General features: G+C 40.2%; 1 protein-coding gene and 1 long non-coding RNA gene across 2 annotated transcripts; both read right to left on the bottom strand.

Moving 5' to 3' along the window:
- Window positions 1-1,384: 1,384 nt before the first annotated feature.
- LOC145418616 (uncharacterized) lies at window positions 1,385-11,389 on the bottom strand. Its single transcript, XR_013900716.1, has 4 exons — window positions 11,292-11,389; window positions 9,813-9,865; window positions 8,017-8,119; window positions 1,385-1,583 (listed from the first exon to the last, which is right to left on the bottom strand). It is a non-coding gene; the product is annotated as an uncharacterized LOC145418616 (long non-coding RNA).
- A 27,664-nt stretch (window positions 11,390-39,053) lies between these two features.
- PAN3 (Poly(A) specific ribonuclease subunit PAN3) lies at window positions 39,054-52,093 on the bottom strand. The gene is made up of 12 exons (XM_080286906.1): window positions 51,961-52,093; window positions 51,147-51,265; window positions 49,088-49,664; window positions 48,138-48,241; window positions 46,716-46,881; window positions 46,248-46,433; window positions 44,881-45,101; window positions 44,123-44,325; window positions 42,654-42,782; window positions 42,025-42,103; window positions 41,193-41,276; window positions 39,054-39,182 (listed from the first exon to the last, which is right to left on the bottom strand). Exons 1-12 carry the CDS (start codon window positions 52,091-52,093, stop codon window positions 39,054-39,056), a joined length of 2,130 nt encoding a protein of 709 aa, XP_080143032.1.
- Between the last annotated feature and the right edge of the window lie 19,996 nt (window positions 52,094-72,089).

Below are 72,089 nucleotides of genomic sequence, written 5' to 3'. Positions count from 1 at the left end.
TTCATCCTCCCCATTTCTCTTCCTCCAAAACTCCTCATCCCCATTTTTCTTCCACCAAATATCTCTCTCCTCATTCTTCCATGCATCTTTCCTCTTCCAGTCACCCTTATCCTCATTCTTCTTCACCTTGTCCCTATCCTCACTCTCCCACGTATCCTTATCCCAGAGATCCCTATCCTCACTCTCCTCACTTTTCATCCTCCACATCCCCCTCTCATTCTTCCCCCACATGCCCCTATCCTCACTCTCCATCCACACTTTCCTCTCTCTATCCTCACTTTGACATGAATCCCTATCCTCACTTCGCCACGTACCCGCATCAGCGCTTTGCCACACCTCATCACTCTGCCATGGACCTCCCTGTCTCCCTTTCCAATCACCCCTATCCAAACTCTGCCACATTTCCCTATCCATACTCTGCCACAGCTCTTTATCCTCGCTCTGCCACAGCTCTCCCTCTCCGCTCTGCCACGCGTCGTTTTCCATGTTCTGCCACCTCTGTCCTTCGTGTGTCTGCACCGCGTTATTTTCCTCTCTCTGGTGTCCATGCTTCTCGTCTCTTTGCCACATATGCTTGTCCTGTGGAGTTGTTTACAGTTTACAGAAGTTGTTTACAGATCTGAATTTAACACACACACACACACACACACACACACATGGAAGATCTTTTGTGAACAATACACAAACTTCTCTCTCTCTCTCTCTCTCAGTGGAAGATATTTTTTCTGAACAATACACAGCCTACTCTCTCTCTCTCTCTCTCTCTCTCTCTCTCTCTCTCAGTGGAAGATATTTTTTTCTGAACAAAACATACCTCTCTCTCACTCTCTCTCTCTCTCTCTCTCTCTCAGTGGAAGATATTTTTTTCTGAACAATACACATACCTCTCTCTCTCTCTCTCTCTCTCTCTCTCTCTCTCTCCTATATTCAAATTATACCATAAGATTTCAACTCCTCACCCCTCCAATTTTCGGGAGATATTAATAAACAATATTTAAACCAAATTATATGCAATAAAAATCTTACATCCTTTTCTCGTGCCTTTATCATTTTTCCCCTGTGAGAAAATAAGTGAAAGGAAGATGAATTTAAGTATTTTGGCTTAAGTGCAATAAAGTTTTAAGTGTACTAGGAACAACCCTTCCCCCTCCATTTTTCAGGATGCTGGATCCGGCCTAGGTAATGTATTTTATTACGAAACTGATCAGTAAACTAGCTGCCTATCTATCTTTCTATATCTATCTGCCTGTGTACCTATTTATCTATCTGCCTATATATCCATGTGTATATGTTTCTATATCCATTTATCTGGTTATGTTTATCTTTCTATATTTATCCATTTATCTGGTGATGTTTATCTCTTTCTATATGTCTGTTTATCTGTCTATCCATCTATCTGTCTCACCTCCTCGGCGTGTCTCTTCATCCCCTTCACAGGGTGTATTGGCGCCCCCTTAGGCCGAATCCGAAATTGCTTTCTTGCGTTGTCCACATATAGGCTCAGCTCCTTCTTACTTACTCCGTCCTCCCCAAAGCTCTCCCTTGGAGGGGGGTCTCCTGTAGGTAGGGTCTTGCGGTATTTCCTGTGGGTGAAAGTAGTTGCTTAGTAGTTGTAGTAGCAATAGTGGTAGTGGTGGTGGTAGTAGTAGTAGTAGTAGTAGTAGCAGTAATAGTATAGTAGTGATCGTAATAGTAATAGGAATAGTAATAATAATAACTTTTATAGTAACAATAGTACTACTACTACTGTGTCTTCAAGGAAGGTACCGAATTACTTTTTTCCACTGTAAGCGTCCTCAGAAAAGTGTACTATATGAGGGACAGTCCGCCACTTTTGTCTGCCTCTCTTACTTAGATGTTCCGAAAATATCCCTATTTTAGTGTTCAAATCATGCTGGGTCCCGACTTAACAACTTGACAGCAAGATAATGAAAATAAAGGGAGTAAATAAAATTCTAAGTCCGTCGCCTGTCTGGCAACTTTCGAATTTATCTTCTAGACGAGAAACTACTGATTTTGCTATTCGTTTTTTTGCAGCTTATTTCACGTAGCTCATTGGTACCAAAAGATAATACTATTGCTCTACATTTTTTCTATAGCACTTCTTCGTGATTAACATGGTATTCTTGTATTAATCTATTGCTACAAGCTTTCATGCTGGAGAGATAGCAACTATAGGCCAAATGTTAGAGCAAAGATTACACTCATATCTATTTATCTATCCATCTGCTGTATGTACATAATAAGTATTTTGTATATATTGATATGATTTATAAATACGTATTAAGCACAGCACCCTAGAGCCCTTCTGTAACTGCTTGTGAAATTCTTTAAACTCCGGTCGGCGTTCAGTCGCTGTCATTCTGTCACTCATTCACTCAGTTGCTGTTTGACCCACGTGGGGGGTGTACCGCGTGCGACATTCCGCTACAAATATCTTCGTTTTATACCCATACTAGTGAAAATATGGTGGAAAGAAACTGTACATATAATCTCGTGTAAGTTGTGAAAAATGTAAAACCGATTTCAGTTTACGCACCGTGGTAGTAAAGACGTTAGTAAACATTGAAATTCAGAGGCCTAAGTCAGCCGATGTCAGTGCTTCAAGTAAAACAGCCATTATAGAAGTGATGATCTCGAAGTTTTCTGTTGCTTAGGGTCTTTGAGAGTATAATACAGATCAGAATCCAAGCTTAAAAAGTACTGAAAATTTGCTTTGAAAGTTTGCGTGTGCCAGAACAGTGTGAAGCAGTTGTAAATACTTTCGCACTGAACGTTTTTGACTGACGCAAACAACGATGGCAATATAAAACTTTTCTGTCCTAATTTAGCTTTGAAACATATGAGGGCATTAATGTAAAACTAATTGATCTGATACTCCTGTTGTAATTTACCTGACATATTGAAGAGTATGGCGTAAGTGGAAAATTAGTTGTCTTTCGTGATGATACTATTAACTGTAATTTTAAAAGTTGATAAAAACATGTATAGAAAGTAAGAGACCTGACTGAGATTGTAAGTTAGTGCAGTTATTCTGGAAGCAGAAGTGTTTGAGATAAACTCCAATATCTATATCTTCAGTTTAGGCTGGTTCAAACACTACCGGTATGAGTTTTGTGATTTTGTAGACGCAGAATACAAACAGTTACACAGCACTTTAAAACAGTACTTGAAAACAATACAGCAATATAAAACAACACAGCACTTAAAACACTTTAAAAACAGCACAACACTTTAATATTAACTTGGCCTAAAATAGCCATCTGTCCGTCTTGATTGCTCAGTCTAACAATAAATTTGCAGTAGGACATGATGCTAGTCATGGGGAAGTGCTGTGAAAGTGATGTAGAGCCGTATCATTGTCTCTGCCTCTGAGCTTTGGGAATATGATGCTAGTCACAAGGAAGTGCTGTGAAAATGATGTAGAGCCGTAGCACTGCCTCTGAGCTTCGGAGATATGATGCTAGTCACGAGGAAGTGCTGTGAAAATGAAGTGGAGCCGTAGCACTGTGCCGAATTACGGGAATATGATGCTAGTCACGAGGAAGTGCTGTGAAAATGATGTAGAGCCGTAGCATTGTCTCCGTCTCTGAGGTTTGGGGATATGATGCTAGTCACGAGGAAGTGCTGTGAAAGTAATGTAGAGCCGTGGCGTTATCTCTGCCTGAGCTTTGGGGATGATGCTAGTCACGAGGAAGTGCAGTGAGAAAGGACATGGAGCCATAACATTGTCTCTGCTGGTGAGCTACGGGAAATAAACTGCAAAAAGGACGAAAATCTGAGCCAACTTAAGGTGAAAAGAGTATAGATATCGCAACGCTGAAAGGTGTATTGACAACCAGGATAAAGCTATGTCAATCTTGCGTGAAATTCGACACTAAACTGAAGTCATCGCCCAAGCAACTAAAGAAGGAAGCGGAATGATAAGGTAATTACGGATAAATTTCCTGTAGTCTTTTTACCCTAACTTGGCCCAAAATTTTCTCCTTTTAAAGCTTATTTCACGTACTTCAATTTCAGAATAAGACGGTATATACAGTTGTTCTTTATTCTCTCCGTAACACACTTTTGTCACTAGTTTAATATTTTAGTGTAAGTTTCCTGTTACAACTCAACATTCACTATGAAGAGATTGCAATTTTAGGCCAAGTTAGAGTAAAAAGGGTATAATCTAAAGCAGTACTGTTTATTTTTTATCCGTGTCTATCAGTGAATCTTTTATCTATGTATGTTTATATATATGTTTATCAGCGTATCTCCATATGGCTAAATTGTGCTCACCTATCTCTAATCAGTCTGTCTTTTATCCATATATTTGTATGTTTATGTCTGCTTATTTATACTGTTATCACCCTATCTCTAACAGTGCTTATGAATATCCATCTTCAACCTCTAAAATATGGTCACCCGAACCGTATATGAAAAGAATATCTGTCTAACGTATTACGAGTGATATTACGCTTGTTTATTTGGCGTACTTAGTCTTTACGTCGGTTTTGTTTGAAATTGTTTGAAAATGAGTCCAGGAACAGATTTCAAACCACCTTTAGGGATTGTTCGGGGATGATATACTCACCTTAACTCACCTGGTTAGTTACGTACCCCGAAGCAGTAAGTTTTTTTTTTTTTTTTTTTTTTAATGCAAGGAAGAAGGAACCAAAGACCAGGAGCCCACAAAGATAGGTTATAAGAGGCAAATATCGGGAGTATATGGGGCAGCTCAGATATGCAGGTACGCCATTCATCATTAGTAAACATCTGCATGGGTATACGCTAACCTGGTGTGTGACTGAGTTGTGTACCGTAAGCAGAAACTGTTTTTTTGGGATATATTAATAGTTGTGATAAATGATATGATGTCGATCTTTTTACCATACTTGTTGATGCTATAACTTTTGCTTATTTGCACTTCCAAAAGACAACCTGGGACATCGTCAGCGTGTAGGGTACGAGGGAAAAATAGCTCCATGTATGACGAAGGGCAACCTCCAGCTTGGCCCCTTTGTGTTCGTTTTATAATTTCCCTTTGATGATGGTCCAGAGGTTATCAGTGGGAGAAATAGCAGGACTGTTCCCTGGGTAATCAGGAATCCACTCCACCTCACTTGTGCATAGCCAGGTTTTGATGACTTTCGCATTACCGGTACGACAGGGAGCCCCGTCCTGCTGCAACACTTCAGCGCCAGTCGCCACAAAGCAGTTAGCCAAGTGGTCGACTGAAAGGCAAAGATAAACGTCTTTGGTGACATTCTGGCCATTATGGAGAATAATAAGGTCGGTTAGTCCTAGATAAGAGAAAGCTCTCCATACCATAAAAGAGGCAGGGTGTTTGACAGTCTTTACCGATCTGTAAACTTTGGGTTCCATGGAGCTGACTCTGCCGCGCCACACCTGTTCCTTGGCGTCATTAACAAAAAACATTGATAGCCTATATCGGTCCACAGAATTCGTCTCCAGTTTGGTTATTTATAATGTACGAAGCATATTTCTCTGCAAAAGCACTCGCTTTCTATGCTGGACATCGGTTTAAGAGGCCTTTCCCTGCCGTCACCTTCCGATAGGTCAGTGTTTTTTGTACCGCTGTAAGGTAGTGATCTGAACAGTTGGTACACTCACGTCTTGGGTCAGAATGGGATTTTGTTGCTTCGTCTATGCGGCAGCAAAGGGAGGGTTTTCATCCCCCTAATGCCTGATAACTGCTACACTGCACTCGGAGATCTTAGTAGTCCACCGGCGTATTTGTGGGTGTACATCTGATCCCCCCCATCTTTGAACTTGGTTATAATTGGCGCACTGAACTTTTATTAACACCAGTTTGTTCACTTGTAAGACTTCTTAAACTTATTTTATGACACGGTAACTTGTACAACGTTATCATGACGTGGATAAGGCTTAGACGTTGGTAAAAAGTACCACTGTCAAACACTAAATGCACGAAGGAGGGGTGTGGGGGGTCAATCACGTGAGACACAACAGATTAGCCTGCGTAAACTTTTTAAACTTGCTGCCATTACGCAAGGGGATGGGTGGATAGTGAGTAAGCCTAATCATTTTTCTCCCGGCCGGTTTTCTTATTGTTATTTTTATTTCTTTACTATCTGTGAGAGCATAGATACGATGTAGGTAAATTGACGTGATCGCATTCCCTTCCGGACATGTCGAGCTGCGTCAACTGTAGCCACGTTGTTCTAAAGGAAAACGTGAACAGTTTGGTACTTAATGAAACTTTATGCATTTTTTCGTTCAGTATAAAATTTGTATCATCAGAATTCCATAATGTAAAAAAATAATAAATAAACCCAAACTAATAAACGGTATACACCAGCTGATATAAGACTTATTGATTGATTGATTGATTGATTGATTTTTGTGTGTGGCTTTGAGTGTACTGTTGGGTACGGTTGCTTCCCGTAGAACTCGTAGCACCTCTTCCTCAGCGATTTATCTTGCATATTGCACCCACATATCCTCCTATATTGTTGATGGAATCTAGTTACTTCGATATTGAACTACTACTACTACTACTACTACTACTACTAGTAATAATAATAATAATAATAATAATAATAATAATAACAAAACATACTGGTAAAGGTTATATATTCCATAGTGTCCTACGCCTAAGGAAAAAGCAAAGTTCCCCAACACCTCTTCCTAAGCGATTTATTTTGCCTGTTACACGAAGCCGTCCTCTTCTGTATTGCTTAAATTATTCTATCACCATACTTTACATAAATAACGTGCAAAAGGATATTAGCTGGCCATATCGAAAAAGAAATCGGTAATGAAGAGGTGTTAGGGAACCTGGATGTTTTCCTTGTCAGTCACCACTGTATATCAGTATTCTGTGTGAGGTACCGGTAGTATCTGTGTGTATGTATGTTTATGAATGCGTGTGTTACCGTACATAGGCAAAACATGTTACCGTACGTGTATTTGTTGGTTACTGGTATAGCCTGTGTGTGTGTGTGTATGTACAGTATGAGTACCTTGTATATGAATGCGTGTGTGTATGCATGTTATGTGTAAGTTTATGTAGGCCATATGTGTATGTATATGTACCGTATGTATTTATATGTGTTTTATGTATAGGCGTAGCTATACTGTATATGTAGGGTATGTCGCTATGTTTGTGTACCGTATACCGGTATATCCTATGTTATTTAGTATAGCTACAATATCTGTTTGGGTATGTGTGTATGAATTAGCTATGTGAGTGTGTACGGTATGTAAATGTATACGGTATATACTGGTATGTGTATGTGTATGTCTGTGTACTGTATGTGTATATATGCCTGTATGTGTATGTAGAAGCATGTGTGTATGTACGTATGTATATGCCTGTGTATATTATGCATGTATATGCTTGTATGTGTATGTATAACCATGTGTATATGTATGTGTATGTATATGCCTTTTATATTTGTATCTATATGCTTGTGTATGTGTGTATATGCCTGTATACTTATATATATCTATATCTATCTATCTCTATATCTATATCTGTATCTATCTATCTATCTCTATCTATCTATCTATCTATCTATCTATCTATATATATATATATAAACGTCTGTGTATGTGTATGGATATGCATGTGTATGTGTGTATGCCTGTATGTGTATGTACATTCATGTGTATATGTATGTTTATGCCAGTGTATGTGTATCAGTATGCATGTGTATGTGTATACTGTATGCCTGTATGTGTATGTATATGCCCGTGTATGTTTGTGTATATGCATGTGTATGTATATGGCTGTATGTGTATATATAACCATGTAAACGTATGTATCCTGTTGGAGCCTGGTGTCCCGAGTATTGGACAGAACTGGGATTTTTCAAGTCTTTGTAAAGTAGGGAACCCCCGGGTAGGGACCTATGAGCCGATAGGCGGAGGGCGTTACGCTTAGTACCCTCCCAGTGCAGTGTCTTGCCCAGCACCCCTGGGATCCAATGGGTTAAATGTGTGTATTATATATGTAACCCAAGTTAACATAAAGATATCCACACTTACCTGACTCCCCATAGAAAAATGTAGTAAACACAGCCAATAAACACAGCTAATATAAACAGCGCCATCACCAGTGCTATCAGTAACAGCTCCCAATTGGCCAGACCTAACACAGGGAGAGAGAGTCGTGTTAGTTTAGCACAGGAATTAACACTGTCAGGTATTTATATCATTGTCTTGGATGGATGTTATTGTTCGTGATTTGTGATTCTCGCTCTCTCTCTCTCTCTCTCTCTCTCTCACACACACACACACACACACACACACACACACACACACACACACACACACACACACACACACACACACACACACACACACACACACACACACACACACACACACACACACACACACACACACACACACACACACACACACACACACACACACACACACACACACACACACACACACACACACATCAATAGTTTCCCACCACCACTTATAAGCACACACGTTCAGAAATCAGACAGCTTTACCTCATTAGGCTAAGTGCTCTACAAATACACAGAGCTCTAAAGAGAACACAGAACTCCAATATTCGTCCAGATACCTACAAGACAATCACCTACAAAAACAACAACGGTACAAACACGAGTACAGGACATCAAGAAAACACCTAGCTACAGGCAAGTACAAGCCTGCAAGACAGCCACAGACACCTACAAAAATACAAACACGTAACACATACAAGCACAACTACGAACTTAGGTATAAACACCTACAAACACGAAAACACTACAAACCCAGGTACACACCTAGGCTACTCACCAACACACACACACACACACACACACACACACACACACACACACACACACACACACACACACACACACACACACACACACACACACACACACAGACCTACAAGGCACCTAATTACACACCTACAAACTTAACTACAAACAGCTACCAACATCTATAAACGCAACAAACAAACAAACAACAACAACAAGCACAACTACAAACTCCTAGAAACACAACAACAAACACAGCTACAAATACAACTAGAAACACAGGTACAAACAACGACAAACACAACTAGAAACAACAACAAACAACTACAAACACAACTGCAGACACCTATAAACATAACTACAGACATCAGTAAACACAACTACAGACATCTACAAACACAACTACTGTACAAACATCTAGAAACACAACTACAAACACAACTAGAAACACAACTACTGTACAAACATCTAGAAACACAACTACAAACATCTGTAAACACCTACAAACACAACAACAAACATACCTACAAAACAGCTACAAACACAAGCACAACATCTACAAACACAACTACAGTCGCCAACACACAACTGCAGACACACCTACACACAGCACACCTACAAACCCAACTTCACACACCTACCCACCTGCAAACACAACTACAGACACACCTACACCTACACATCTACACACAGCACACCTACAAACTCAACTTCACACACCTACCCACCTGCAAACACAACTACAGACACACCTACACCTACACACCCACACACAGCACACCTACAAACCCAACTTCACACACCTACCCACCTGCAAACACAACTACAGACACACCTACACCTACACACAACACACCTACAAACACAACTACAAACAAAGCAACTACACACCCCTACAAACACCTACAAAAGCATCTACAAACACTTACCAAAACACTACAAACCCAGCTACATCTAAGCCTACACGTGGAAGCACCTAAACCTACTGACGCCAACACCTACACAGACCTACACCTACACACACACACATCTACACCTACACCAACATACACACACCTAAATCCTCCCAGTAGTTGCGAGAACACTTCCTTTCAATGTAGTGAAATCCGCTGAGGAAAGGGAATAATAATAATAATAATAATAATAATAATAATGATAATAATAATAATAATAATAATAATAATGATAATGATAATAATAATAACTACAATGAAAAACGGATGTTAAGAAGCGAAATTGAAAAGAAAAAATTGATCACGAAGAAAAAATAAGTACAAAAGAAAAATATGTTAAGAAGAGAATTAAGAAGGAAAATAGATCAGTAAGAACAAAATAAGTAAACAAGAAAAATATGTTAAGAAGATAATTAAGAAGGAAACTAGATCAGGAAAAATTACGTTAAATAGCAGAATGCACAGAGTTACGTCGAATATAGTCAGTTAGTGAATAAATGAATCAGTCAGTCACCAGGAAGTACCGTATTTACCCGTTACATTAAAAGTAGAGATATGTAATTAAAATAATGTAGTCAGTCTTTTTCCCTATTTAGTCCCCTAACCCTGAGGTCACACGCTGACTTCGTCCCTGGTCTTTTATTTTTTTATTTTCTTATTTTTTTTGGTTGCAACCTTACCCCCGACTTTCATACTCGTCACCCTCCACACCCATCCTCTCCATGTGACCAAACCATGTCAATCTATTCCTCCTCATCACAACACCAATACATTCCAATCCCATTCTTCCTCTCTGCTCTTCAGTTGCAATCCTAGCCCCCCTTCCTCATCACAGCACCAATACATTCCAGTCCCATTCTTCCTCACTATCCTTGCCCCCCTCCCTCATCACAGCACCAATACATTCCAGTCCCATTCTTCCTCACTATCCTTGCCCCCCTCCCTCATCACAACACCAATACATTCCAGTCCCATTCTTCCTCTCTACTCTTAAGTCGCAATCCTAGCCCCCCTCCCTCATCACAACACCATTACACTCCAGTTCCATCCTTCCTCTCAGCTCATCAATCGCAATCCTAGACACCCCAGGCCTCGCATTCAACGCTAACACACACAACTACAGACTGCACTATATCTCCCTCCAATTCTTCTGTTATAACACATTCGTCTAATAATTCTCATTTCTGAACGTTTGAACAAAAAGTACTCCATCCATCCATCAGTCCTGCACTCACCATATCAGAAGTACATTTGCAGTGGACTGTGCAGTAATATGTAATCCATCCATCCATCCATCAGTCAGCCCATCAATCAAGCACTCATCTGTCACAAGTACAGTGTTGAGGTAAGAAGTGCAGCAGTATACAGTGTAATCCATCCATCAAGCAGTCCATTCATCCGTCCATCCATCACTCACCTATCACACGTGCATTTGAGGTGAAATGGGCTGTAATATGTAATCCATCCATCCATCCACCCATCTGTCTGCCTACCTACCTACCTACCAACCAACCAACCAACCTTCCTACCTACCTACCTACCTACCTACCTACCTACCTACCTACCTACCTACCTCACTCACCTATCACAAGTACATTTAAGGTGTGATGTGCAGTATGAGTTAGCCTGGCCGCGTCTGCACTGAGCGTGGGTCCAGCAGGCCTCTCCCACCTTCCTGGACCCCTCACCCAGGCGCATGGTGGAGCACACTGAAGGAGAGGAGGAGTAGTGGTGGTAGTAGTAGTAGTAAAAGGGGGAGGAGGAGGAGTAGGTTATAATAATAATAATAACAATAATAATAATAATAAATAATAATAATCAGGGTAAGAAAATTATTAGAAGAAAAAGAAGAAAATTATCAGAAAAAAATCATGATGAAAAGAAAATGGAAGGGGAGGAGGAGAAAAAGATGATGATGAAGAAGAAAAGGAAGAGGAGAAGAAGAAGAAGAAGACGAGGAAGAAGAAGAAGACGAGGAAGAAGAAAAGAGTAGGCTTAGATGACTGCACATATCAACTACACGTGTACCAAGTGTATAATTGTACAGCTCGATTTCTTCTAGAACGTCTTCACCTATTTTGATGACTCTCTTTAGTGTATATATTTTGATTAGAGAGAGAGAGAGAGAGAGAGAGAGAGAGAGAGAGAGCAACACAAAAAGAAACCTAATACATACCTTCCAGTTGAGGTTAAGGAGAGGCGAGGGGAGACGAAAAAAACAAAAAACAAAACAAAAAAAATACTTCTTTATATATTCTTCATGTAATTCCTACTGTTTGACTATCAACGACGACTACCACACCTCACCATCATCACCACTACCATCATCACTACCATTACTACCAGCACTTCATCAATTCATCCATCATCACTACTATTACTACCACCACCAGCACCACATTGTACCCTCGTCAGTACTTGACCTACCATGCATACCTGTCACCACCACCATTACTACCACCACTACCACCACCGCCACCACCACCACTACCGCACAATAGATCCCACTATTCCTACCATCATAACTTTCACCTCCAGCACTACCACCACACCCTCTGCCACCACCACCACCACTACCACCACACTACTGCACTGTATCCCCCTCCAATTCTTCTGTTATAACCCTCACTTTCACCACAACACCCTCTACCACCACCACCACAGCCACCGCCACAGCAACCTCACTGTTCACCACCACCACGACAATTTCCACACTCCATCTCCGTCACCACCATCACCACCACCACCAGGCTACACTGTATTCCGCCACAGCCGCCGCAACCGCACTATATTTTCACCACCACCACTACCACAGCTACCACACTCGCCACCACCACCCAGCACTTGTACGGTATCTCCAGCTGCCGACGTGACATTGCTCCATATTTTTCGTATTTCAAATTAGGAGATGCAAAATAACGGTATCATGTATTCGTTATCGTTACTATTTATTTTATTTATTGGATAGGAGATAAGGGATGGAAAATACGGAATCTGCCTATACACTTTACATGTGAAGTGAACACTCTGAGTTGTGGTATAAATACATCTGATGGTTGATAGACATTCATTGACAGGCCTACATCACAGTCTGTGGGAGTAGTGGACAGTAATTCATATGGAGCTCCCTGATTGTCAACAAAGAAACATCCTTAGAAAAAGCTATTGCACAACTAAGTCCCTCTTCTATCGAATATAGTTCTGCCCTTGGAGATGAAAAACAGTCAGGGAGCCTTTTTGAAGTAACAGTGTCCACGTACTGTATGGGAGATTCATACTGTAATCCCTAATGAATAGCCCACACCCACACTTGGTGTCACCAGCACACCCGTTACAGTGTAGGCTATGTGTACGCACTGGTGACCACTGATTGTCTCCAACTTTGTCATGAAGAGAGATTTAAGTTTACAAGGCAGTCAGTGGTTCCTGGGTTTGGGGAGTTTCTCAGTCCACGGTCACTCTACGAGAACTCCAGGTGGCCCAGCCTTGTATTTGTATTAAATTAATGCAAGGAGTAATTACGTTAAAGGTGCTCAAAAGTTGATACATACAACCGAGATACGTGTTTGGGAGTGAACGAATATTGTTAGGAAAGTGATCAGGGAGTGTCTTAGTTGTTCAGACCCGTATTTAATCATCCTGGCTGTTGTACGTGATGCAGTTTCTTATGTCCTAGTTACGATACTTGGTAGCAAGGCCAATGAGATTGGTCGTTCCAGTTCAGCCCGCAGTTTTTGTTATGGGACTATCAAAGACAATCCTCATGGCCTCATATTGTACAGTTTCCAGATTCTTTAAGTGCTTCCGACTACACTGTACCAATACAAGGGCTGCATAATCTATCAAGGATCAGACTGTAGTAATATACAGTCCATTCATGAGTCCCGATGCACATGTGGGCGTGTTGTCTGTTGTATTGATCACGGCTTTTGGAATGTGGAACTTTTGCGCTTACCACGTGATACACTGAAGATAATTTGACCAGGGAGGAAGTGAAATATCCTACCAGCGGTGGACACAACAGTAGACGACACGATATCAGGTGTATCGGGACTCACGAACGCGACTGTACATCCCCCTGAGAACTGGGATGCCAACTCCTCTTCTCCGGTTAACCAAGACTCGCAATGGTGCAAATCTAGGGAGATAGGCTATACACTAGATTACAAACATCATTGTTGCATTCTGGGTCTTTATCATGGTTAAGCTGGACCCCAGGGTACTGTATTGTATTTGCATGTACTGCGTCTTTCTGGTCATTGCTCTTCCACCTATACTATTTCCACTTTAATTTGTCCCAGATATTCGTTTTTTAAAGTTTATTAGTTCCGTACCGGTGAAATAGGTCGCGGACTCGGGTTTGCGCGGTTCCATCAGTCTGTCAATCCGTCCACAAATTCGGGTCCGCTCTGTAACTTCCACATGCATGGACAGATTTTGATATAACTTCACACAATTGTTTCCCATACCATAACGGTGTGTCGCGTGCAACAACCAGCCATCTACTCCCAAGGTCAAGGTCACACGTGGGGCTCAAACAAGGTCGGGTTCTGTCATACTCAACAGCCATGCCCTACATTCGTGTCCGCTCTGTAACTTCCACATGCATGGACAGCTTTTGGTACAACTTCAGACAGTTGTTCCCCATACCATGACGGTGTGTGGCGTGCAACAACCAGCCATTTACTCCCAAGGTCAATTCCACATGTATGATTATCATCTGGTAGGGCACTTTGTACTGCGTGGCAATACTGAATGCACCTGTTTCCTCTAGCTTGGGGGTAGAGAAAGACAGCTACGGCTCTGCATCTTCCCCATAGCACTTCTTCGTGACTATCACCATATTCTACTGTTAATGCATTGGTACAACTCTGCATTGAGGTTGGAGAGAAGGTAGTCCTACGCTAAGTTGAAGTGATCGGAGTGTATTTGTATAGAATTAATCGTGATGTTTCAGTCGTATTATCGTTGAAAAATTTCTGCCTTCGTTGCACCCTTTCCGTAGCAATTTATTTTGCGTATTGCACTTTAATATTCAGTCTGTAAGTCAGTCTATCCACCGGTCTATCTGTCTAGCCTATCTATCTGTCTATCTGTCTGTCTGTATGTCCGTTTATTAATCTGCTGTATAGCCTATGTATCAGGGTCCGTCTATCTGTCTCAGTCGATATATCTACATCTATCTCCATATGTCTATCTGTTCGTCTATTTGTCTGTCAGTCTGTCCATTTATCTATCTATCGCCAAACACCAAAATCACTTGGGGAGAAAATAAATGTAAAATTGTGAAGGATGAGAGATACAGAGGTGGTCGGTATTGTTGGGTAGGTTAAGGAGGCTCCCTAGCACCTCCTCCTTAGCGATTCATTTTCCAAAGTACCCATTAATCTTTTTTTTTTTTTTTATGTGGACATTGATTGCATGAATAACGCACAAGAATATAGTACCGGTAATGGAGCAGAATTGGAAGAGGTGTTAAAAAGCATTCTAAATATCCCTGTCTGTCTCTTAACTGTGGACATAGATGCATGAACAACACACAAGAATAAAGTAACACACAAGAATAAAGTAACACACAAGAATATAGTGCCGTAACACAGAAGAATATAATAACGGAACAGAATCAGAAATAAATCGGTAAGGAGAAGGTGTTAGTAAGCTTCCTAACCGTACGAGAATACCTCTTATGATATTATACGCCTTTTACTCAAACTTGGCCTAAAATTCCCGCCTCTTCCCCTTGAATGCTGAGTTGTAACGGTAGAATAAAAGTGGAGTATGATGCTAGTGACGAAGAAGTGCAGTGGATAGGATGTGGAGTCGTAGCACTTTTTGTTTATTTATTTATTTTTTGCCACTGAGCTACCCGGTTCGTGAAATGAACTGCAAGAGGACGAAAATTTGGGCCAAGTTAGAGATGGAACAGAAAAAAAGGAACATCTATCTTTGTCTACAGCCAGACGCCATAATCCCATAAGGGGTGGCCGTTTGTCTTTGAGTTAGTTGTTTTACGGGGAGGGGCACTAACCCTCCGCCAACCCATTTGTTGACACGTAGGGAACACGTATGGGTTGGTTATATGGTTACCACCCATCGTTGTAAATGGTTTCCTGGCTTACAGGAAACCATTAGGCTTGTCACTCAGTGTAAAGCCACCTGAAAAGGAAAGAAGGGTAATAAAATGTGACAGGAAAGATGGGAGAAATAGGAAGAGAGGAGGACAGACACAGAAAAAGAATGATAAAGGTGAAGGAAGAAGTAGGCAGCACCAAGAGAGGCGAAGTAAGGAACATATAGAAAAGATACCGCCCAATATAACACTCCCCCCCCCCCCACTTCACTGGGCAATTTCTTGTGTATTGCGACAACGGCTCCGTTAACTTTTCCGTTGTCTGTCATACATCATTTATTCATTTCCCACTCCCGCTGCCACACCCTCGCCCACACCAGAAGACTGAGCCATCCTCAACACAGATCATGCTTGGTGAGTTTCCTGTGGGCTCTATTTACGGTTCACCCAATACTATGAGTGAAATGAAAAAGAAGAGAGAGAGAGAGAGAGAGAGAGAGAGAGAGAGAGAGAGAGAGAGAGAGAGAGAGATTAAAGGGTCAAAGGGTAAATAAGAGGAGTGGAGTTAATGGCCTTCTCCTCAGTTGGAACCCTTACACTGAGTACCAGAAGTCTGCCTGTCTGAAATACCTGGACATCATGAAGTGTGTTGTGGGAGCTGCTGGGGTGTGAGTAGGGTGTTCCTTCGTCTTCTTCATGTGATATTTAACTTGGGCAAGCAGTTGTATGACCCTTTTCTTATATTGGTCAGTTGCCTGGACCTATCACCAGTATATTTACCAGAATGCATCCCACCACATCACACATGCTGCTCTCAGTTCCTTCCCAGTCATCTCCATCCATGCAGAATCTGAAGTGATGTCCCTCTCCACCTATCACGTGAAGCTCAATTTTGACTACTCCTTCACATCTCTGTCCTTCCCCCCAACCACCTTGTCCTCTCTCTTTACTTTTGGTAGTCCTCCATCAGTCCCCTGCCAGGTCTCGAGCGAGGGTGCCGTTTCTTATTCAGAGCGTTCAAGCCTGTCATTTCCTGTCTGTCGACCTCCCACGCCCTGTTCCTGTGGTCCCCCTCTTGCCTGTCCCCTCGGGTAGATTTGTCCTAGAAGTCTACATCTACCCCACCGTCCCAGTGCCATCCCAAAAATCATGTGATGGAGTCTAAACACAGCAGATCTTCCTGGACATGGATTCCTCTGTGCATTTTTTTTTTCCAGAATTTACAGATGGCTTCCACTCTCTTTACCCTGGCAGCCTACTTTAAGAGCCCCTGCCTCTGCCAGACCTGGACTTTCTTGGGGCAGCATTATGCACTGACCCTAGACTCTGTTGCCATCCTCCAGGTCAAGGTGGTCTTGTACAGTAGGCTATATGGGTCTCTAGGCATCCTTGACCCTGCCCCTCTCAGACCATCCTGTGTCCTATGCCCAGCTTGTTTATGCTGTCCTTCCCATCTCTGTACTCTTCCCCCTTGACTTCCATCTTCAGTAAATTCCCTCCAGTGTAGGCATATGCAATGATTAAATTGCTAATATGGCACCAGTAAGTGGGATGGTGGTTGCCACGGGCCCTGATCCATCAGCCGTCTGTGATATAACACATGCTACCTTCATCTCCTGTTGGAATACATACCCTGCATGACCTGTGTGTGTGTGTGTGTGTGTGTGTGTGTGTGTGTGTGTGTGTGTGTGTGTGTGTGTGTGTGTGTGCGTGTGTGTGCGCGCGCGCGCGCGCGCCTTGGGACCACCATCCTTACCAAGATGATGACACTAGGCAGCAGATAGCCTATGCCTTAGGAGACATGTAAGCCAGTTCTGTGTGGGTTGGGCTGAAAACCTGTCATGCCAGCGATGTCTTTAAGTGAAAGAGCGTATTGAACTCTTGGTCCTGCAGTGCCTAAGGTTCCAGTCCCACCACACACTCTTGCAAGAGTGCTGTGCATGTTTGGGTCTTTGCCCTGTTTGTTGCCACCCTCATTGACAGGGGTGTCAAGGATCCCTGATTGCAGCAACATACTGTAAGGTGCCTTCAAGAAGAAATTATTTGGTTCTCTTGTGGTATGATACTTTTTGTCCTATGGACCAAACATTGTGAATTACTGTACCTACACTGCCAAGTGAACGCGGTTTCAGTTCTGCAAATCATTTCATAGCCCACCACATTCAGCAGTGCCGATTAAATATGTAGTAGCTGTACCGGTACATGTTAGTCTTTGTCTGAAATTCTGGTGCAGGTCCCAAGTGCGCCTGGCTCGCACCAGGCCACTGTAATACTGTGTCAGGACACTACCCTACATAGGGTATGAAGTGATAACCCAGGCCATCTTTCTTTACTTTATTTACGAATAGTTACAATAATAATTATACAATGAAAAATATATCTGTATGTTACAAAACTTCCTCAAACTGTACATGTTTGTCAACCATCTGTGAGAACCATCATAACTCATCCTTTCACATCTTCAGGGGCTGTGTGGTGGTGGTGGTGGTGGTGGTGGTGGTGGTAATTGTGGTATAGTACATCCATTTTAACATGATGCAGATATGACTTATTTTCCAGCTTATTTCATGCACAGAAAGTCTTCATTTTAAGCTACCATTTGCAATGCTTTTTATGCTATCAAATTAACAGTAATTTACAGAAAAAATGCCCATTCAAAGCTCCACTGTTATATGTAAAGTTGATTTCCTATTTCCCCAATTTATAGAACTAATGGCACTATAGAGGGATGCCTTCATGTGGTGGCACTGGTATAACTGGGCAGCACAGTTCCCTGGCGATACATACGTTCCTCAGCCCCTTCCCTGTCCCTCGGACCTCAGCCCCTTCCCTGTCCCTCGGAAAAAAAAAGATGGTAGACTGCAGAAGGAGGGCAACTTCAGCCTGCAGTCCATCGGGTTCACATTTCAGATGAATTTGGGGCAACAGCTACTATTACTATTACTACTACTACTAACTACTACTGCCGAACCAAGTTGTGTAGAAAAAGCCACAAAATATTGGCACACATCCTCAACACATAACAAGGGCAGTTCTCGTTAAGTTAGGGACAAATTTCTAACATTCACAACATATTCCACATACTGTATTATAAACTAGGATAACTTTTTCCACATACTGTATTCTGAACTGTCACAGCTTTTTAAACTGTATCTACCGCTTTCATCTGAGAGAACTGGGCAAATCAGCTTTACAGGCAACACTAAAACTTCAAGTGGGGATTTCTGCACTGTACGAAGGAATTAACAGAAAATGAATGTAACAAGGCAGCATATAATAGGGATTTACGTTGCCCCTTTAACTTGGCAGAGAGTTCCTTCATTTTGCACTTTATTTCATTTATGGCAGGCCCTGATTATTCATTTATTTATTTTTGTATTCTAGATTTATTTTAAATTATTTTCTGCTATTAACCCAAAGCACTTGAACATCTTTTTTCATTTTTTATTGGCATCCTATGATTTCTTTCCACTGACGACAGACTTTTCAAACTGGAGGATTTAGGAGTGGCATTAATAAGTCCCTTCAGTAGAGGAGGCCTTTCCTGAACTGTATAAAACCATCTAGCAGCAAGCATTAGAGAGAGAGAGAGAGAGAGAGAGAGAGAGAGAGAGAGAGAGAGAGAGAGAGAGAGAGCTATATAAAACCATCTAGCAGCAAGCATTAGAGAGAGAGGGGGGAGGGAAGGGATTGGAGAGAGGATGCGAAAGGAAGGGTCAGGGTTTGGAGAATGTGAGAGAGAGAGAGAATGAGAGAGAGAGAGAAAGAGAGAGAGAGAGAGACACACACACACACACACACACAATCAAGGGGTTAACTCCAGAGTAATTTAACAGAAAAATTGTTTATCTTTTTTCTAAATTACTACTTATAACGCTGATTTCCCAGTTTCAAACAATTTGACAGTACCAGATGTGTGGAAAAGTTAGTGATATATTTAAAAGACATCGCAGACCAATATCCAACTACATTTCTGGCACTGGCACTTACTTATACATCAGGAGTGTGTTCCATAATATTAACTCTCTCTCTCTTTCTCTCTTTAACACAATTCGTACTGTGCTGAAATGCATATTGAAAGAAACTGAGGTTCATTTGCTTTAACCACACATTCCTAACCCTACTGGAGGATAAATTTTGACTACTAACCAAGGAGACTCATTGCTACCTCATAACTAATGCTTGTTGAATTTTACACAACCATGACTTGGCTAGTATTCAAGTTGAGAGAGTCGCCCAGTCCCTTCAGATGAAAACAAATCGACTACAGCAACCAGTATTACAGATAACAGTGAAGCTTTAGTGGGCAGTATTTCTCTATATACTGTGTCCTTAATAGCAAAAAAAAAAAAAAAAAAGACAATAAATAAATAAAAATAATAAATAAAAATAAAATAAATAAAAATAGTACAATAAATAAACAAGAAAAATAATGAATAAATAAATACCGTAGCATCTTAGCAATGAGGACAGAATAAAACAGTACTACAGTTCTTTATCCTTTCTGTACCATCTTTTCCTGTGTTGCATCGTCTATCTATCTATTTATTGCCATACGCCTTAATTCCGTAAGGGGTGGCCACAAACAAATCGCTTTCATGTCGCCCTGTCCCAGGCCATTTCACTGACCTGCTCCCAGCTCACACCTCTCTCATATACCAGTACCTCTCCACTCCATCCCTTCATCTCATCCTTGGCCTCCCCTTCCCCCCCTTCCATCTCATATACACTCTCCTTGTCAGTCTCTCGCTCCACGCAGTCTAGCATCGCAGTCTAGTATTAATCTCATGGTAAAACTCAGGATTCAAGATGGAGAGCAGTCAGTTTTAGGCCAAGTCAAAGTGGATAGAGTGTAGCCTACTCGTATTGTAATGTATAAGGTAATATTCAGCTTTACTATCAAAATGGCAGAATATTTGCACTCCTTCCATTCAGTGGCGTACTGGTATTGATTTCATTCTGTCTGCCACCATACCATTTTCTTCAACCTAGGACAGAGATCAAGCAGTGAAGGGGTTAATGAAGGCTGCATCCGAGCCCTCCAGTTAAATAAAGTTTCCCCAGAGCCAAATAAAAATCATTAGGGAGTAACAAATAAATATGAACTACAGGGGGTCCACGTAAAAATTCCACTCCATACTCGTATATATATCGCACTTCTGTTGATATTTTCTGTGTTGCGGAGACAGCTTAGTTAACATTGTCAGTGTATGTCCTGCACCATATAGTCCTTTCCTACTGCCACTGCCTTGCCCAAGCCCACACCAGCAGACTGAGCTGTCCCTAAAACACATAAGGTATCGCCGAGTTTCAACTGGAGAGCTGGTTATGGACCACTCTGTATAGTCAGCATCAATAGTCCTGTCCCCTATCCTGCTTTTCTCCCTATGCAGTTTGCAAATCTGTGTGGTGAATCCGCAGCAACTGACACTGACAAATTTATTGGGTCTTTGATCAGTGTCGTTTACTGCAGGTCCACCCACACTGATTTTCCGAGTCAATGGAGAGAGAGAGAGAGAGAGAGAGAGAGAGAGAGAGAGAGAGAGAGAGAGAGAGAGGGAGGGAGGGAGGTGACAGGACTTTTGAGGCCCACTTTACATCATCTGACTGCAATGGTTAAACCTTTCCCTAACTCGGACGCACATGGGTACTGTACTTTATGTGGGCTAAATCCAAACCATTCTATTTAGCGAGGGAATTTTATGAAGTCCAAAGAAAGATAATTTTTAAGGTTAGCTAATACTTTCGGGTTACGAGATATTCTTTCAGGTTACGATAATTCTTTGGGCTTCGATAAATTTTCAACCTTTTGTGTATCAGAATTTGGCAGTTGCACACTATCCCCTTGTGGCAGCCTGTGTAAAATAATTTGGCAGTTGCACACTATCCCCTTGTGGCAGTCTGTGTAAAATAAAGTAGTGCATTTATAGAAGGCAAAAGAGTCGGCTATATTACTAGAATTACAAACTTAACTCTAGTCACAGCAACGATAAATTTTGTGTACATGAATTTTATGAAGGTTAACTAGACCTACATCTTAAAAAATATACGGTACCAGTATAGCTAAAGAAAAAAGAATAAATAACTACAGTAATAATAATAATAATGATGATGATGATGATGATAATGATGCTCAGTCTTTTACAACACAACCAATCCTCTGCTCAGAATCTGCCTGCCTATGTAACAAAATTTAATGACCAAATAACCAGACATTATACTAAATACATTAATATGCTATACACAGGGTAATACAATGTCATTCTGAGTTACCAATAATGAACACTGAAAGTACATCAGACAGTGCAAAAAACATCTTCTGTATTGGATTAAAATTATGTACCAGGTGCTGGAGAGAGAGAGAGAGAGAGAGAGAGAGAGCGCCAGGTACACACAGTCCATCCATATTTTAGTCACCTCCCTTCCTTTTTACATTCAAGACTCAAACATAAGCATATTGTACTTTTGAGCTGAAAGTGAGTATGAGTTTCAAAAGCCAAAATGAAAATAAGAATGGATTTTTCAGGACATGAGCTTAACCCATTCAGTATGATGATGTAAAATTTATTCATGCTAGCCCTAGATAATTTTCATTGTTTTGGAAAGCGTCTTTGAATCAGAGGCGCTGTGCTGTAGGTGCAGGCTCATCTTAATGTGAAGCCAGTGGACTACAGGCTGAAGCAGGCTAAGTCTGCGGCCCATCCACCTTCCTTTCTGGGGGTGGGCAGGGAGTTAGGGGATAGAGTGGGGGTTGGGGATGTGAATGGGAAGGGAGTTGGGGGATGTGAATGGGAAGGGAGTTGGGGGATGTGAATGGGAAGGGAGTTGGGGGATGGGGAGGGAGTTAGGGTATGGGAAGGGAGTTTGGGATGGGGAAGGAGTTGGGGGATGGGGATGGAAAGGGAGTTGGGGGATGGGGAGGGAGTTAGGGTATGGGAAGGGAGTTTGGGATGGGGAAGGAGTTGGGGGATGGGGATGGGAAGGGAGTTGGGGGATGGGGATGGGAAGGGAGTTTGGGATGGGGAAGGAGTTGGGGGATGGGGAAGGAGTTGGGGATGGGGAGGGAATTGGGGGATGTACATATAACCAGGCAGCTCCACCACCCAGTTATATCAGTGCCACCACATGAAGGCATCCCTCTATAGGTGAAGGGATTAGCCTATGCAGGGAATTTGGATGAGATGATTCATTAACAATATTATACTCTCTGATTCTGTGAGGACTAATGATACATTTTTTATTAATTTTGGATTACTAAATTTTCCATGAATCTAATCAGACCTACTCCACTAAATTTACTAGCCTTATAACTAGCTAACTCATTTAATCCTTTGAATCTGAGTGACTTTCTTTTTATCCTTGGCACTACAAAATTATTTTACTGTATCCTGAATGGTGCTGGATGGTGCCTTCATGTGGTGGCACTGATGTAGTTGGGTGGCTTCATGACCCGGTTATATAAATTTCTCTCAGTTCCCTCCTTATCCCCCCAGAAGGGGATGGTGGACTGCAGGAGGACAGTTTCAGCCTGCATTCCACTGGGTTCAAATTTCAGGTGAACCTGTGGCTACAACTACAATTATGACTACTGTTACGGCTATTACTACTACTACTGTTACTACTATTCGACTACTGCTACATGCTACCACAAGACAACTGAATGTTTGCAGAAACCATTTGTAGTGACTACTGTAGGTTAAAAATGAGCTTCCAATAACCACTCCACAACCTAACATCTCTTCCCAAGCTGAGTAAAATTATCTAAAGGCTGCAAGAATGATATAAAAACATTGCCGGGCTCATTGGGTTAACTAATTATAACCTACAAGACTAAAAAAAAAGGTGAGAAATGCCCTCCCAAAAAATTATGTAGTACCGTAATTGATGTCAAGAAATTTTGTAGCATGACAAAAAAATAAATAATAAGTACGGTAAAAAAGAAATTAATAAGTAAATAAATAACAAATAAAATGAGATGGTATGATAAAAAAAAATATGCAGTAACTGTCAAGGTGAAGAAATTTTGCAGTAGCCTAATTAAAAAAAAAAAAAAAAAAAGTAAGACAGGTTGATAATAAAAAAATACATTGTCAATTGTCAAAGAATAGGCACCCAAGTGTTGTATTCCGATCAGTTAAGAAATCTTCCTGCCAACTCTTCCTTAACAGTTTATTTATGTATATGGCAAGGTATTATTCTTTCATTTGTTATTCAGGGAAGCTTTGTCCATATTACACAGACATACAAGAAAATATCAACCCCTCCACTCTCGTACTATGGTGGGTACTTTATTTTGTATGTTATTGCTACCTCCACTTAAGACAAAAGACATCTGGACATATCTAACCAATCTGTTTGAAAAATCTCCTATGCTGAACAACATTATTTGGTGGCAGCAAGAATTATACATAAGTGACTGCCAAATTGAAGGAGTTAAGGGGCAATATTCAGATTAAGGAAAAGTAGCTGGTTAAGTTTCCTTCACTGACCAGAACATGTTAACCCCTTAAACTGCACCACAAGTAACAACACTCACAGCAGTCCTATCACCCCAAAGTAGCTTTCTTTGGAAATACAGTAAACCATCTTTATAACGAACCTTGATTTAACGAATGCTGGCTATAATAAACTTGCCAATCTCCTCATACAGGTATACTAAAGAAAAGTTGACATATATGCCCATCCTCATAATGTACCTTGATTTAATGAATGCTGCATTTAACAGACTCTGAGCCAAGCCATATCTCTTTCTACAGGTATGCCAAAGATTCGATATACAAGGCTAATCAACCCACCAATCACATGACGGTTTGGCTTGAGTTGTAAGGAACCCACAGAAAATTAAGAGACAGTATGTGACCTCTTAGACTATCATAATGTATCAAACAAACCACAGTAGGGAACACAGGCTACCAGAGTTTGTAAATTTGGAATATATCAAGCATCGTATTTTATTAACGTGAAAAAATTAATGACCCACTGTTCCCCTACCTAGTTCGTTATACAAAAGGTTTACTATATATTTTACTTCATGAACTCAAAGGTGAACCAATAGTGAACATGACAGCTTATAATTATAATAAGAAAAAAATTTGCTCTATCCAATCCTCCTCACTGACAATTTCAGAAAAATATATTGGCTATATAGGTACTGTATTTACATCCTAAATTCTTAAGTTAATTATTATAAAAGCTCCACCATTTTTTTCTTTACCACACAGTTCCCATATTTCTGAGTTCTTGCATAAATTACAGTCTGTCCATTCCTCTCATGTCCAGTCTATAAACTCTTGGCTGTGTGGCAGTGCTGAGGAAATTAAATTATATTCAGTCATGTGGCCCTCGTTCAGTTCACATAACAACACTGTACTATCATGAACCAACATCCAGCTACGATTCGCTATCAGCATTGCAATCCCTCACTAGCGCTGCAGTTCCCTTTCAGCACTGCAATTCTCTACCAGTAATGCAGATCCCTATCAGCACTGCGGTCCTACCAACATTGCAGTCGCCTACCTTTGCATCCTGCCTACCATATTTCACAGTCCTTAAACATCAGAGAGTATACTTTCTTCTCATACTCTTTTGTGCTTCACACTGGAATCACAAAATTTTTTCACAGATCAGTACCTTCTTCCAATACAACATCCAGGTGGGACATATTAACAAACTTTTGCTTATGGCTGTACGTACTGAAGCATTTCTACCACACAGTACCATCAGTCCTACACATGACCTAAGACTGCCTTTTCACCCATTAAAGTGACTCCGTAACATCTCTTCCTAAGTGATTTTGCTTGCTACCCCTTACTATCCTCTTTTGTGTTATACAGTGCTAAAACAATGCCACACTGCAAAAATAACATACAAAAGGATATTAACCAGCCATGTCCCAAAATAAATTGCTATGGAAGTGGTGCTAGGGAGTCTTTTTAACTGAGGTGAATGTGGGGCCTATGATTGTATTTTCAGTGACATAAGCAGCTTCATAACAGCATTTCCTGAGTGATTTATTTTGCATATATCACCCTAAGTTTCTTGTATGTTACTTATCATTTACATATAGATACATTTTGTCAAGAACTTATAACACCATATCGAGGTGTTATGTGCAAAATAAATTACAAAGGAAATTCTGCTGTGACATCTCCAGAGCTACCGGTACAGTACCTATAATACAATGCATTCAGGTGGGGTGGAGAACAGTCACAATTCCAACTACTAACAACAGGCAAAGGAGCTCAAAGTGATACAAGGGGGGGTGGGTAACTGACTAATGCCGATGACAGTTAGGGGGAAAAAATATAATCAGGGAAAGCTGTCATTCTTAACCCTCTTAGTACGATGACATAGTTTAGCTCTTACCAAATTATTCACTTCAGCTTAGGAAGTCCCCTACTAATGAAAGGCTTAATGAAGGCTTTATTTAACTTCTCTAGTATGAAATGCCACCCAATGCTGCATAACATCAAGAGCTTGCAGCAGTAATATAAAAATTACATCTCAGGTTGAACAGGTTGCTCTCTTCACCATGAGAATGCCTTGATATTTTAATTATACCATCGCTAATTAATTCTGTTTTGTTCCAGGGAATATTTTTCAAACTCGAGGGGTTCAGTACAGCCGAACCCATTCACTGCTAGAGGCCATTCCTAAGTGACAGCCTGATAACTCCAATCTGATGACCTGCTTTAAAAATTTTGTTCGATGCCGTTTTTAAAAATCTGATGACAGCAGTTTAAAAAGTTCGTTTGAAGCCGTTTTAAAAATTTCATTCTTGCCGACTTCAGGTAATTTTAGTCACAACAGGAAGCCTCTAAATTACTGAAAGAGGTACCGTAATTAAGGCCCTGTCTAACTCTCCCAGTTCAATAAATCTCTCGTATCCTAAACAAAATTATCAGAAGATAGCAAGAAGGAACAGAAGAGACATCATGGTACTGAAGGGGTTAAAATGACAACTACATCGTTAGTGGTTAAAATAAAAGCAATATATATCACTTACTATACACCATCTCGGCCAACAGACCAGGTGTGATTGCAACAAGCAGTGAGAGATTATTTTTGAAAGACTGAATACCGGTACATATCTCAGGTGAAAATTGTACCACGGACCTCTCTCTCCCTCTCTCTCTCTCACACACACACACACACACACACACACACACACACACACACACACACACACACACACACACACACACACACACACACACACGCACGCACGCACGCACGCACACACACACACAAAGCAAAACATCTGACTGTCTAAAGTGAGTATCATCATCGTGCATTCTCCAAACGATTTTCTTCTTCTTGGGGCAGACTTTTCATACCAGGAGGCCTCAGATATGGTACAGCCTTCATTTACTCCTTCTCTGTGAGGGATCTTTCCTGAACTGAATATCATGTGCCAGTTAAAAGAATAAATTACAAAAACATCCTCATAGTGACTGAAAGGGGTTCGGTACATCATCTCTTCAACACTTTTTTTTCCGTTATGCATACTTTATCTCAACTCCATCCCTTCACCTCATCCTCGGTCTCCCCCTCCCTCTCCCTCCCTCCACTTCACCTACATACACCCTCTTAGTGAGTTGTGGGGAGGGCAGTCAAATGGTGGGTGGGTGACAGAGCAACTTGGAGGCGTTTTGTCTGCAGTCACCCTTTGCGGGACAAGAGCATCGGGCTATAGATAGATAGATAGCATAAACTATCTCTTTACTGTATCTATCTATCCACACCCAGAGATCTTAATCCCATAAGGGGTGGACAGAAACAAACTGCCTTCACGTTACACTGTCCTCTACCACTGGGCTGCCTTCTCTCCAGCCCTCCATCTCATCCTTGGTCTCCCCGTCCAGTTAACACCCCTCTCTGTAATACATTTCTCCCCACTCCACCTCTCCATCTAATCCTTGGCCTCCCCTTCCCTCTCGTTTAGTCAGTCTCTCATTCTCTGTCCTCACATAGCCAAACCATCTCAAACCTACTTTTCCTACTGCCAAATGATTCCAAACAACATAGGAGAGCCACATATAGATCAAAGAGATAATTAAGGCTGCATCTAACCCTCTTAAAATTCTATCCCATGAAGAAGAAAATCATGTAGAGCCCTCAGAATCAAAAGATGGCAATTCTAGGCCAAGTTAAAGTGAAGAGAGTATAGCATGTAACAGGGAGAAATGAACTGATGAGGAAGAGTTTTGGAAAGCCTATTAATACAACCAAAATACACTCCATACACCCACTATCTATCTCCTTCCAACCAAAATACACCCCCAACACTCACTATCTATCACCTTCAACCAAAATACACCCCTACACCCACTAACGTATATCTATCTCCTTCCAACCAAAATACACACCTAACCTACACCAACTATTTATCACCTTCCAAAATACACCCACCCCTACACCTATAGCTACCTCCATCCAACCAAAATACACTCCTACATCCACTCTCTCCCACCTTCCACCTTTACAACACTCGCAACACACCCACAAGAGCACATAGGCTATACTGAATCATTGTCACATAACATTACTGGCGTCTCAAGAACGTATCCAATTACCAATATGTATATATAGCCATCCTTCTTTATAAGTCAGAGTTGCAGTCCATACAACAGCCTTTTCCATTATAGCAATTTAGGAGAAACTAGCAAATCAATATTATGTGTGGCGATTGGAATTTAACAGGCAATTTTTAGCTATGTAATTTCTCGTGAACATAGGAACAAAAATAACATAAAATGATGGGAGACTTATAACAAGGGCTTTCTGTATTACTGAAATTTAATTCCGTTGGTATTAATCATGATGAATTTCAAAGGTACGAAAGGCTACCGTACAAGATGTGGAAGAATGAGTACTGCTTAACAATACCGGTATTTGCGTCTGCTTACAATATGATGTACTAGCATGTTATACACATATTAAACCAAAGAATGTTTTGTTTCAGTTTAGTGTAGCTCCACTCCACCACTGCCCTAATTTGCCTTATCTTACACTACCCCACATACCCACCCGTCCCTCCCTCCCTCCCTTGCCTGTCATATCACCCTCCCTTTACCCATGTTGCCCTTGCCCTACCCACTAAGTTCTGCTTCACAGTAATATCAGTAGTAATTAGGTACACTCAGTGATGCTGGCAGTCAAACTTTATATATATCCCATTCCTACCCAAAGGCAACTTAGATACTTTATTGTGGCTTCTGCCACATGGTATTATTCAGCTGTAAAACCTTACCCAAGCTGAATGGATTATAGTCTTTCTCGAATAACCCACTTGACCCAAAGTCAACAGAGGTATCAGTATATTCTGGCAAATGCCATATTATTACATTCAAATGTAGGTCAACCCTAAGGCCTAAATGGGATATATATACACATATTTATATATTCAAAGTAGCAATATATAAATTTGACAACTGAACACAGTGAATTTTTATTTTAAAATATACTGAAATGGTCCCATTTCTAAAAAATAAAATAATAATAATAATAATAAAAATAATAACAATACTGGTAATAATAAAAGTAGCTAATAATAAAAATGTCATTACATACTGTGCTGAGCAAGTTATTTACTGACAAAAACATGTGGAAGAGGACTTGAGATTAATAAGCAGCACCTGTGCTTAGATACAGTCTCAAACACTTTGCTTTAACAACAACTTGTACTGGATGCACGGCATGAAGCACAAGTATTGTTTTGTGTTTGCCTACAATCTCATGCCCAGATATATGTGTACTAGTATGTATGTATGTATATGTATGTGTGTGTCTGAGTGTGTAAGTGCTTCTACCTGAGCTGACAGCTGGCCCACCCACACAAACCTAGAGACCACAATGAATGGAGGCACAACTGGGCCACAACAAATTCTGGGACGCTACAATGGGACCAAGACTCACATGTGCACACACATCAACTCAGAACACCACTTAATACCTTGCATGCTGAATTTGGTGTGTTTATGATGTCATTATTGCTTTATCCTGAAACCTGTACCAGATGATCATTACAGAAACAAAAAAATTAATAAATGTCAAGGAAGTCTTAGCACAGGTGGCAGACTTTTATGATAGTCACTCTTGTTAACAATGATCAATAAATCACAAGTATTCAGACATTACCGTACTTTACAGATGTTTTTGTTTAACAGTGCTGCAGATATCTTTTTGCTAAGCAGTGTTCTAAATCCAGTGGTGTGCACATTCTATTGTCTTGAATGTGAAGTTTGTACTCTTTGTTTTGTGATCAATTCCAAATGAAACAATAAAAAAAGGATCCAACTGAAAGTACAATACAAGTACAGTACAGTACTGGTAATATGATGGAAAGACATTTAGACATGGTTGTGGGTTAAGGAGTTTCCTGAAACCAATGACACAATACTTGTAGCTTTGTCACAGGTGTATGTTCCTTCTAACCTAAAATAAGTATTTTGAACATTAGTTTTAATGTCAGTGGCAATATGGCAACTTCAGCTTACACTGTCATTGTCAATGGCATATTTTGATAAAAAAATAAATAAATAAAAATAACTGCTTTTTAAACATGAAGTGAAGACATTCACATACTCAGTGGTCAGGAGCTGATCACAGAAAATAAACTCTTTCCCCCACCTTGCTTCACTCTGCCTGCAACCATTTCAACATAAATGCACAAAACCTAGGGCAGCTACCCAGCACAGCAGTGGCTTCTTGTGTATTGGAGCATGTCTCTTGAAGCTAGAATGGGGGAACAGGGAACACACGCTTTTTTTTCCTATTTCTAGTATTAACAGACCATTTTATGGCTATACACTATCTCACCAAAACAGCTTATGTTCATTTTCAGACACTTAAGATGTTGACTTGCACATAAAACCACCATGTACACTTTCATTACCACTAGCTAAAACTTACAACATTAAATCTACTTCTGTGAACCTGCACTTTTTCTCTTTTCCATCTTTATATATACTTTTCCTCTGTCATAAACATCTACAAATTATCTCTTTTTATCCTTTGTCTTCATCTGCAAACCATCACTTTTTATTTTATCTTTTCTATCTTCATCTACGAACCATCACTTTTTATCCTTTCTGTCTTCATCTGCGAACCATCATTTTTATTTTACCCTTTCTGTCTTCATCTGCAAACCATCACTTTGTATCCTTTCTGTCTTCTTCTACAAATCATCACTTTCTATACTTTTCTGCCTTCATCAACAAACCATCACCTCTTCTTCTTTTCTTCAAGTGCGAATCATTACTTATTTTCCATTCCACCTTTGTCTGTAAACCATCACCTGTTCTACCCATCTTCATATACAGACCATCACTTTTCTTCTATCCATCCTCACCTGTGAACCATCACTCATTTTCCTTTGCCCATCACTGATCCAGCACATTCCTTAAGTACTGAAACTTTGCCCAGAAGGCGTAATAATCATATACGAGATCACTGCATCAGGAGAGATCACAGTTGGTCATCAAGTGCTACTGCTCTTGTCCAGCCAAACACTGTTATCTGGCAAAACAATCAAGCAACACTGAACAAGTTAACTCACTGCCTTTAGCGAGACTATAACTTGCGAGACTTCTGAGTTAGTTCATTGTCAAGTGTATTGTGAAGGGAAACATCACACAGTATGCAAAATTTTCACCTCTCCAGAAACTTGGAAAGTAATATATATTTTCTTCACTCTTGAAGGAGGGGAAGACAGCTTACACGCTTTTATCATCTTACGCACATCAGCTTTTATATATATTTACAATGGTATAACATAACATGTGGCAACCAATGCACTCAGCAGTTCCAGAGGGTACAGCATGTAACCTTGATTACAAGCACAGCTGATATGTATAGAACGTCAACAACAATGTGCATCGGACGTTGAACACTTTCACTTCGAGAACACTTGTGGCGTTGCATTGTGGGGAAAACTTTGTACAGGAGGCGCATGGATGGCTTACAACTGGTGGTGGAGTGAACTGTACACTTACTAACAGTGTCACCTTTGCAGGGTGTACTGTCAGTCCTCGGTATAAGTCGCGATGTGTTTTAAACATATCACAAATTTGTCCAAACAGTTAGTACTGTAAACTGAGTGAATTGGCTGCTTAGCTTTCAAGTTAGTAGTAGCAGCAGCAACACTAAGCTCATCTGAACATAATCCCAGTGGACTGCAGGTTTAAGTTGCCCTCCTTCTGCAGTCCACCATCCTCTTTGCAGGGGATAGGAAAGTTACTGATGGACATTTGTATAACCAGTCAGCTTGGCCAACCAGTTCCCAGTATATCAATGCCACCACATGGAGGTGTCCCTCTCCAGTACATTTATAGCCAGTAATGAAACATAGTAAGCAATCTTTCCTAAACCCTTTGGATCTACGTGACATCAGTTTTAGTGTATTCTGCATGCTAGAAGGCAATTTTATTCAGATTAAGGAAAGTCTCACATACTGAAAGGGATTATAGTAAGACTATCTTAAACCCTAGTGGTAGGTGGGGGTGTTCACCATGCACTTATTTGATGTGCTTCTGTCCTCTCTTTCTGGTGCCTCGTGGATTGGTGGGTAATTAAGGCACTCCAGTTGGATTGGGCCTGTGTCGGTGTATATCCAAGGAGTGGTTGGGGTTTATTGCTCATGTAATGGCACTCAGGGATGAGTGAGGCTGGTCATTGTCATCTTAAATGTCAGGACCAAATTCCCTAGCCCTGGACTCCTACGCCCCTCATGGGGCAACACAGGATTAGATGAATGAATGAATGAAAATAATTCCAGGCAAAAAGTCAATACTAAGCTGAACAAAATACTGTAATAAAATAGCAATAATATAAAGAAAAAGAAATCCTGTGGCTCAAAGATTCAATCACCTGCACAGTGAGAGAGAGAGAGAGAGAGAGAGAGAGAATTCATTTGTTCATTCATCATCCGATCCTACATTGCCCCATGAGAAGCTTAGGAGCCTGGGTCTAGGCAAGTTGGTCCTGACATTTAAGATGAGAGTAACCAGCCTCACTCATCCCTGAGTGGCAGTACATAAGCAATCAACCCCAACCACCCCTTGGATATAAACCTTCACCGGGTCAATCTGATTGGAGCACCGTAATTACTCACTAAGCCACCAGGCGCCATAATTTGGTTATATAGTTACCATCCAGTGTAGTAAATGGTTTCCTGGTGTACAGGAAACCATTTAGCTTGTCACTTAATGTAGAGTCACCCACAGGCAGAAGGAAGAGGAAAGAAAGACAGAAGAGAGTGTGTAAAGTCACCTGTAGGCAGAAGGACGAGGAAAGAATGAAGGAAAGAAAGATAGAAGAAGATGGAAGGAAAGAAGGATGGAGGAGAGGAAAGGGCAAACACCCAAGAGCAGCACTACATCGAGTGAGTGGATGGTGTGTGCGCCCCCACCTTTCACATTAGAAAGAGAGAGAAATGTTCAATAAAGTGACATATACCAAGGACTCACTGTACAAAGGCGACATGAAGCCAGTTTCTCTTCTCATTTCATCCCACCTGTTATGCTTGTCAATACAACTCCTCGATATTACACATTACCATTTACTAGAACACTGGATACACGGGCAAGCTCAAATCAGCATCATCTTAAACCTCTTCACAACGATGATGTCTTAAGATTATTTTTGGGTATCTTGGGGTCACAGTTGTCAGTTCAGAAAAGGCCTATTACACTCCACTCTTTTCTATATCATACTACCTTTGCTATCCACTGGGGCCATATTAATTTTTCTTGAGTCTAAATTGTGTGTGTGTGGTTTTATTTTAACTCATACGCTAAGCACTTCAAAGCAAAACTTAGAGCGAATAATAATGAGGAAGACAGCAAAACAAAATTACTTCTAACAATGAAAACTGGTTAGGAAGTTTTGTGAATACCGGCCTTGATGACTTTAAGCTTGTGGAGGACCATATGAAATTAATGTGGGCTATCTAACACCTCCAGTTCAGAAAGTTTCCCCTAAGCAGCATAAAGTCATCAGGATAAGCTTGCGTTGCTCTCATTTTACTTACTGTTGCTTCTTGTTAGGCAGGTAATAAGTGTTTTGATTGAAGGGTGTTGTTAGGAAGGTATTATGTGTTTTGATTGAAGGGTGTTGTTAGGAAGGTATTATGTGTTTTGATTGAAGGGTGTTGTTAGGAAGGTATTAAGTGTTTTGGCTGAAGGGTGTTGTTAGGCAGGGAATAAGTGTTTTGGCTGAAGGGTGTTGTTAGGCAGGGAGTAAGTGTTTTGGCTGAAGGGTGTTGTTAGGCAGGGAATAAGTGTTTTGGCTGAAGGGTGTTGTTAGGCAGGGAATAAGTGTTTTGGCTGAAGGGTGTTGTTAGGAGGGGAATTGTTTTGGTTGATGGGTATTTCTAACCTATCCGCTCAAGTACAAACTTCCATAAGTTACATAAAATTTTTGAACATCAACAAGAACAAAATATAACAGACATCCTTGGACTAAACAGGTCAACAGCTGGGTTGACTTACACTTATATAAATCTTAGTAGAAATATTTTTAGCTATAATAGTAAGGTACCGTATGGCCTTTATCCATTCACCTGGAAGTGAGTCTCAGGTGAGATGAATAAACTGTATAAAAATAAAGATGTCACATACTGAAGAGGTTAAATTACAGACTTAAAATTAATTGTTTTGTTTCCTACTTAACCCTTCAACTCTGTGACGTCATCATCAACATCGTCATCCCGTGGCATCCTCTTTACTTCATTCCTTTAATTTTCACATTGTTTTATTTAGCTTTGAGGAGACTTTTTGCACTGGAGGAGTTAGATAAGTCACTAACCCATCACTGCTACACATCATTCTCCTTTTTTTACACTGCAGGATTTAAATATAGCATTCCTGCACCTGTCACTGTTACCCTTCCCCTTTTTGCACTGTTGAAGTTAAATATACACTGTAGAGCCTTCCTAAGCTCATCACTGTTATGGCCCATCCATAACCGATTAAAAAATTTGCTTGCATCAATGTAAACACCAAAGACATCATCCATGTGAAGAGTTTAAGAGAGGCAGTACTACCTCTACTTCACTCATGTACTGTACTTAACTTAAAATATTGAGTGCTAGAAATGAAAACTACTACACTTAATGCAGTACAAAGACTGGGCATTGAAAAAAAAAAAACAATAATAATAGCCACATATGTTGGGAGAGCATTTAGATATGGGTTATCCATCATTACGTTAATCTTGGCATCGACTCACACCATACAACTAACACTGTCACTCTGTGAATATATAGGGTGGTTTCTATTTTGCTCCCACCCTGCCGGACAGCTGGCAAATACCTCATATGTCACAGGGATGGCTCAGTCTTCATTACAGCTGTCTAACCTGCATCATTTCCTGCTTCCCATAACCTTTTTCATTCCGTATAATGCCTTCTTTTTGCCTCCAGTGATTGCATGTTGATTACAAATTTCACAAGGTAGTCAAATGTGTGTACACTTTTCACAAATACACTAAGCTTTCCCTGCTACACACTTGATGCAAGTCAATGGGACACAGTATAGAACCATCCTGTATTCACCTTCATCCATATGGTACAGTAGCCGATACCCTTATTACGCTAACTTGGCCCAGATTTTTATCTTGTTGCAGCTTACTTTCACCTAACTCAGTGGAAGAATAAGACATTGATGCAGCTCTACATCCCTTTCATAGCTGTTCTTCGTAACCACTTCATAACCAGTGTTAATCTTGTCACAACTCGATATTCAGGATGGAGAGATATCAAAATTTGGCCAAGTTAGGGTAAAAAGTGTACAGCAGCATACCCAGCCAAGAACTACAATTACTTTTATCTCAGTAATAACATTCTCAACACAACACACTGCTGTACTGTGTGAAGGAAGGCAACGTCCATAAAACTGTGCTTCAGTAAAAACTGTAAATGATTAATTTTAATTCAGCAGTATCCTTAAAATGTGCAAATCCACCATGGCCAGAAGAGACATTTTGGTATGCTATTAATCAGTCAGTTAAAAGTCTTTGTAAAACTTTGAAGAATTGCACTGCAGTTACTTTTTTTTTTTTTTTTTAATTGCACAGAAAGAACCACAGGGTAGAAACCTGTTCTTTCCTAGAAAAACTAAACCAGAAAAGGGAATACATACGGTAACTAGTAAATGGATTACATAAGTATTCATGTTCAAATTATTTGCTATGAGGATTTCAGTCAATTGTACTTAAGAGACAGATACTGTAGCAGTATGTGAATAAAGTATGAATATGAAGGATGGGGTGTAGAATTAGGCTTTCTCTAAGATTGTGTGTGTGTGTGTGTGTGTGTGTGTGTGTGTGTGTTAGTCAAGGGTGGAATGATTTTTTAGTCATACTGTACTGTAATATTAGGGGTGTTGAGAGGCAGTCCTAAATTAAACGCTGCTACTTATAACACGGACTGACTGTAGTGTAGAGGAAGAAAGTCAGTGTGGTGTTGGGATAAGAAGGCAGGCAGTGATGAGATCTGCTGAAATTATCATGAACATGTTATTCATTTGTGGTGTTACTCATTGCAAATTAAGATTTTTCATGCCTGATTCAGTAGTGTGATCTAAATTTTCTCCTTCAGTACCATGACGTCTTTATTCTGGATAATTCTGGGTACTAACAGAAAATTTTGTTGAATTACAAGAGAAATCTGGCAGGAGAGGGGTTAAGCAATGCACTGAAACCTCTCTGCTATAAAAGGTGTCTCTGTGGATGAATTGAATTGTCTTGTGGTAGTGAAAATTAAATGAAGCAGGCATTTGTACTGCAATTTATTACAAAACTGTCGTATAACAATAAATTTATGTATTGTATATATAAAAATAAAAATTTTTTTGTGTTATAAAATTCATTCAGCACAGCAGTCAGTAACCAGAAGGATGTCAGAGTCACACAACATCCTACACATCTGATCAAAGATACTAACGGTCCTCATCATACGCCTTAAAAATATCAACATTTTATATACAATTGTTACTGTCAATTCCATGAAACTTTATGGGTTAGGCTTTGAAAACTTTCGGTGGATTTAACTATTTCACAAGATGACATATTCTATTTTATCCTTGCTACCGGAGGATGATTTTAGCTTTAGAAATCCATCACATTGTCTCAAGAATGGCTATCTCTCATCCTCTAAGTTGAAAAAGTCACCCCCTAAGCTGTATAAGATCATCTAAAGGTAGCAAAAACAAGATGAATAAGTCACATGATGAAAGAAGCTAAAGGAATAGAACAGTGACATATGACATCGACCTGGAGTTCATACAAGCATCCTAGCCATGTCACTCACACATGTACAATATCCAGCTTTTATATCTGCTCTCCCAGTCATAATTGTTCTTTAAAACACAACACCAACGCCCAGGACTATAAATACAAAAGCTGAGGCTCAACATAGGAATAAATTACAGCTCTAACAACATGGTTAGTGCAACATTATTAAAATTAGCCCATAAGAAATCATACTCAGTCACAAAATAGGTGAGCAATATTGGCTAAATCTAAAATTAAAGGTCATACACTTAAACCTCAAATAGCAAAGAGGACGACAAATCCTGAACTCATGACAGACATTCATGATATACATACGGTGGACAGGTTTCATTTGCCTGCATCCTACATTATGGAATGCAGTTAGCAGTGATACAGAAAACCTTGACATGTTCTATGTTCATCACTGGTTTCAAGAATTGTCGTCAGGAAGTAAACACCTGCCGTCCCATGTGCATTGAAAGGATTAAATGTACAACTGTCAGTCTTGTTTCCATTCACATTCCTCTCCCTAAATTACAAGCAAAATTCATTACTGGAGAAGCATATTCAGCATAGCAAGAGAGGCAGGAACCAGCCGGGTGAGTGCCAACTAATAATATTCACTTGTTACCTTAAGCCTGCCTGCAACACCAACGTAAACTGTACAAGTCTGTTTTTTCAAGAAAATCTCACTGCCTGAGGAGATGCACTTCTGCAACACTTACACCATGCAACGAGGGGAATGTTTCTGCGGCCACTTTCTGTGACTTTCATCGTACTGGGTTTATTCTTTTAGTCACGAAGGAAGGCATTACATTATCAGTGAACTTGCTGTGCTGCTAAAATACTGATGATGATTGCCATTTTACAGACATCAGAAACAAATGGCGCTGGGTGTGTATTTGTGTTCCAACCCACAAATAAAAAAATAAAGCTGTACTATTGGATCGGGTTAACTGTACTTTCTGTGTACTTCTTTTACCAGTGAGGGGGAAGACTGGGCAAATTAAGAGGGAGGAAAAAAAATCTCTCCCCACGTCTCCTCCCCCAACTGGTTCTCCATCCCTGTGCCCCTCCAGCAGAAAGAATGGATTAACACAAGTTCCTGGGGGCTAGAACTCCACTACATACAGGCAGTCCTTGGAATACATCAGGGAGGTTATTTCAAGATATTACAACTTTAATTTTACATATAACTGGTACTGCGGGATTGAGGAAACTTGCAAATCAGCTTCATACGTTACAATATAACTTTAAAGATACCAGTATATATTTTTTGTATTTACAATGTAACTGTGAAAAAAAGAATATTAAAAAGGGCAAATCAAAACATGGACTTGCAGCATACAAGTTCTTATTATGTTACCTTTTTTTAATTTTCTTTTTTTCAATTAGCTCCTCAGTAAATTATGGTACAAAAATATTTCTACTTAAAGCTTTATTGCTACTTACAGAACTAATTTGCAATTACTGTATGTACAATTTACAGCATCAAATGTACGTCAAAGGCTGTGATATTTTGCAACACATCCCTGACATACAATAGGGAGCACCTGTATGGCTAAGTTCTCTCCCTCTGTATACAACTTGCTTCAGACACAAGGGGTGGGATAAGCAGACAGAGGGGTCACAAGTGTGGGATGAGCTCTCAAGCCTCCACACAAGCCTGCTCCCCTCATCGTATTGTAGGCAACATGACCATGCCACAGAACACCAGATACTTCAGAGTTAACAGTACCGTAAACCTAACCAAGCCACTGAACTAATGACGCCATTGAACTGAAACGCTCAACAACGCTATAGATTCGATGAAGCCACAGAACCAATGGAGTCGCTGGACCAATGATTCCGGCAAAGCTATGACGCAACACAGATGACGATACCACGTAACTGAAGATGCCAGAGTGACACTGCAGAGTTGAAGAAGCTGGAAATTGATGTCGCCAAGTTGAACATGTTGGAGGGTTGACACAATTGACCCAGGCATGAGAGGTGTCAGTGCTAGGACAACGCTGACTTGTGAGACGATGCAGCCTGCAGCAGTTCCGAGAAGGAGCGTTCAAAGCAGCCCTTCAGCTCAGCGTACGATATCACCAGGATGTTCTGCTCATCATGTGACATCAAGCAAATCTGCAACATGACAAGAGAATTAGCCATATGTACATAATTTCCTTTCAATATGATGACATTCTTGCTATCCTGAACATGATGACATTTGAGTTCATTCTCACTATCATCACACTGTACAACTTCATTCACCACAGAAATGGCCTACCGTACTGGACTGGTTTGTGAAGCCTAACCTGAACACATCTGTCTAGACATGAATAAAATATACAAAACATCATCATAGTGAAGGGGTTAAATGTAGTAGTACCATACAAACATTATTTCCACTTAAATTTGTCCGGCTACTTTATACACATCTGGTCATAGAGCCCAAACACACAAATCTAACTTTCTCATAAAATACTGGCTCATGCACTAATTCAGATCTCATAACTATTTCAGTACCCACCAACAATTTTCAGATTCAACAGTAATCAAATAGGAAAACAAGGTAATCTTATAAAATCTCTAAATGTACCATACTGTACTGTTCAGAATACAATCATCCCTATCCTACATGGTTATAAAAAAATGCCTTCTTGATCCAGTTCTACACCTCTACAATCATCATCATCATATCCCAGTCTTACATGGCAATATCGTTGGCAGTAGATCCAGAATGAAGAATGAAAGACTGAGTAAGGGAGTGTATGTTGGTGAAGTGGAGGGAGGGAGAGGGAGGGGCAGACTGAGGATGAGGTGGAGGGATGGAGCTGAGAGGTATGTGAGGGAGAGGGGAGTGACTTATGGGGAGGGCAGACAAATGGTGGATGACAGAGTGACTTGGAGGCGTTTTGTCCCCGGTCACCCTTTGCGGGATTAGGGCATCAGGCTATAGATAGATAGATAGAAATAATCAGATCAGGAAAAAGAAAGGAAGTAGGAGAGATCACCACCACCACCATCCTTTCCCCTGTAAGGATAGGGTGCAGTGAAATCCAGAAGACAAGGAAAGACAGAGTACGAAAGTGATATGGGCTGAACACTCATGCAAACAACACTCCAGCCCCTGGAATCCTGGCTCCACCTCACAGGCCTAACTACATGAATTTAATGGGGATTTTCACATAAACATTTTTATTTTCACATTTTTACTACACCAAAAAATTTTACTTTCCCAACTGCCTACATTTTATTTATTTATTTATTGTGTGTGTGTGTGTGTGTGTGTGTGTGTGTGTGTGCCAAAACTCTGAAAGCTGCAGCAGCTGTGAAAAATGTCATATGAACATTAACTGCATGGATGAAGGCCTGGATACTGAAACACTTATACAGAAATAACAGGGAAAGCTGTGAGAATCTGGTATTGGAAGAATGGGATGACCAATTGAAATGTGACGCTGCTGAATTATTTGTTATTCTTCAATGACCTGGACATAGTTAACAAATGGTGTATATGACATCAAAGAAAGTCTTGCTAGAAGTACAACTGATGGTACTGTTGGCAAAAGGGGACCAGATGTTGTGCTGAAGACTAGAACAGAAGAGGAAGAAATAACTGAGAGAATCATGAAATTGTGTAATGAATAGAAGAACAAGTGAAGGAGAGTCATGAAATTGTGTAATGAACAGAAGAACAAGTGAAGGAGAGTCATGAAATTGTGTAATGAACAGAAGAACAAGTGAAGGAGAGTCATGAAATTGTGTAATGAACAGAAGAACAAGTGAATGAGTCATGAAATTGTGTAATGAACAGAGGAGGAAGAAGTAACTGAGAGAGTCAAGATATCGAGTACTGGTACTGACAGAGAAGCCTGGAGGTAGTACTGTCGGTGCTATCATATCAGGAAACAGAAATGACAATGATGCCTAATTATTGTACTGTATATAGCTTATGGTTTACTTATAATAAACCAAACAGCTAATATATGAGATCACACCTACCAGTATCAACACAGAGAAATACAAATGACACAAGTTAATGTACACAGCATCACCAAGGAGCCTGTGGGTATGCAACTAACTTACAAGACTTATATTTTCTTATCCCCTCCTATAAGTGTTAGGAATAAATCGCAACACAATGCTTACTTTATCATGGGTGCCTGCATCCAACTTATTCAGAACTGACACCACGTGGGCTAAATCCAACCACGGCCGTCCATCTTCAGTCATCTGTAGAAAGAGCAAATTAGTGGTCTAGGAGAGTTCATTTAACTTAGTTTAGCTTATTCTACAAAGCTTAATGGCAGAATGAGATAGTACTAAGGCTCTAGGTCTGTGACTAGCACTGTATTGGTATCCTAGTGTTTCTTGCTGAAGCCCGGTATTCAAGATGTCAGGACAATTAGCCTATAGGCCAAGATAAAGTGGACAGGGTATGCTAACTTGATCAGCTTTTTAACCCATTAATCTTGCAAAATTTTGTAGTCTTTATCAAACCTACTGAGTATTTGAATGCTGTGTAGTGTGGAGTAAAATATATATATATATATATATATATATATATATATAAAATATTCCTCCATATTGTGAATTACTGTATATTCCTCATCATTAATTTCAACTGCTTACTAAGAAGATATATGAACTTGGAGGTATTGTAAAATTCTAATTAAGGGAACGCCAAGGACTATTATCTCTATCCTGTAAAAGTTCTTAAGAAGTGGCATTAATACTGCAGAAGGCATAGTAAAACATTTCTAAGGGATCTTTTTAGTTACTATTTCTTCCAGTCAAAGCTCAAACCAGTCTATCAATAATTTTCACTGCAACTTCAGACTACAATTACTAAGTGATGGACCTTTAGACTTACGCTTATATGAAAAGGTCAGTACACTGGGCTATTTCTTCATATATACAGTCAAAATGATCCCATTTATACAATTTATGAGTGGAGAGAGAGAGAGAACCAATGCCTCACCTGATGGAAGAGATAATCCCGGAACAACTTGAGGAGATACCGGTCACCTGTCTCACCCCACGCTGTGTCCAAGTTCAGCCTGGAAGTGTAGCTACAATATAAAAATAATAATAATGATAATAATAATAATAATACAGGTTTAAAAACATGAGTAACTGAAATAATACTATATATCTAATTATTTGTTAAAGTATAATAATGTTGTTTGGGGGGAATAAATAATGACAATAAATAAGACGCTAATGAGCTTAATGGAAAGAGGATTCCTAACTACTTTCACAATGAGATGTCTTTTAAAATGGAAAAACAAAACAAAACTGATATACGGCAGGGGAAATTATATATATCGGTGCTAATGGGCTTAATGAAAAAATTCCTAACCTCTTTCACCATAAGATGTGTCTTTTAAATTAGAAAAAATTGCTATATGGCAGTGGAAATTATATATACTTATGGGCTTAATGAAAACAATTCCTAACCTTGTTTACCATGTGTGTTTTACAATGAAGAAAAGTGATATATTGCTGGGAAAATTAAACAGTTAACTTTACTGGAGATAAGAGGATGAAGGAGGAACCAGTAACTAAAAAAATGATAATAATAATGATAAAATAAAATAAAAAACTTACTGCGGCCGATCTACAATAGTGTTGAGCTTTGTCAGGAGGCGGAAGAGTCGGGCGTTGTGAACCTCCTTCCATAACTCAGACTCCACCACATCAGCCCTCTGTGTGATAGACTCCAGCGCTGTGTAGAATCTGAAGGGAAAAATGGTTACTGGAGGTTATCATTATCTATCTATCTATCTATTGCCAGACGCCTCAATCTCGTTCTGCGTGGCCTTAAACAAATTGCCTCCACGTCGCCCTGTCCCCCGTCATTTCACTGCCCGGCTCCCAACTCACACCCCCCTCTCTCATATACCTCTCCACTCCATCCCTCCATCTCATCCTCGGCCTCCCTCTCCCTCTCCCCCCTTCCACACTAACTTATGGTAAATGAAGACAGGACCAGAGAAAATTCCATCCATCCATTATCCGATCTTCTGTTGCCCCATTAGAAGCATAGGAGCCCGGGACGTGGCAAGTTGGTCCTGACATTTAAGATGAGAGTGACCAGCCTCACTGATCCTTGAGTGGCATTACATGAGCAATAACCCAAACCACCCCTTGGATATAAACCTACATGAAAATAAGGCGTATGGTGTACCGAGATATTTTATGTAATTTCGAGTGTATGACTGAGCTTTATGACTGACATTTGCAATTACTGAAGACAATTAGTGCCAGGTTAAGAGAACAGAAAGAGATTACAGGCAATGGGGGGTGATGGGTATTCAGTAATAAGGGAATGAAAACAGAAGAAGATGTTGTAATTGTAACTTAAAGTCTTTTCTGACCTGATGCCAGTCATTAGCAAAAGGGGCTGTAAATGACGGACTCTTAACATTATTAACAAGTTAACATGACAAAGCCCTGTATTCATGCCGCTTAAGAAGGCTCCCAAGCACCACTTCCTTAGCAATTTATTTCTGGATACGGGCCGTTAATACTGTACTGTACATTCTTTAGCTATGAAGAGTATGGTGATATTAGAATGATTTAAGTACCACAAAGGAGGATAGCAAGGCATCATAAGCAAAATAAATCATTTAGGAAGAGGTGTCAGGGAATTTCCTTACTGACAAGACTATGGGCCAAACAGAACTTACGGACAATAAGTGGTTATGAGATGGTGAAGAATTATACAAAGAAAAGTACTGTTTTTTTTATGAAAGCTTCAACATGCTTGCATGCATCAGCCTTGGTCACCTAATGGTGGTGCTCCACGCTGCTTGATCTCTGGCTGCCTCCCTACTCAGTCCCCTAACTCTGAGGTCACACTCTATGACTTCATCCCAGGTCTATTTCAATCTACCTCTCGCAAGCGTACTCCCTACGTTAACACTTCACACTTTCTGCACTCAAGTGTCATCCCCCATCCTCTCCTCATGCCTGAACCATCTCAATCTACTTTTCCACATCACAACACCAATACATTCCAGTCCCATCCTTCCTCTTAACTTTCCCATCATAAACCCAGCAACAAATCCCCTCACCTGGCACCGATCATAGGCATCACGTCGTTGATAGTCTTGATGCGCTGTGAGGTTAGGAGACACACCACCAGCATGGCCAAGTCTCGTGAATAAGACCGGTTAATTAGCTCAATGGCTCCCTGGATGCTCTCACGCTGAAGGGCCATCATTGAGTTGCATGCTAATGCCACCATCAACTTGCCCAAGCTCACCAGGTCCTCTTGCTGTAGAAAATAAATAAATAAACAAATAAATGAATAAATAAATAAATAAATATATGAATGAATACATTAACCTCCACACCATGAAGATGTCTATTTTCTAAAATTTATCCATGCTATTGCCAGACTATTTTGTTCAGATAAAGAATTTTTTTTTCAATCACAGAGGTTACATACAGTACATCATTGTTTCCTAATTATTAGACATCTTTCTTCTATCTATGTATCTACTGCTAGATACCTTAATCCCGTAAGGCTTTATGTCGCCCTCTCCTCTATCACTTTGTTACCCTTCCTCTACCTCACAACCCCTCTCTCATACATCTCTAAAGTAGGGAGGGGAAGGGGGGAAAAAATCAAGTTCTAAAGGTTAATGGAACAAGTGGAAAATTACAGACTGCAAGGACATACGAATGTCTCTGAAGTCCTTCCTTATCCCATAAGAGGAGGACTGCAGAAGGGCATATTCAGCCCACAATGCACTACACTAATGACAATAACAACACAGAACAAGAACACGATCACAAAGAAGGAACAGAGAACATCAGTCATTCCCACCTGGTACTGTGGCATGTTGGCGAGGGGGTTGCCAGCGTTGGGGTCGAAGTTGAGAACATCGTGGATACCACAGCAATTGACTCTTATTCTGGAGCGGTTGTCAGTGAGGAGGATCTTAGTGGGATCAAGGGTACGACACGCCAACCCCTGCGTGTGGATAGTCCGCAAGGCTCCTGTTAACTGGATGATGTAGTTCCACAGGGTTGATTCTGGCAGTAGACCTGTAATATAGAACACATCATCATCATTAGTATCATTATCATCATCACCCATGCATTACTTCCAGTCAATAAAATCCTACAGCTACAGTACATTAATGCAAAAGTAAAGCTGGCACTCCAATGATGTTAAACTAGTTCAGTAAATCAGGTCATAGAAAAAGCAAAACCTAAACTGTTAAAAAAGTTGCTGCAAACCTTCAGAAATCACTCAAGCCCTTCACCCTTCACTCTGTCCTAAACTGGTCTGATACACTAATGAAGTGATATAATTGTTGGATTACTGGAACCACGTTATATGGATCAACTGTGTACAAAGTACGGTAACAAATAGTGCTTAATAGTTAAAAGCATAAATGTTACTGATGACACATGTATAGACAACACATCATAATTACATTTTCTTTCATGCTCCCACCTGCCTGAATGAATTTTAAAATCTCTGTGGCAATCTGATATATCCAATTACATTACAGTAGGTTACTACTGTAATGTAATTGGATATATCAGATTGCCACAGGAAAGAGATTCTACTGTAATATAACCAAACCATACGTGCTCCCTACATGTCAACAAGTGGGTTAGTGGAGAGTTAGTGCCCCTCCCTGTAAAACAAATAACTCAGAGTCAAATAGCCACCCCTTACGTGATTATGGTGTCTGGCAATAGAACGACATTACAGAAGAACCTCTTTCCTGTGGCAATCTGATATATCCAATTACATTACAGTAGAACCTCATTACATCAATGTTGCTATTTATCCATATAAAACAATAAATGATGGCTGCCACATTCAAGCAATCACCATTCTGCAGTTTTTCACTCATATCAGATTTAGTCTGATGTGAGTTAAGAAACTCTATTAAGTTAAAGATGACTCAGCAAAAGTAGGTCATACTATATCGGTACCTCTTTTTACTTTGAGACTTTGGTAATCACACGTTAAAGGAAAAGCATGGAATTCTGTACTGGTGATGGACTTCATTTAGAGACTTTGGTAATCACAAGTTAAAATGCAAAAGCAGGCAATACTGCACTGGTATCTGTTTTCACTCTTAGACTTAGGTAATTACTGTACAATGTATTCCTGGGCTGACACAAAGAAGGCAGACATGAGAGGTGGACAACACTCACCGCCAATAGCCTCGCTACCACCAGAGTTGTGCCGGTGAGTCTTGTGAACACCACCACGCCCACCAGCATCCCCACCACTGCCGCCACTCCCAGACCCCCCAGCCAGTGTCTCCCACCCATTAGCCGACAGCGCACCAGGTATGAAGTGACGGGCTGCTAGGGTTTCCGCTCCAGCGTGGTAGTCATACACAAATACTATAGCTGGAGGGAAAAAAAAGTAATTGAATAACCACTATCATCATCATCCATAATCACACCTAAAAAGAGGGAGTGAGGTTATGATCCAAAAGTAAAGGAAGAAGAGGCAAAAAATGTTACTATTAACAAATTAAAGTTTAAAATAATAAACACTGATATAAACACAGCTATTCAGAAATTTTATCCAAGTGAAACACCCACTTATCAATTTATCATCACTAAAAATCAGACAATACCAAGGTTACTAAATTCATCCTTAATGTAAAAAGACAAACAAGTATTCACAGTTATCATTAAAAGCCTTGGTGGTAAACAGTTCACGCAGCTGAGTGACAGATGAATGCTGCAGCTTCTTCCACAAGTCCACCAGCTGCGTCACCTTCACATTACTTAGCCGATAGCCATGAATTCGATAAAGGCAGTAGTGTAGCCCTGTTTTGATGTTCGTGGCCTGAAATTCGAAATATATACCAGTATACATTTTTTATACATGTCATAGGTTAATATTTTAAGGGTCTGAAACATGGACTAGGTTATGTGTATTTTTTTAATGGTCTGCTTTAAGCAGCAAGTACAATAGGCTCTCATTTTGCATAGGTCCAGAATGCATGATTTCAGTATGCATGGCAAGGCAAATCTTCACCCAAGTACAGTGGTCCTTTATGTGGTCACATTAGGAGCCAAACAAATATATTTAGAAATCCTGCCATGACAAAAATTTAGTAACGTGCTGAATTATGCTACAGTATGAAATTTCGTTGCCACCAGCTGATAACAGGGAAAAGCTGGGCACATACCACAAGATCTGCATTGCCACTAGTCAAACTATACTATCATCATCCTGAATATGATCAGTATAACATATCACATATGTATGTATAAGGAAAAATTTTCTTGAGAGGGCAAAAACCTAGGAAGGGAAAAAAAAACTTTGATCTTCTCTTCCTCATTAATTAAATAACAATGGTTCTTATGGAAAAGGGCCTACTGTAATAATTTTTGCAGCCTGAAATGCACTACAGCAACCTAATTTATAAATATGTGGCTGGTACTATGCACCAGGTATTAATTCATGACTTAAAAGTAACACTTCTGTATCATAAGCAGATACTTAATATTCCCATCCTCAGAATCTTAGCTGCTTTTACTATGGTTACAGCTTTCATAACTGTACAGTATAATTCCAGTTACCTTCAAACAATATAACTCTACTGCCACTCTTAACCCTATAAATCTGATAACGTCTATTTTAGTTTTGAAATTTCTAACCATTTTTATTCACCTGAGGGCTCACTTTTCAAACTGGAGGGATTTGAGTCCACCGTCTGTGGGTTTTTCTCTACTATGGATTTCTATTAGTTGAATAAACTGTCTGGTGGCTGTATGATTAAGATGCAAATTTACATCACTGGGGTAAAGGGGTTAAGCTATTTCTACATCTACTGCTTGCACTGACTTCTATCTATCTATTACCAAATGTCTTCATCCCATAAGGGGTGACCACAACCAAATTGCCTCCATGTCCCCGTCCCCCACCAGTTAGCTGCCCTCCTCCCCCAGCTAACACACCCCTCTCTCATACACCTCTCCACTCCATCCTTCCATCTCATCCACAGCCTACCCCTCCCTTGCTATATATAAAACCATTACACCACTGATTTGCTGTATATGTTATCCTACACCTTTTATTCAGTACTGGTAACTCACCTTATAAACCGATGTAGCGTAGCCAAATATAGAAGACTTGTTAAGGTTGTGATGAGGCTCCAGTGGCACCAGCTCATGATACATGTCTACCTCTTGCGGCAAATCTGAAAAGGAAAGCAAAACTCATGAGGGTACAATTTAACTCCATTTTCATAATAGGCTTGTAAGTGTTGACTATGAGCATGATAAATATAAACAGAATATACTGTAATACAATTCCAGAACAGGTATTGCAATAAGTATATCTGGGTTACACTGGCTGATTAATATTTTGACCTGTGAAATACAGCATGGTTATGGAAAGGATATGGATAGATTTTGTTGATTACTCCAGTGTGGGTAGTAGTGCACTATTGGTTAATATTGTAAAAAATGCTTTCATTCTGACAGGGTTTTACTTGTTGGATAATGACATTGGCTGGGTAATGCATTGTCAGATAATCAAGGAATTACCGAAGCTTAATCTATTCATACCCAGGGATCTATGAATAATTTGATAGTAGGATGCATAAAATACACTTTATTTAAGACACTAACATACTGATGGGCATTCAAGTAGATGATTTCTGACCCATTATATATCATGGTTTTATTTCCTCATCTAAAGATATATAATTGTTTTGCATTAGCAAGTCACAGAATGCTGGTGCCGCTCTTTAATTCTGATGAATGTGAATTTAATGAAATTATTAAATCACAGTGAATATTGATTTTCAATACTACAGAGTGGAAAGTACGTGTTCAAAGATTATACATACGGTAAAATCTAAGGAAATCCAATACAAACTTCGACTCTTGCAAACTCCCATGAAATAAAACCCTTATGTGACTAATTTAGCATTTATATTTTTGTCATGAAATGCTATCCTACAAAAAGGAAGGTACAGGTGCAGTACTTGAGCAAAGTTGTGGTTAAACAGGGTAGTGTTCAGAGGGTGGTGATACGGTACCTGGATACTGTTCTGGGTCAACACGGGCCAGAGCGAGGGCATGTCGCTCCAGGATGTCTCGCCGCAGATCATCTCCCATGAAGAAGTGCGGGTTGTTGGCTGGCACACGCAGGTGGTGGATGTGGGAAGGTACCGGTGGCAGCACGTGGTACGGTGGGAAAACCAGGGCTGGGGGTGGTGCTGTGAAAGGGGCTGGAGATGGGGCAGCTCCGCCTGACCCAAAGGAAGGGCCTTGGTCTTGGGTGGTAAAGAAGTACGTGGTTCCGCCAACATTCTCGTGGTACGTGGACAGGTTGGTACCCACCCCACCGTCTTCGGTGGCCCCTGTCAGGCCAGGCGGAGAGCAGCGTCCTCGGCTTGGAGATTCCTGAGGAGAAACCGGGCGCTGGGACGTGATGGAAGCCGCAGGTGAGGACCGTGTGAGGGAAGTGAAGCCAAGGGAGGAGGGAGTAGATAGGCTAGGGGAGCCCAACCCGGAGTAGGAGTGGAAGGAGGGGGTGGAGGAAGAATGGGCTAGGCCACTGCTTCCTCCACCTCCTGATCCAGGGATGAACTCTGCAATGTTGCCCACTGACGGCTGCACCGGGAAGGGATGCTTTCATCAACATTTAATACTGAAACAATTGACTCCACAAATTTACAACTATAGCTACAGAGCACTCAAGAACTCGTCTGAAGTGGATGTACTATAGCATTTAAAGGCCTGAATGATTTACCAAATAGGATTACACTAATTCACCTGACTTCGTAAACATTATGATAAAAATCTTACTAATGAAAACCTTCAATCTGGAAACAAATATTATAGCAGTTTCATATGTAAAAAGAAAAAAATAAATTGCTGCTTTACTTCTGAGTTCCCTGCCTGAGAGTGGGGACTGTTTGGCCTGTTGCCACACTTCCTATGTGATATCTTTCCCAAACTGATTTACACAGTAAGATACCAGGATATAATACAGTCATGGCCATACAGTACTAAGAGTTATAGCTATCTACAGTATCTATAGCCAGATGTCCTAATCCTGCAACGGGTGGCCACAAACATATCACCTCCATGCTGCCCTGTTCCCTGCCATTATGCTGACCTACCTCCAACTCCCACAACCGTCTCTCATCCTCCACTCCATACCTCCATTTCATCCTTGTTGGTCTCACTCTCCATCCTCTCCACATGGCCAAACCACCTCAATGTACGTCTCCTAACACTTTCTATCACATCCACACCACAAATGCTTCTTCACTTCCTCATTTGTCTGTGTGTCTCTTCAAGTAACTCCACATGACACTGATATTTCACTGTGTTTAACTAAGCAAAAAAATCTGCAGCAAAAGGACAAAAATCTGTGCTTGTTCCCACACTTCCTATGTGTTTTGTTCCCAAATTTGTTTTTTACTAAATGAAATGATGCACATTAGTTCTACCTATTGCCAAACACCTTAGTCCTGTAAGGGGTGGCCACGAACAAATCACCTCCATGTCGCCCTGTCTCCTGCCATTGCACTGCCCTGCTCCCAGCTCACACCCCCCTCTCTCATATACCTCCACTCCATCCCTCCATCTCATCCTTGGCCTCCCCCTCCCTCTCCCCCCTTCCACCTCACTCACATACACTCTCTTCATCAGTCTCTCACTCTCCATCCTGTCCACATGTTACTGGGATATAATATAATCACTGCAGTACAGAACTAATAATGACACTGATATTTCACATTAAACTAAGGAGGAAAATAGTTGCAAAAGGACAAAAATGTGTGCCAAATTAAAGTGAACAAACTACAGTAACTTTTAGTGAGGGTAAGTGAACATTAAGATGCATCCTCCTGGCCTTTGGTTCCTTCTTCTATCTATCTAGTGCCATACGCCGTAATCCCGTAAGAGGTGGCCACAAACAAATCGCCTCCATGTTGCCCTGTCCCCTGCCATTTCATTGCACAGCTCCCAGCTCACACTCCCCTCTCTCATATACCTCTCCACTCCATCCCTCCATCTCATCTTCCTTGCATTAAAAAAGAGAGAGAGAGAGAGAGAGAGAAAGACAAAAAAATCATATCAACTTACCACACTGACCTTCCTGCTGCCAACACCATCCAGGCTCAGCGCTGCCACACTCTTGGTTAGACTCTGTTGATCTGGCTGCTGCTGCGCTGACGTTGATAGCTGTCGATGGAAAATTTTAGCTGGTAACAAAATGATACCTATAACACAAGTTTTCTTTCTACACCACATAAAAATCATCTTAACTCACATCCCACCTTGGCCAACAGTTCATAGTTATCACCATCATTTATCACTATGAACAACATATAAAGTAAACTGTAATTCTTAATCCATTACCCCACTTATAGCTAGTAACAATTTCAGTCATTATCAGTATCTTCCTTCTAAATCATACATAAATCATCAACTTAAACTAATATATCACATTAATACCTTCAGTTGCTACAATGTCCTAGTCAGCACCAATATTTATCATTATCCTGATCTTATGGATGGTTCTTTCACCTTAACTTGGCACAGACTTTTGTCCTTATGTACCGTAGAGTGTTTCACATAGCACATCCCCCCCCCCCCAAAAAAAAAAAAAAATGCTTTGACTAATCAGGTACCATACATCCTTTCTTTATCACTTCTTCATGACTAGCATATTATAGTCCTAATCTAGAGCTACAACTATCGGGATGAGGAAATGGCAATTTTAGGCCAAGTTAGAGTGAAAAGAGCACAGTAAGGCAGAGAGATGGCAATTTTAGGCCAGGTTAGAGCAAAAAGAGCACAGTACGGTAGTGAGATGGCAACGTTATTCCACATTAGGAGTAAAAATAATATATGATTCAAAAACAGAAAAACATCAAGCTGTTGAGAAGCCGAGTACTTACATTCATATACGTTGCTAGCTTTGACTCCTGCGGTAGACCATTGACCTGACTGACGACAGGTGGGACAGGAGTGGTGGCCACTCCAGTCGCCTGCTGGGAAAGGCCAAGGTTTAGGAAGAGAGGGTCCATGGTGGCAACTCTCTGTGGCAACCTGTAATGAAAAGGCAAAATGAAAATATTAGCTGCCTTTTATGGGATTAAGGCATCTGGCAAGACAGACAGACAGAAAATACTAGCAACAGCATGAACACTTAAATTAGCAAATGACACAAACATAAAACTTATGTTTGTTTTTGGTACCATACCATACCAAAAACACTTTGCCATGTGTATTTATGTCTACAGTGTCAATCCTACAAGTTTTTAACCAAATTTTGTCTACAGTAAGCCTATTTTAATCGTACTGCTCTTTTCTATTGGATACAGGTATTTTCTAACAGCATATGACAGTATTGGGATATTTATGGAGGAGCTCATCACTTTTTTTGGACAAACTTTAGTACCATACAAAGTCTGGGACGTTATAATGATATGACACAAATACTGTACAGCTGTATTTCCTGTCCATTAGTTATATACTGTATAGTATCTTCATAATTACTGTACTGTAGCAGTTTCCCCAATCTGATACCTAAAAAGAAAGGTTAAAATTGTCATATACATACTGTTTGGTAAACAGCTGTACCAGTACTCTTTTCCACTATAGTTAGCTGTACCAACCCCCCTGCCCCCCCCCCCACAAAAAAAAAAAGACAGCAAGGCTAATGACTAAGGGAAGTTAATGGAGATGGAAAACAGTAAAACAGTTCTACCCAACCTAATCTGGCTCAAACATAGGAGCCAAAAATACGGCTTTCACAATTATGGCAAGGTACTGGTTGGCCTTTTTTTTCTTTTTTTTTTTTTTTTACGTGTCCGACTCTGGGCAAAGGCTTCAGGGCCTATTTCTCGGGGGCAGTGACCTATCCCAAGGCCCAGGAGTCCTCCTACACCTCCACATGTCACCACTTTGGCGCTAACACCCATCATCCATATTGAATACATGCTAGGGCTGTCTCATACAGGACTGGCGTATTGGTATTAGCGGGGGTATTTTTATGACATGTCGACAGGTCATCTGGTAGATCAGGAAAGTCGGCTTTTCTAGGAAATTCAAATCCTTAAACTGTTCCCTTCCCCAGCCGGGATTCTCCTGGGTCCATTAGGACCGCAGGCTGCCTCTCTACCGATTCGGACACCGCTTGTTAGCTTTGTCTGTTCTGTGTATCATGAAGATGTAAGACAAGAGCTTGGTAAACTGGCAAAGGTTTTTCAATGACGTCCGAGTGTCATACCTTGAAATGCAGATAAAAGTAAAGTGATGGCTGTTGAGAGAGACAGTGACTCCCACTCTATGTTAAAATAAAAATGGAGACATGTATACTTGAATTGGTGGGTTTAAGTACTTAGGTGCAGTGATTGAGGAGATGTAAATGTGGAAAAGAGATGGAAAGTATAGTAGCACAAGGAAAGAAAATTGCTGATGCTATAAAGGTCTGAGAGTGGAAGCTGCGAGAAACTTTCATGAAGTATTAGTGCCTACTTTAACATACAGGTGTGAGACTATGATGTGGCTCTAGTGTAAAAATAGTCAAAATTAAGAGCAGTGGTGATGGGGTTGTCCAGGAATGTGTGTAGATGGGGTTGTTCAGGAATATGTGTAGTGGGGTTGTTCAGGAATGTGTGTAGGCTAGATGGGGTTGTCCAGGAATGTGTGTAGATGGGGTTGTTCAGGAATATGTGTAGTGGGCTTGTTCAGGAATGTGTGTAGGCTAGATGGGGTTGTTCAGGAATGTGTAGATGGGGTTGTTCAGGAATATGTGTAGTGGGGTTGTTCAGGAATGTGTGTACCATAGATGGGGTTGTTCAGGAATGTGTATAGAGTATGGAGAGTGGACAGGATAAGGAATAATGTGACTTATGAAAGATGCAGAGTAAGGAAGTATTGGTATGTAGACACTAGAGTTGAGCAGCGCTTGTATGTTATGGTCATGTGGAAAGTACAAGCAAGAATAGTCATGCAAACGGTACAACTGAGCAAGTTTCAAGGTGGGAGGAGGTGTGTTAGGACCAGGAAAATGGACATCAGTCCATGGGAAAGAAAGGAATGGAAGCTGATGAGGCTCAGAATTGAATAGGGATCAAGGTGGCTTTCATCAGGCATGCTGTTGATTAGTTCTCCCAGTATTGTATTCTCTCCATATCTGGGTTCTCTGTACTCTACATCACCCCAACTACAGGTGGGGAAAGAGGTGGATGATGATGATAAATAAGGGCAGGTGACTTCACATGGTGCTTACAGTAGTAAGCAGTATTCTTTAATACTTTTGAAAAACCACAGAAATTCTTACGCCTAGCGTATTTTTCCAATTCTTAATGTAGTTTGAACGCTTTTGACCGTTCTTATCCAAAACCAATTTGTTATGGTACATCATCAACAGAAATTTCTGAATGAAATCATTCAAAACATGAAAATGCTAGCAAGTTATCATTTTAATGACTTTACACTCCCTCTTCTGTCTTTCTTTCCTTCATTCTTTCCACTTCCTTCAGCCTGTGGGTGATTCTACACTGAGTGACAAGCCAAATGGTTTCCTGTGCACCAGGAAATCATTTACTCCGCTGGGTGGTAACCATATAACCAAGTTTTGGCGCCTGGTGGTTTAGTGGGTAATTATTGCACTCCAATCAGATTGAGCCGGTGAAGGTTTATATCCAAGGGGTGGTTGGGGTTGACTGCTCATGTAATGCCACTCAGGGATGAGTGAGGCTGGTCACTCTCATCTTAAATGTTGGAACCAACTGCCTAGCTCCGGGCTCCTACACTTCATGGGGCAATGTAGGATTGGATGATGGATGGATGGATGTAACCCAATATAAATGCAAGCCACACAGTCCTTGGCCCTAGCCATCTGCAAATTTATTCAAGATCGCCTATTAGGAGTATGCTGTCGTGATTAGGTGAAACCCAACCAACTTTAACAACTGCAGCTTATTATGAATGTCATTATTGATTCGCAAAGGACGAATATACAGAAGTTTCACAGAAAATTTAGGAGAGTTTCTGTGCATATACTTTACAAATGTACAGTACTATTTTATCCAGAAACAATGACCTGATGATAACAGTAATTATTTTTAAAAGGTGCAGAAATGTGTGATACAGAAGGTATTACAGTAATAAGAAAACCTAGTCAATTTTACACTCAGACAGCAGAAAATGCCTGCCCACCATGATGGACTTTTCAGGTTGGTTTGGCCCTGAAGTTGTTACATGTCATTTTGTCCTCATGAACATAATCTATCCTAAACCAACTTAATTTAACCTAACCTAAACAGAACTTGAAGAAGAATGGGTTTTGGAAGTGAATTGACCTGTTTGACCCGTACAGGATGCCTCCACCGAACCTACCGTAACTGCCCCTAGGATCAAGTAAGTTATTTCTGCAGCATCTGGGCAGCATAAATGAAATACCCGGTAGTTCTTAAACTAGGTACTAATACGGTACTGTTACTGTAATATTTGGTACTGGGTGCTCTCCAAGATGTCTAAAGTTTCTCATAATTATTAAATTTAATAATTGTATACCCTGAATTCCCAGCAATCTATGGTAATATGAAAATGAATTAATCCTTAACTCTTTTTCATTAGCCTAAATTCAAAACAAGCTTTACTACTACACTTGATGTTATTGGAGACTTGTGAATGAGGAGTTTGGAACTTAACTGGCAATTGGTATTATTCTTCTGTCCTTGTTGTTTATTATAAGATCACTAATTAAATTCTCTGAGCATGGATATTCAACAGTTATTCAGTCGACACGAAAAAAAATCACCGACCACTTCCGAAGCTCATTTCCAGACCTCAGACACCAGATATAGTCTTTAAAAATAACTCAAAATAATCCGACTGAAAGGTAATAAGAACACCATAAGGCTCTAGGTCACAGGGATACCATTACCTGACAGATGCTTAAAATCAGGATCAGCTGTTTGGCACAACACTATGAATGTCAACCAACCAAGTTTTGACCTCAATTTACCCCATATTTTCCATCATCACTACGAATCTGGCGCTACATTTTCCTCGATCCGGGAAGATAATGGCTTTACTCACTAGTGTCTTTAGATAAAATAGCCCATGAGCTCAGTAATTAAACGGAGAGAAGTGTAAACATATCAGCACTGCGGAGAAGCGCTAGGGTCGTGCTTGAGGGACAATAGGGACAAGAGAGCATCGGAAAATAAGACTGTAAACGACTAAGCTTGAGTTTGGATCCTCTATTGCCGCCATGAATGCCATCCACAGCGGCTATAAGGTGGCCACAACCACAACATTCCCGCCGTCTATACCTCTGTAAACAAGATGCTCACCAACAAAAGAATGTACACAGGGATAACAGGTGTACTAAGCCAACGGTTAAAAATTATATCAACTCTTGATTAATTCAGTACATTAATGAAGTTTAAAATACACGTATAGTAATTTGCTTTAGACATGATAGGGAACAAGTACAGTTAAATGCGGTCATAACGCTTATTTATATTTCATAACACCCGTTCTTCTGAAGACGAACGGCATACCCAGCATTTGTCTGTACATAACATCGAAATAAAGTATGATTACAGCACAGATGAACCACTTGCTATGTTAGGCTGGTGCCAAGCGAGCGAAAGTTCTAACGTTACTAGTTGCATAATATACCCGTTCCGTTGAGATTCATCCCCCAACTTAACCCGCTGCCCAAGTTCGCGATTCCAAACAATTTTAAATTAATACTTTGCAGAATGTCTAAGTGTGAAAACAGATCTAAAAACAGTACGCAGTAATAGAAATGTGATCCCGGTGGATTGGAGACCAAAGTTACCCCTCTCCTGCGGTCCACCAGTCTCCTTTTAAATGATAGGAAGGAAACCGAGACGTTTGTATAACCGGGCAGCTCCACTGCTTGTCATATCTGTGCCACCGTATACAGGCATCCACCCCCAGCACCGCAAAAAGTAGTAAAGAAGAGACTTGTCCCAGATCAACAGAGCGTACCCATTTGAAAAGTGCGATTTCTTTCGACTCAATAAAACCGTCTATCTAAGAAAATTCCTTAGTGTACCAGTAGGAACAAAAAGAGGATAAGACTCCTTTTACTCAATCTTGGCCCAGATTTTCGTCTTGCATCTTACTTTGCTCAACTCAGTAGCAGAATAAAACAATGCTACTGCTTTTACATCCTTTCCATGGTACATTTTAGTAATAATTGTAATCAACTGTTAATCTATGATACAAAAACCCACACTGGCAGACGAAAAAAGATGTATTCCAGTTTCGGCGACAGCTGTCGTCCTCTTCAGTGGATCTACAGACCAAGACTGGTACATACAAATGCTGAGAAGCTGCTTATATGCAGGGTGAGGACACGTTTTCCCAACCACACCTGATGTGACCTCACCTGACTCTCCCTCTACTCTGTCCACGACCTGAGTGAGGGATTACAAGGGGCGGCAAGGACCTTGCCACTAATCTTCTCATCACTGGATTCCTTCACTATGGTTAAAATTATTATATCTCTCTATACATACAGCTTCCACAATCCTACGTTTCTTATAGTTACTACATTTGTACAATATTTGGCTAGAATTCCAGTCGATTCTATGGTCGTTTTCCGAAGAGTGAACGTACACTGCGTTATTTATGTTGCCTATCTTACAAGCATACTTGTGTTCCTTAATGCGAGTGTCCAAATCCCTTCCCGTTTCACCAATATAAATCAAATCACAGTCTCTACATGGAATTTTGTATACCCCTGCAGTTTTGTTACTAATTGGTTTATTCTTTACCAGCATTGATCTTAAGGTGGAAGTATATCTAAATGCAATGTTTACATCCAAATCATGACTCACAGACTTCACCAAGCTAAGATTTGACACATACGGAACCGTGATGTATGGCTTATTTTGCTGACTTTGTGATGTTGGTCTAGGTACAAAAAAGGCTTTTCTGGCTTTAAAATACGCTTGCCTTATAAACCAACTGGGATATTTTAGATCTAAAAATATTTTCCATATCTTGGCGTTTTCCGTATCCAGATGTTGGGGACTACTAATTCTGAGTGCTCTAAGGAACATAGAAGAAATAACTGACATTTTAGTGGAACTGTGGTGATATGAATAATAATGTATATACAAATTGCACTGGGTTGGTTTCCTGTATACAGAAAAGCTAAGTGTCCCAAGTTCATCCCTGTGCACAATACATCTAAAAATGGAAGGGAACCACTATTTTCCCATTCAACTTTAAATTTAATTGAGGGAACCAGTGCATTTAATTTTGTAAGAAACTCGTCAAAGTTAGTGTATACGTCTGGCCAAAATGAAAACACATCATCAACATACCTATACCAAATTAAATTTTGAGGAGATATGGTGGTAAGAAGGTTGGATTCAAAATATTCCATGTACAGGTTACTAAGAATTGGAGAGAGGGGCGAGCCCATACCCATACCAAACTTTTGCATGAAAAACTGATCACCAAAAGAAAATGCATTACACTGCACACAAAGGCTAATAAGTTGGAGAAAGACATCATGTGGCATGCCGAGATCAATGTTACAATTAGGTAATTTTTCTTCCAAGAAACTAATTACATCTTCAATAGGGACATTAGTAAAAAGCGAGTCTACATCAAAACTGACCAACCTGCCACTGGAGAAACTGAGAGACTTAATCTTATCAATTAAATCAGTAGAGTTTTGGACATGGGATTTAGAGAATGTGCCAACCAATGGTACTAATTTGTTTGCTTTGAAAGTTTGTAAGTGAATGAGCCACACTGTGAGATGATAGGACGAAGGGGAATCTGTGGTTCATGGATCTTTGGTAACCCATAAATGTAAGGTAATTTTGGATTAATTTGAATGAACTTACTTGCATCAATGTTTGGCACATCCTTTAAAATGCTTTTGACTTTCTTATTAAAGTCTGTGGATAACCTCTTGAGAGGGGATGACACAAGTTTTTCGTAAGTAGTGGCATCACTCAACAGGTGGTTCATCTTTTCCACATAATCAGGTTTGTCTAAAATGACCACACAATTACTTTTGTCCGCTTAAGTAACAAGAATAGAATCATTTTTCTTGAGACTTTCACGGGCCAAACGAAAACGTCGTGGTATGGAGTCATTGGATTCAAAATTTCCTATGAAACTGCTAATTATTAAACCAGTAAGGCACGGGATATCCAGCTTGCTGTTAAAGGTAGAAGAAACAAAATCAAGTGTTACATCATTTCCTGGTTTCAAGGCAAAGGACAAACCTAAATTTTAAACTTGCTCCTCGACACGACTCAGTACATACGTAGAAAGATTTAAGATGGAATTCGGTAATATACACATACTTCACGGACTGTGGTTACACAAATCACTAAGTTTTTCTTGCAGTCGGATGCGTGTGAAATAAGTTTCTCTGTTACATTTCTTATCAGCTGTTTCACATATTGCTTCAAATAAATCACTTGGCAATTGTTGCTTGAGGAAACTCAACGTACGTCGTAGATGGTAGTATGTTTCATCAATTTCTCTCTTCACGTTGCGTATACCGTCCTTCAGTAACATCCGTGCAGAATCAGGGAAGGGGTCGTGTTGCTGCCTGAAGAGAGAAGGTCGGAAAGATCTAGGCACCACTTGTTCATGGAGGCAATCGGTGAGGAAATGTTGCTGTAGTTTCTTGTGTTTGACGGAGATAAGCAGCTTCTCATAACGACGAAAGCAGGCCACAAGATGGGGGAAAGTGCCGCCCCATGTAATCCCTCACTCAGGTCGTGGACAGAGTAGAGGGAGAGTCAGGTGAGGTCACATCAGGTGTGGTTGGGAAAACGTGTCCTCACCCTGCATATAAGCAGCTTCTTAGAATTTGTATGTACAGTCATGGACAAAGATACTTGGACACTCAGGGGCTGAGCTGATAGTTTCCTTTTCATTTTCGCTTTTTCCACTAAATCTTCGTCCATATGAACGGAGGGCTTTAATTTGTACAGAGAAAATAGACATTGCCGTTATTAGTGAAACTTGGATGAATACAGACACTCGAGAATTTTTAGCAGAATATCAGATAAAAGGCTATAATATTTTTGTGTCAAACCGTCAGGGAAGAAAGGGGGGAGGGGTAGCTATTTATGTAAAGGATTCATTAAACTGTTACAATAAAGCAGACATTAAAGTAAATAGGGACACAGAAAGTGTCTGAGTTGAGGTTAGTAACAATAGGGAGAAATTAGTCTTAGGAGCAATTTACAGATCTCCTAAATTAAGTAGAGCTGATAGTAAATACCTCTGGGAGGAAATAAGGAAAGCATCACAGTTCAGCTTAGTAATAATTGTTGGGGACCTTAATCTGCCAAAGATAGATTGGAGAAATCAGACAGGAGATGCAGAGTCAGAGGAATTTCTACAGGTAGTACAGGATAATTTCCTTTATCAGTATATCAGGGAGCCCACCAGAGGTAATAATATACTAGATTTGGTTTTAGCTAATAAAGAAAATATCATTAGCGATATAGAGGTTGGTGGACGACTTGGTAATAGCGATCATGAAGAAATTAAGTTCAAATTTATTTGGGATGTCTGTTCCACTGAAAATACCTCCACCGTTCCTAATTTTCGTCTAGGAGATTTCGATGGCTTAAGAGCTTATTTTCGAACGGTATTCCACAGGGAGATTAGCTATTTGAGGGAATGCCAGGTTAGTAGGGAACCCCAGGTCATAGGTCAGGCACAGGAAACACGTGGGGATGTCCGTCAGGTGTCTGTGAGGGGGGAGGTGGTAGATAGGAATGTAGTCCAGGTGACGGAAATTAACTCAGCTCCAGTACCAAACAGACGTTCGACCAGTGAGAAGTATAACGAGTTAATAAATATAATACACGGAGGCCAAGATAGATATATTCCTTCAAAACCGTTTAGAACTAATAATTCAGAACCAATATGGTTAAACAACATTAAAATCTCTCATAGGCCAAAGGAAAGGAATATATAGAAAAATAAAACGTGGAGAGGAACACTTACGTAACCGATACACGATTTTAAATAGAGAAGTAAAGAGGGAGATAAGAAAAGCTAAGAGAAATTATGAAATTAAGGTTGCTAGTGAATCAAAAGAAAACCCCAAGGGTTTTTATCAAATGTACCGAACGAAAAATAAAGATAGGATAGGACCACTCAGAACAGAATCAGGTGACATTACCAGTGAAGATAAAGAAATGTGCTCCATCCTAAATAATTATTTCATATCAGTATTCACCAAGGAAAATCTAAGCCTGGTCCCTCAAGCAGCAAATATTTACCATGAGAATACGGAAAATATTCTTAGTAAAATAACCATTAGTAAGGAGGACGTATTGAAAGAAATTAATAAGTTAAAACCTCAAAAATCGCCAGGTCCGGACAATATATATGCAAAAAATTATAAAAGAAACCAAAGAAGAATTATGTCAGCCACTTTTAACATTATTTAATGACTCTTTAAGTTCAGGAGAAGTTCCAGAGGCGTGGAAAACCGCAAACGTAGTGCCCAGCTTTATAAAGGGTGATAAATCAACTGCGTCGAATTATCGTCCGATAAGTCTAACGTCAATAGTAGGAAAAATGTTAGAGTCAATTTTGGCAAATAAGATTAGAGAACACTTAGAAAGATTTAATCTTATAAACGAAAGTCAGCACGGATTCAGGCAAGGACGATCCTGCCTCACAAACTTGTTGTCATTCTACTCGGAGGTCTGTGAGGCAGTAGATAGCGATAAAGCTTACGATGTTATTTATCTGGACTTTAGTAAAGCTTTTGACAGAGTCCCACACGAAAGGTTAGTTAGAAAGGTTCGAGCACACGGTATAGACGGCGATATCTTAAAATGGATAGAATCCTGGCTGAAAGGACGAAAGCAGAGAGTATTAATAAACGGAACTAAGTCGGACTGGGGATTAGTAACTAGCGGTGTACCACAGGGTTCAGTACTCGGTCCCTTATTATTTATCATATATATAAATGATCTAGACTTAGGAGTCAATAGCAGCATCAGCAAATTTGCCGACGATACAAAAATAGGGTGTATCATTAACTCGACTGACGATTGCCATAACTTACAAAAAGACCTCGATACATTGTCCAAATGGTCTAAAACTTGGCAAATGGAATTTAACGATGAAAAATGTAAAGTACTTAACGTAGGTAAGACCATTGGAGATACTAAATACAGCTTAGATAACAAAGAAATTAGGAAATCGGTATGCGAGAGAGATCTAGGAGTTATGATTAGTAACGACCTTAAACCAAGGCAACAGTGCATTAATGCGAGAAATAAAGCAAATAGGGTCCTAGGATTTATTTCGAGAAGCGTGAGCAATAGATCATCTAAAGTAATACTAAAACTTTATCTAGCATTAGTATCTAGCATTTAGACTACGCAGTACAATTTTGGTGTCCTTACTATAGAATGGATATTAATTCGTTAGAAAATGTACAGAGAAGAATGACTAAAATGATACATGACGTCCGGAACCTGTCATATGAAGACAGACTGAAAAGACTAAGTCTGCATTCGCTAGAGAGGCGTAGAGTAAGGGGAGACATAATTGAGGTGTTTAAGTGGATGAATGGCATAAATAAGGGAGATATTAGCAAGGTACTTAAAGTGAGCATACAGGATAGAACTAGAAATAATGGTTTCAAACAATAAAAATTCCGTTTCAGTAAGGAAATCGGTAGAAATTGGTTTGGTAATAGAGAGTTTCAAGCATAGGCTAGATAAGCATATGACAAATAAGGGGTGGATATAAAGATAATCTTATAACCAATACTAATTCAAAAAAATTTTCTTTTCAGGTTACACTATGATAGTCTCTATTCTCCTTTCACACTTTCCTGTAAAATATCCACGCCAATTTTTCTATACGGCGTGGTGTTCTTTCTGACTTTTTCCTGCCGGCTTCGGCTGGAGGGTTTGGAGGGCGGGGGAGAGCCTTCTTCTTTGCTATCCTTATCTCATTCTAGTAGTTCAGTTACTCTTCTACGAGCTGCCTAGCATGGGCCAACCGGCCTACTGCAGTTATCCTCTCTTCTTATGTTCTTATGTTCATTTGTATGTACAGTCATGGACAAAGATACTTGGACACTCAGGGGCTGAGCTGATAGTTTCCTTTTCTTTTTCGATTTTTCCACTAAATCTTTGTCCATATGAACCGTATCCCCCCATCCCCTTCCTTCCCTCACCTCCTCTCCGTCCTAGCCATATGACCCGGGAAGGCTGGTCATTCCCAGGGGACAAGTGGACATTCCTCACCTCTCTCTCTCTCTCAATCCCTGATATATATATATTATATATATATATATATATATATATATATATATATATATATATATATATATATATATATATATGTGTGTGTGTGTGTGTGTGTGTGTGTGTGTGTAATTATTATCATGACTATTTCATGATTAATGGCATGCTCTGAATCGGAAAGTAAAGATGAGAAATCTAAACACTTGCTTCCATCCTTTCTTCTCCCCTTCCTCCCTCCCCAATCTACCACCTCTCTCTCTCTCTCTCTCTCTCTCTCTCTCTCTCTCTCTCTCTCTTTCTCAATCTAAACCCTTGCTTTCATCCTTTCGTCTCCCTCTCCTCCCTCCTCCATCTACTATCTCTCTGTCTTTGTCTTTATATATATATATATATATATATATATATATATATATATATATATATATATATATATATATATATATATATGTGTGTGTGTGTGTGTGTGTGTGTGTGTGTGTGTGTGTGTGTGTGTGCAATTATTATCATAATGAATGGCATGCTCTGAATTGGAAAGTAAAGATGAGGAGAATTGGCGAAAATGGTGGCAGAAGGGAGTAGGCAAGTATGAAGGTGGACGTTAATTGGCCCGCAGGGAAATAATGACAGTTCCATATGCTGACGTCTCGAGAGGATTTCCTGCAGTTGTTCGCTCTAAATATGTTCCAGTGTTTTAATTTGTAATGCTTATATCACAGTAAAGGCATACTTTGACTGACATTATTATTCACTCCTACAGAATATTGAGAGAGAGAGAGAGAGATGGGGGGACAAGTGGTCATTCCTCACTTTCTCTCCCTCTCTCTCTCTCTCTCTCTCTCTCTCTCTCTCTCTCTCTCTCTCTCTCTCTCTCGTATGCAGATCCAAAATCAGGACGAGTCGCCTCGCATGGGCCAACCAGCCTACTACAGTTGTTTTCTTTAAATATATTCCTAAGTTTTATTTTATAATACTTATATCACAATAATAAAGGCATACTTTGCACTGACATTACAATTCACTCCTACAGAATCTTAGAGAGAGAGAGAGAGAGAGAGAGAGAGAGAGAACATAAGAACATACATAAGAAGAGAGGATAACTGCAGTAGGCCGGTTGGCCCATGCTAGGCAGCTCCTAGAAGAGTAACTGAACTACTAGAATGAGATAAGGATAGCAAAGAAGAAGGCTCTCCCCCGCCCTCCAAACCCTCCAGCGGAAGCCGGCAGGAAAAAGTCAGAAAGAACACCACGCCGTATAGAAAAACTGGCGTGGACACTTTACAGGAAAGTGTGAAAGGAGAATAGAGACTATCATAGTGTAACCTGAAAAGAAAAAAATTATGAATTAGTATTGGTTATAAGATTTTCTTTATTCTATATCCACCCCTTATTTGTCATATGCTTATCTAGCCTATGCTTGAAACTCTCAATGGAAGAGGCGGCAACTAATTTACTAGGTAGCTTATTCCATTCGTCTACTACTCTATTACCAAACCAATTTCTACCGATTTCCTTACTGAAACGGAATTTTTCTAGTTTGAAACCATTATTTCTAGTTCTATCCTGTACGCTCACTTTAAGTACCTTGCTAATATCTCCCTTATTTATACCATTCATCCACTTAAACACCTCAATTAAGTCTCCCCTTACTCTACGTCTCTCTAGCGAATGCAGACTTAGTCTTTTCAGTCTGTCTTCATATGACAGGTTCCGGACGTCATGTATCATTTAGTGTAATTATTTGTGTTCACCTCTCTCTCTCTCTCTCTCTCTCACTCTCCTATTTTAAGCTAGTAACTACTTATAAATGAATTTTAAACACTCTGTATAGATGTAATTCAATAAAAAAGCTGTAGTATAGTATAAATCTCATAAGACTTGTCAGGGTTGCCTTTGAGACGTTGTCTGGTGGTGACACGAGGGACAGCCCTGCGTGAGTGGGTCATACTCGGTCAGTCTTCCGCCATGGAAGCTATTAAAAAAAAAAAAAAAAAAACGCACCTATAGACTTTTACCTCAGGGGTGGTGTGGAAAAAAAGTCGAAAACAAGAGAAAAAATTAAGAAAATACAATTAGTAGCAGTTAATATATAACATGAGAGAGAGAGAGAGAGAGAGAGAGAGAGAGAGAGAGAGAGAGCGCACGTGTGTAGCGACGATGTGGCAACAGAGCTAACAGAGTGAGGTCCCAGAGGGCCCGACCCAAACTGCCTTGATAAAATAGAACGACTGTAGTCTTTTCAGTCTGTCTTCATATGACAGGTTCCGGACGTCATGTATCATTTCTGTCATTCTTCTCTGTACATTTTCTAACGAATTAATATCCATTCTATAGTAAGGACACCAAAATTGTACTGCGTAGTCTAAATGTGGTCTTACTAATGCTAGATAAAGTTTCAGTATTACTTTAGATGATCTATTGCTCACGCTTCTCGAAATAAATCCTAGGACCCTATTTGCTTTATTCCTCGCATTAATGCACTGTTGCCTTGGTTTAAGGTCGTTACTAATCATAACTCCTAGATCTCTCTCGCATACCGATTTCCTAATTTCTTTGTTATCTAAGCTGTATTTAGTATCTCCAATGGTCTTACCTACGTTAAGTACTTTACATTTTTCAACGTTAAATTCCATTTGCCAAGTTGTAGACCATTTGGACAATGTATCGAGGTCTTTTTGTAAGTTATGGCAATCGTCAGTCGAGTTAATAATACGCCCTATTTTTGTATCGTCGGCAAATTTGCTGATGCTGCTATTGTCTCCTAAGTCTAGATCATTTATATATATGATAAATAATAAGGGACCGAGTACTGAACCCTGTGGTACACCGCTAGTTACTAATCCCCAGTCCGACTTGGTTCCATTTATTATAGTGTTCCTCCTCGTAACATAGGGTTTGGGTGGAGTCACCCCCTCCCTACACTATTGCCATGTTTCCTAACCCTACGATGTATAACGCCTGTGGTTTGTGTAGTAGGAATGATACATAAACATAACTCATACTAATATAACTGTAATGAAAGTGCTGACATGTATCAAGGAAGAATAAAACTATTCTGCATACTATATTATACGATAATAGAGAAACGTGGCATAAAAATTTGGCAGTGTTGCTCTAAAAATATTCTAATTATTATTTACTTCCCCAACACTTCTAACATTGCTAATTAATTTAGCAAGTATAATTGCAAGAAAATTTGAAGGGATAAAAGTGGGAAGAGGCGATCCTTTCATAATTAAAATAAATATATCAAACAGCTCTGGGGTGGCAGCACTCACGCGACACGTGTTTGTGTGTACGCTGTGGGAGGTCACCAACCCCCTACAGGATTTAGGCCTATTGGGGAAACCTCTATAAAAAAAACGCGCCGTGACTTTTACCTCAAGGGTGGTGCGGAAATAAAGTCAAAATTATAATCCATACATAAAAATGGAAGTAAAAAACCATGGATGACACATAACAAAATCTAGCGAGAGAGAGAGAGAGAGAGAGAGAGAGAGAGAGAGAGAGAGAGAGAAATAATAATAATAATAATAATAATAATAAAACTTTATTTCCACTAAACAGTGGGTATTCTTATACATTATACAGTAGTACAGCATACAGTATGAAAGTTCTATACACAATATAATACAAGTTGATACATATGGTGGAGAATAGTGACAGAGAGGTAAATGGTTTAAAAGGTGTGGGGACACTTAGGTTAAAAATAGATCAATTAAGGGATTTAGGAACGAAGGCAGTGGGAAGGATTAAGACAGATGGGATTGTAAGATTAGGGAGTTTGAGCAATAGGGTAGAATGTATGCTCTCAATAAAAGTATAGCAATTATCAACGGCTAATTATTATACAGGTGTTGATGGTGGGGGTCTATATTTATAGGAGGTGTTGGTGGTGGAGGTATAGCGGGTGTTGTTGATGGGGGTGTTGTTGGGGGTAGGGGTATAGGGGGTGTTGGTGGCAGGGGTATAGGGGGTATTAGAAAAACGGAGATCACAAGAGGGAAACAGTGTCAAGGTCATCGCTGATGGAGAGGTCAGCTCGGAAACGTGGCAACAGTGCAGGGAGGGGGTGACTCCACCAAAACCCTACGTTTCGATCTGTCAGACTATAATACTCTCTGCTTTCGTCCTTTCAGCCAGGATTCTATCCATTTTAAGATATCGCCGTCTATACCGTGTGCTCGAATCTTTCTAACTAACCTTTTGTGTGGGACCCTATCAAAAGCTTTACTAAAGTCCAGATAAATAACATCGTAAGCTTTATCGCTATCTACTGCCTCACAGACCTCCGAGTAGAATGACAACAAATTTGTGAGGCAGGATTGTCCTTGCCTGAATCCGTGCTGACTTTCGTTTATAAGATTAAATCTTTCTAAGTGTTCTCTAATCTTATTTGCCAAAATTGACTCCAACATTTTTCCTACTATTGACGTTAGACTTATCGGACGATAATTCGACGCAGCTGATTTATCACCCTTTTTAAAGATGGGCACTACGTTTGCGGTCTTCCACGCCTCGGGAATTTCTCCTGAACTTAAAGAGTCATTAAATAACGTTAAAAGTGGCTGACATAATTCTTCTTTGGTTTCTTTTATAATTTTTGCATATATATCGTCTGGACCTGGCGATTTTTGAGGTTTTAACTTATTAATTTCTTTCAATACGTCCTCCTTACTAATGGTCATTTTACTAAGAATATTTTCCGTATTCTCATGGTAAATATTTGCTGCTTGAGGGACCAGGCCTAGATTTTCCTTGGTGAATACTGATATGAAATAATTATTTAGGATGGAGCACATTTCTTTATCTTCACTGGTAATGTCACCTGATTCTGTTCTGAGTGGTCCTATCCTATCTTTATTTTTCGTTCGGTACATTTGATAAAAACCCTTGGGGTTTACTTTTGATTCACTTGCAACCTTAATTTCATAATTTCTCTTAGCTTTTCTTATTTCCCTCTTTACTTCTCTATTTAAAATCGTGTATCGGTTACGTAAGTGTTCCTCTCCACGTTTTATTTTTCTATATATTCCTTTCCTTTGGCCTATGAGAGATTTTAATCTGTTGTTTAACCATCTAGGTTCTGAATTATTAGTTCTAAACGGTTTTGAAGGAATATATCTATCTTGGCCTCCGTGTATTATATTTATTAACTCGTTATACTTCTCACTGGTCGAACGTCTGTTTGGTACTGGAGCTGAGTTAATTTCCGTCACCTGGACTACATTCCTATCTACCACCTCCCCCCTCACAGACACCTGACGGACATTCCCACGTGTTTCCTGTGCCTGACCTATGACCTGGGGTTCCCTACTGACCTGGCATTCCCTCAAATAGCTAATCTCCCTGTGGAATACCGTTCGAAAATAAGCTCTTAAGCCATCGAAATCTCCTAGATGAAAATTAGGAACAGTGGAGGTATTTTCAGTGGAACAGACATCCCAAATAAATTTGAACTTAATTTCTTCATGATCGCTATTACCAAGTCGTCCACCAACCTCTATATCGCTAATGATATTTTCTTTATTAGCTAAAACCAAATCTAGTATATTATTACCTCTGGTGGGCTCCCTGATATACTGATAAAGGAAATTATCCTGTACTACCTGTAGAAATTCCTCTGATTCTGCATCTCCTGTCTGATTTCTCCAATCTATCCTTGGCAGATTAAGGTCCCCTACAATTATTACTAAGCTGGATTGTGATGCTTTTCTAATTTCCTCCCAAAGGTATTTACTATCAGCTCTACTTAATTTAGGAGATCTGTAAATTGCTCCTAAGACTAATTTCTCCCTATTGTTACTAACTTCAACTCAGACACTTTCTGTGTCCCTATTTACTTTAATGTCTGCTTTATTGTAACAGTTTAATGAATCCTTTACATAAATAGCTACCCCTCCCCCCTTTCTTCCCTGACGGTTTGACACAAAAATATTATAGCCTTTTATCTGATATTCTGCTAAAAATTCTCGAGTGTCTGTATTCATCCAAGTTTCACTAATAACGGCAATGTCTATTTTCTCTGTACAAATTAAAGCCCTTAGTTCATCCATTTTATTACGTAAACTCCGGCTGTTTGTGTAGTACACTTTCAGATTATTACTAGTAGTTATGCCTCTACCTTGGCATTTACTGTTATTTATTTTATTACTAACTGGGAAACTATTTACTTTACTAATATAACAATTTTTTGTACTATCGCTTATCGCCCTTCTATCATCGCTTGTTCTATCATCTATCATCGCCTGCTCAATTTGAGGTGCCTGAGTGGATGTATCTACACTATTGGTTGAACTTTTGTTCTTAATTTTGCAAGTATCGATGCATCTATCCAAACATGGTAATAATGATTTCTGAGTGTAGTTGCTGCATCTTCCTGTACACCTACTTCTCAATCTCGAAAATATCCCTCCAACTCCCTATCTATCATTCCAGCTAAAACAGTAACTCCCTGCCTGCTAAGATGAGTCCCATCCCAACTATACAAGGCACTCCGTCCATAAAACGGAGAGCAGCTGCGTATACGAAGAATGAAGATGAGCTTCTCATGGGTGTGTGTGTGTGTGTGAGTTGCCGTAAGGAAGAGGGAGGGATGGGTTGTGATCGGAAAAATATAGGGAGTTGCTTGTGTCAAGGATGCACACACACACACACACACACACACACACACACACACACACACACACACACACGGTTCAAGGTCGGCGGATTAGCGAACTGGCGTGTATGGGGACAGGGAAGGGGGGATGGGGAGCGCAGCCTGGCAGGTGCTATGAAGAGAGGGTAAACGGGATGGGGAGTGGGGGGGATGGGGGGAAAGGAGTCGTGAACGAAGAGAGACGGACAAGCCGGGGGAAAAGAGAAAATATGACATTTGCCTCGCCTCACCTGCCCAGGTTTCTCTGTCCATGACTGTACTACTCTTGGTCTGTAGATCCACTGAAGAGGGCGGCCGAAACTGTTTGGAATACATCTTTTTTCGTCTGCCAGTGTGGGTTTTTGTATCCTATTTCATGGTCACGATAGTGTGACTCTTCAGCCGTCAACTGTTAATCTGTTGTTACAGCTCGACATTTAAGATACAGATGACAATTTTAGACCGTTAGGGTAAAATGGGTTGTACAAAAAGTGTGATTGGACTACAAAACTAAAGCAAGATAGAGTTTTAGAAGTGGTTGGGAGTGGAGACTGGCGGGAGAGGACTTTAAACACAAAATGATCCACTTTCTTTCGGCAAAATGATCCACAGATGTACATGGTGAGTGATAAGGATGGTTGGTGGGATGGTTGAATGGAAGGCAGTGTGTGTGTGTGTGTGTGTGTACTGCTGTAGTTAATGCAAATGAAATGGGTCGATGAGAAAACATGAAAGAGCTTAAACTGCATATTTATAACTACCGCGTTTTGGTACACACAAAAAAAAAAAAAAAAAAAAACCGCCACAGAAACCCAACCTGTGTCTTATCATCAAATCTATCTATCTACGTATCTATTACCAGACGCCTGAATCCAGCAAGGGGTGACTACAAACAAATCGCCTCCATGTCGGCCTGTCCCCCACCATTTCACGGCCCTCCCTCCAGCTCACATCCTTCTCTCTGGTATACCTCTCCACTCCATCCCTCCATCTCATCCTCGGCCTCCCCTTCCCTCTCCTCCCCTCCACCTCACTCACATACACTCTCCTCGTTAGTCTTTCGCTGTCCATCCTCTCCATATGGCCAAACCACTTCAGTGTATTTCTCCTAACGCTTTCTATCACATCCACATCCACACCACAACGCTTCTTCACTTCCCCATTTATCAGTCTTGCCATTTCCACTTCCATACGTTCGAGTTGGTTATCATCGAATTATCAAGCAGCGACTTTTTTACTTCCGTGCTCACTTGCCTGTTTCTTATCACAGCTTTCAAAGAGCCAGCAACCTTTCTTCCCTATTGAACCCTTTCAAGCACTGTACCCTCCAAACTTCCGTCCTTACTTATCACACTACCCAGGTACTTAAATGCACTCACATTTGCCATTTCCTCATCATCCAACCTCACTGAACATTCAGTGACTTCATTTCTCTCGAGGACCATAACTTTCCTCATCCCTACATTCACTTTTATATTCCGTTTCTTACACACTCTCCCAAACTCATCCACCAAGCCATGCAGTTCCCCTTCGTCTTGATTTAACAATACAGTATCATCTCCAAACAACAGTACAGGTATGTCTGTCCACCCTGTCATATGCTTCCTCCAATTCAGTGAAGGCCGCATACAACTTCTTTCCTTTCTCTAGAAACTTTTCCACTAAATACCTAAGGATGAATATCTGATCTACACAACCTCTTCCCATCCTAAAACCTCCCTGTTCTGCCGCAGCTAATTCCTCTGTTATTTCCCTAACTCTGTCATTATCCTACCATGCACTTTTCCTATTATACTAAGAAGACAGATGCCCCTATGATTACCACACACTTCATTTTCCCCTTTCCTTTGTTCAGGGGAATAATTATACCTGACTTCTAATTCTCCGGGACTGTACCTTCCTCCCAGGCCAATCTGCACATTTTCCACATCCATTCTACTACTATCTCAGCCCCATGCTTCAGCATTTCACCACACACTCTTCAATTCCTGGGGCTTTCCCCATTTTGACTTTCTTCATTGCTTCCACTATTTCCATCCTACTGATCTCTGCTTCCCTTCTCACCCCCCTCCTTCTCCCAGCCATTCCCTAGCCACTTATACTCGCATTACTTTCATTATCTATGTT

This window comes from Coenobita brevimanus, chromosome 115 (assembly GCF_032717465.1).
Source record: "Coenobita brevimanus isolate Jiangsu-jjx chromosome 115, ASM3271746v2, whole genome shotgun sequence".
NCBI classification, from domain to species: Eukaryota; Metazoa; Arthropoda; class Malacostraca; order Decapoda; family Coenobitidae; genus Coenobita; species Coenobita brevimanus.
The sequence above is the reverse complement of the archived record's forward strand: the minus strand, read 5'-3'. Positions and strand labels throughout refer to the sequence as shown.

Excerpts from the sequence above, each read along its gene's own strand:
- PAN3 (XM_080286906.1), bottom strand. The coding sequence starts at position 52,093 with ATGGACCCTCTCTTCCTAAACCTTGGCCTTTCCCAGCAGGCGACTGGA. Across the intron at positions 45,102-46,247 it reads CCGGCACAACTCTGGTGGTA|GTCTACTGCCAGAATCAACC; the intron begins GCGAGGCTATTG and ends TCTATATTACAG. Across the intron at positions 41,277-42,024 it reads GGGATTATCTCTTCCATCAG|ATGACTGAAGATGGACGGCC; the intron begins GTGAGGCATTGG and ends CTCTTTCTACAG.